Raw genomic sequence first — 72,089 nt, 5'->3', positions numbered from 1 at the left:
AACCGCCGTTCAACTGGTATTCAGGGAACTGCACACACTCAAAACGTCAGCCAATCCCTAAGACCCAGCAAAGCGGAACAATCTGCGTTACACCGAACAGTTCACACATACCTGAGAGGTGAGCAGTTTAGAATCCAGCAAGCCGAAGGAACCAGAGATGAAAAGACAGGCTAGGATGCAACAATGATTGATTAATACCACCGCACAGCAACTAACATGTAAACTAAGCAAAATGCTACCTGCTAACGGCACATACCTGCAGCTACTGTTGACAACAGAAAGGGGAGAGGCCGGACGTGACGGGCATGAAGCATCACAAGCTACAGCCAACCAGCTCTTAAATAGGAGACACTCCTCACTGATAGGTGCTCACAGCTGTCAATCACCACCACTTCTCATTTATTCGGTTACAATCGTAATGAATGCATACACACTTGTGAATAACTTGCATAGGCCCTTTACATATAAACTTGACGCACGCATAGACCTATAAATACTCGCATATACATAGAAACTTCCACGCATATACACCTATAAACCCTCGCATATACATATACACTCACTGCACGCAGACACACCTATAAACACTCGCATATGTATGTGATAGTGTGTATAGGTGTGTCTGCGTGCAGTGAGTGTATATGTATGTGCGAGTGTTTATAGGTGTGTCTGCGTGCAGTGAGTGTATATGTATGTGCGAGTGTGTATAGGTGTGTCTGCGTGCAGTGAGTGTATATGTATGTGCGAGTGTGTATAGGTGTGTCTGCGTGCAGTGAGTGTATATGTATGTGCGAGTGTTTATAGGTGTGTCTGCGTGCAGTGAGTGTATATGTATGTGCGAGTGTGTATAGGTGTGTCTGCGTGCAGTGAGTGTATATGTATGTGCGAGTGTGTATAGGTGTGTCTGCGTGCAGTGAGTGTATATGTATGTGCGAGTGTTTATAGGTGTGTCTGCGTGCAGTGAGTGTATATGTATGTGCGAGTGTGTATAGGTGTGTCTGCGTGCAGTGAGTGTATATGTATGTGCGAGTGTGTATAGGTGTGTCTGCGTGCAGTGAGTGTATATGTATGTGCGAGTGTTTATAGGTGTGTCTGCGTGCAGTGAGTGTATATGTATGTGCGAGTGTGTATAGGTGTGTCTGCGTGCAGTGAGTGTATATGTATGTGCGAGTGTTTATAGGTGTGTCTGCGTGCAGTGAGTGTATATGTATGTGCGAGTGTGTATAGGTGTGTCTGCGTGCAGTGAGTGTATATGTATGTGCGAGTGTTTATAGGTGTGTCTGCGTGCAGTGAGTGTATATGTATGTGCGAGTGTGTATAGGTGTGTCTGCGTGCAGTGAGTGTATATGTATGTGCGAGTGTTTATTGGTGTATATGCATGGAAGTTTATATGTATATGCGAGTTATTCACAAGTGTGTATGCATTCATTACTAACATAATCCTGTTAGTAATCAGGTCAGGTCCTGACTCTCTGTGGTCATTAAAAATCCCAGGATGTCCTTCGATAAAGAGTAGGGGTGTAACCCCGGCATCCTGGCCAAATTTGCCCATTGGCCCCTGTCCATCATAGCCTTCTAATCATCCCCATATACAGATTGGCTTCATCACTCTGTCTCCTCTCCACCAATCAGCTGGTGTGTGGTGGGCGTTTTGGCGCAATATGGCTGCCGTCGCATCATCCAGGTGGATGCTGCACATTGGTGGTGGTTAAGGAGATTCCCCCTTCTATATGTAAAGCGCTTTGAATGCCTTGAAAAGCGCTATATAAATGTAAAAAAGTATTATTATAATATGTATTGGAATGGATTTCATATTAGTGTGCACGTGTATTTCATATATGTATTTTGAACATCCGATAGTAGGCTATACATGTATATGCGAGTAATTTATAGGTGTATATGCACGTGTGTTAACCAGAGTCTCTTTTTAATTTGTGAGGCCTATTTTTCCAAATGAAATCCAAAAATATTTACTTAATTTCCTTTATAGCTTTATCATTGATAAACATAGAAAGACCCCTTCCACCTTAAATAAAAGAACCGTTTAAAGAAAGATCTCTCTGAAGCCAAATGTTAAAGACGTTTTTAGTTTTTATGATTTTCTCAGAAGAATTTAAATGATGTCTGGTAACCTAGATATTTGACACTGTTTTTAATTGGGATACCTTCCAGTGATGTCTCGTCTATATCATGAATTGAAATAATCTCAGGTTTTGAAATATTGAGTTTTAGACCCAAGGCACATGAAAATTGTTCCACCAATTCCAGGGCTTTGGGTAATTACTATTCCAAGAATAGGGTGGTGTCGTCGGCAAGCTGTGCAATTTTAAACTCTCTATCAAATATGGAAATTCCTATCAAACTTTAATTTTGGTTAATCATTAGACAAAGCAATTCTGTGGCTAAAAGGAATAAAAAAGGGGAGATCGGACAGCCTTGTCTGACTCCACGATAGATGTCAAACCTCTAGGACGTGTCAAAATTAACCATCATTTAGCTGTTAATACCTTTATAAAACATGGTTACAGTATCTATAAAAGATGTAGCAAATATAGGTTTGCTATTTTTTGGATCTCATGTGAGTGACAGGTGGCCCCGCCCTCGTGTCCATGTTGATTTCATGGTGGCTTTATAACATCTGATCACGGGTGTAATGGATTCCTTGACCGGATAACATGAAGTGTTTTTATTTGTTGTTTGTGTTTCATATCTCTTTCAGAGAGACACTTCCTCCACTACAAGTTTACAGTCCTGACCAGAGCAGACACATTCCCAGAGTTCAGTGCTGAAGTTTTTTATGATGACAGACGGATCAAACACTACAGTGATAAAGAAAGAGTCTGGATTGTGACTGAAGACTAGACTGAAGCTCCTGGAGAACCATCTGATCGTAAAGACTGGTTCATACATCAGATCAGGACTCTGTCAAACTGCACAGACTCACAGTGTTCTGGTGAGATTCATGCTTACTCTTATTAATGATCACACATTATATTTACTGTAAGTTTCTCATGAGTGTTGTTCTGTGATTGTAGAGCTTCATGTTCTTCAGAGAATAATTGGCTGTGAACTGGAGAAACTTCCTGATGGATCAGTGGATCTGACTGTCTTTGATGAATATGGATTTGATGGAGAGGATCTTATATCCTTTAATTCTGACACTATGCAGTGGATTGAGAAAAGCCCCAAAGCCAAAAGAACCAAAGTGAAATGGGATCGTCAGACTGGACGCAACATATTCATTAAACATTACCTCAAAAATTGCACCGACTGGATCTCAACATTTATCAACACTAAAAAGAGTAAGTTCTGTGAAACATCACTCCTGTCAGTGAAACATCAGCAGCACCTTCACAGTATTAAAGAGTTTTAATTCAGTCTAAAATATAAATTTATAGAAAATCTTTCAAGGTGTGTTCATGTATGCAAAGGTTTTTTTCTTTCTATAACCCATTTCACCCTGTTAGTGGGTGGGATATATTAGGCAGCAAGTGAACATTTTGTCCTCAGAGTTGATGTGTTAGAAGCAGGAAAAATGGGCAAGCGTAAGGATTTGAGCGAGTTTGACAAGGGCCAAATTGTGACGGCTAGACGACTGGGTCAGAGCATCTCCAAAACTGCAGCTCTTGTGGGGTGTTCCCGGTCTGCAGTGGTCAGTCTCTATCAAAAATGCTCCAAGGAAGGGGCAGTGGTGAACCGGCCATGGGTGGCCGAGGCTCATTGATGCCCGTGTGGAGCGAAGGCTGGCCCGTGTGGTCCGATCAAACAGACGAGCTACTGGAGCTCAAAATGCTCAAGAAGTTAATGCTGGTTCTGATAGAAAGAGGTCAGAATACACAGATCATCTCAGTTTGTTGTGTATGGGGTGGCACAGCCGCTGACCAGTCAGGGTGCCCATGCTGACCCCTGTCCACCGCCCAAAGCACCAACAGTGGCACGTGAGCATCAGAACTGGACTACGGAGCAATGGAAGAAGGTGGCCTGGTCTGATGATCACATGTTCTTTTACATCACGTGGATGGCCGGGTGTGTGTGCATGGCTTACCTGGGGAACACATGGCACCAGGTGCACTATGGGAAGAAGGCGTGGTGGCGGAGGCAGTGATGCTTTGGCCAATGTTCTGCTGGGAAACCTTGGGTCCTGCCATCCATGTGGATGTTACTTTGACACGTACCACCAACCTAAGCATTGTTGAGACCATGTACACCCTTTCATGGTAACGGTATTCCCTGGTGGCTGTGGCTCTTTCAGCAGATAATGCGCCGCCACAAAGCACAAATGGTTCAGAAAGCAGTGAGTTTGAGGTGTTGACTTGGCCTCCAAATTCCCCAGATCTCAGTCTAATCGAGCATCTGTGGGATGTGCTGAACAAACAAGTCCGATCCATGGAGGCCCCACCTCACAACTTACAGGACTTAAAGGATCTGCTGCTAACATCTTAGTGCCAGATACCACAGCACACCTTCAGGGGTCTAGAGGAGTCCATGCCTCGACGGTTCAGGGCTGTTTTGTCAGCAAAAGGGGGACCAACACAATATGATGATGTAATGCTAGATCATCCAGTTTTGCAGCGTCTGTCGCCATACACCACCGATTAAACAGCATGGTTAAATCTCTAATGAATTCAACATGTGTTTGGTTAGATTTTCTCCATAACTGCTGGCAGTAGCTCTCCAGTACACGCTCATACATTTTGTTTCATTATGATTATTTATTATGATTAATTATGAATATTTGAATCAGTTAATGAGATTAAAGGGTTAGTTCACCCAAAAATGAAATTTCTTCCATTAATGACTAACCCTACTGTTGTTCCACACCCGTAAGACCTCCGTTCATCCTCGGAACACTGTTTAAGATATTTTAGATTTAGTCAGAGGGCTTTCAGTCCTTTGAATGTAAGTGTATGAACACTTGGCTGTCCACGTCCAGAAAGGTAATGAAAACATCATCAAAGTAGTCCATATGTGACATCATTTGGTTAGTTAGACTCTTTTGAAGCATCGACAATACATTTTGGTCTTTATTAAGCATTGTCTTCTCTTCCGGTTGTGTTTGAATCCGCGTTCATGACGCCACAGTGACGCTGCTGACGTAAGACTCTGTGACGTGTTATATGGTGCGATAGTAGATACCAGATAACACGTCAATTTCATTTTTGGGTGAACTAACCCTTTAACTTGATGTAGCTCCATTAACATTACAATCAATAAATTCATCCTGTGAACGCTCAGTATTGATTATTTATTAGTTCTAAGATCATTGACTACAAGCTCCTTTGTCTGTACAAAGGGGTTTACAGTTTTACTAATTACACAGCGATTTGTATATCGTACGTTACTTGCATTTAGCCTGAGCTGTTGAAGAGCGTCCGAGGTGAAATCACAGGAGAAAGTCTTGATAGTTCGGTCCGATGATGTTGAAGTTGCAATCGATTTCTTCTGCGTTGACTGAAGAAGATGCACTTGTAGTTATTTCGACTCCATCGAGGTTGAGGAAGTTGCACATGGCTTGAGGTGTTGGGCCTGCCAGCCCACCGGCCATGTAGTGAGATCGGGTTTCCTGTCCCACACGCAGATGGCCTGATGTGTGTGTGGGCCTACCCAGCCTGACCTTTTCCTTTACCACGTGGACACATTTTTTAGAGCAATAAACCGTCTTATCAGTTGGTATCCATGGTAACTGGTTTCAAAGATTATTTGTTAAATATAACAAATTGTGTCTGACTTGTCAGTCGAACAGTCGTTACATTTTTAGAACAGCCGCTTTAATAGTTTCATAAGTTTGGCTGTCCTCAACCGATGAAGAAGAATAGGCTTGCTGAGCCTTACCAGTCAAAATGCACTGAAGCAGCAGGGCGCGTTCAATATCACTCCATGTATAGGCTCTAGCAACTCTCTCGAATAGCAGAAAAAAGGTTTCCACATCAGACTCGTTGAACGGCGGGACCAAACTTAAACTATTGGCAACATTTAGCTTGGGTGATGAGGCTTCCTAACCACCACCCACCAGCTTACCTTCTTTAATTAGGTCTAGATGCTGCTGTTCGACCTGAACACGCTTCCTCAAGCTCTTGTTCCAGGCATACTTTTTCACAATCCAAACGCCGTTTTTCGCCGCATTCAGTATCACTCTGTATCAGCAGTAATTCTTTCTGTTGCTCGAACGAGAGTGCACTTAGAGCAGGCAGCGTAGGAACAGGTGTTTCTAAAAAAAAATTTCAGATCAAGCAGCGATGCCTTATGGATTTGTTTAATCCCATCTTTAGACTTTTTTGGATAGCGGAAAGCTCAATTTTATAATGCTCGGCTAGCTCTAAAAGTTGTTCTTTAGTCATTTCATCTATCAACTCATCAGATGGAGCCTGAACAAATGCCTCAACCTTGTTTGCCATATTTACAATGTAAACAACACTCAACGAAACTAACAGATTTTCCAAAAAAACACCCTCAAGGCTTGTACACACCGGGACGAATATCGCACGCGCTTATCGCCAGCGTTTTACGTGACGTTTTTTGGCGCCTAAGCGATTTCCACTGGCGATGCGCCGAGTGAACGTGCACATTCAGTAGATGCTCTCCCGGTACACAAGGTGGTGCTGCGGCACTTTACGCTTCTGACACTCACTTGTCACACAGATGAAGAAGAGAGACAGTATTTACGTGCTTGCCAAAACCACAGATATATTATGTCTATGGCCAAAACCATTCACACAATTTTTGCTAACTGGCAAGCAGCATTAGCAGCTCATCTTCTTCTTTGTCTACTTACTACTACTTCGTTGTATCAATGTGTTTTTTTTTGTTTTGTCTCCAATTTTGTGCTTGAGCGCCACCAAGTCGTGTTTTACTGTAACTTCAGCAGCTCCAGCCACGTGAACAAAAGCGCTGATCTCATTGGTCGGCCAGTTTTTAACGCGCCGCGTCAAAATAAAAAAACGAACCCGAGGCGTTTTTTTTTTTTTAAATGACGCTTTTACGCCTGGCGTTTTGCGCGTCGGTGTGCACACTCACATTGGTGCCCATTGTTTAGTCACGAGGCGTAAAACGTCGGCGATAAACACACGCGAAAATCGTCCCGGTGTGAACAGGCCTTCAGTGTAACTAAATATCTCCCGTGGAGATTTGACAAATAAATAATAGGGCCTGTTAAAGAAATTAAACCATCCCCCTAAATGATGTAGACCCTAGTCTTCAGCTGGCCCAAACGTGATCCGCACGTTTTGGAAACAATAACATGTAGTCCCCCAAACCTCTGCTAAAAAACTGCTACTGCTACAAACAATTACAGTTAAAGTGTCTCCACTCAGTTCAACAGTTAAAAACATCTATAATGTGTGTTTTTATTTTAATTATTTATTTATTTTTGCAGTGGGAAATTGTGCTGAGCGTGTAACAGAACCCCGATGGCCTTTCATAGCAGTAGTAGCAGCAAACATTGCTGTTCTAGTTTTCACTGTGATTGGTTACTACATCTACCTAAAGCAATGGTTAAACGGTGAGTTTGAAATATATTTTATGCAGCACTTTCTTGTTTTTAAATATTCTTGTTTTAAAGACGTTTCAAAATATGAATGTTTTGACAGTATTTTTTGAGTATGAGCTACTAGAGATTTTGATAATGAGAAATTAATTATTTTTGTAATTTGAAATGTATTTGTATTTCATTTGAAGGACACAAGGTAGGATCCATAACAAATGAGAAATGCATGATATCTGTTTGTACTCAACCTCAAAAAGTACAAAAAAAAAAAAATGTTTTATTTAATCTACTGTATTTTTTTCTAGGCACGATGAGCAGTTATCATGATAAAACTGGAAATATCATCCATCACATCAGACCTCTATAGTCCAGTGTTTTCCAAGCTTTATAATGCATGCGAGTGAATGTATGGACACAAATTACAAGGTAGGATCCATAACAAATGAGAATTGCATGATATGTTTGTACTCAACCTAAAAAAGTAAAAAAAAAATTTTTTTTTTTTTTTTTCTAGGTACAATGAGCAGTTATCATGATAAAACTAGAAAGAAGGTGCAATCAATCATCGTCCATCACATCAGACCTCAATAGTCCAGTGTTTCCCAAGCTTTATAATGCATGCAAGTGAATGTTACCAGAGATTGTGAAGCCATAAAAAGAGCATCCATCCACCCAGGACCGTCACAAGGGAGGCGGTGGGAGTGTAGAAGAGCAATTTATACATTTAACTTCCACAAAACTGTTTAAAACTCCTACACTGCCTCCCCGCATGATTTCTTCCACTTAAGCGAGGTGGATGCTCATAGGTTAAGCTGTTAATGTGAAGTTTCTGTCACAATATTGTGTCAAATTTTAACATTAAAATGTATGTATTTGTCAAGTGGACTTTGACTTAAAGGGGTCATGAAATGCCTTTTTAAAAAAATGTATATTGTCATCTGAGGTCAACTTATGACGTTCGTGTGGTTTTTACATTCAGAAACATCACAATGAACGAGTAATAGGCTATTTTCTGGCCTGGTTTTGAGCCTCTCTCCTGGAACGCTCTGTTTTTATGGCCGTGCCGCACTGAAGACTTGGAAGTAAACGCCCATGGCTAGGATTGGATAACAGTTCTGCATTATAATGAGTTTTGGCTCCCCCATCAGTACATGTGGGAATTGTTTTGAAAACTTCCGATGTGGAGAAACGGCAACCGGAATGATTCGCCCACAGGACTCGCAAAACGTCTTTATCAAACAAACACAATTATTTATCTCTCATCCACCCGCGATTAATATGAATGTTATTTTTTAATACTTGGCCCGTCCGATCGGTGGATATATCCACGAACCGTGCATCACTAACACGCGCACACACACACACCATACATGCATCAGCAAAACTTCAAGGCAGACAAATCAGCATGTTCAAAACTTCCGCAACATAATCAGTAGATATCAAACGATCTGTAACAATGCAATACTAACACATATAAAAACATGTTTTATTCACATAAGTGCACAGAAAGGCACAGCATTGTGTTTTAATCTCAATATGTCTACAAATCCAGTGTCGACCAGTCTCTTGTTTACAAACGAATCCGCGGTGAAATGAAGCGAACTAACCTGCAACGTCTTATGAATGTGAGCTGGATATTAATTAAAAATAAAGTTCAACCGAAGGAAGCTTATGCAGCGACTGTGTTCTTCCACAACCAGCACAATATCTTGCTATCTTCGGCATGTTTATTGCTCGGTAGCGCGATCTGTTTAGCTCCACGAGTCGGTGGGCGAGCCGAGGCTATAGAATCAGGCGTTGAGCTTCTTCTGTTGAGGCGTCGTTTCTGTGTACGATCAGTGTTGGGCACGTTACTTTAAAAAAAGTAATTAGTTATAGTTACTTCTTACAAATAGTAACTGAGTTAGTAACTGAGTTACATCATTATAAAAGTAACTAATTACCTGGGAAAGTAACTACGGTGTTACTTTTTTTTTTCTTTTTTCAAATATGTCAAATAACTTGGATGCCCCCAATATTAGATATGTTAAATGAATGAATTGGACACTAAATAGAATAAATTACTATTATAAAACATTGTACATTAATGTACACTACTGTAATGTTGCCATCAAATTCAATGCATTATTGTAAATATTATCAGTAGACCTAATATAGTGTAAATATTGTGTAAATATTATCAGTACTATACTACTCCTTTGGTAGTGGAGCTCACGTTATCACCTGGGTTTTTAGCCACTCCTTTTGTGGCAGCATGTGATGATGTGAGGCGCTTCATTAGATTAGAATTACTTGTCACCGATGTGGAGAGACTCTTTCTTCCTGGGCATAAGTTGCACGTTACATAAACGTTCTTACCTTTCACCTCAACGAGGGAAAAGTAGCGCTTATACTTCCAGTTTGCGAAAGCTACCTTTGAAGTTGTTGGACCATCGCTGACTGTGCATATGCGTGTGCGTCATAGATAGTGTGTGTGTGTGTGTGTGTGTGAACCATAGACCGTGAAAAAATAGGTGTGAACTCAACCTATCAACCTCAACCTTGTCTCCCACCTACCAATCATCATCATCAGTGATGTGTACCAAAACACGCATGGCTGGTGCACGTGCACACGCACACACACGTTGCAGGTCCGACTGACAGAGAGCCTGTTTGGACGAAAACCGCTTGAGTCAGCTCAATTATAGTAACGCCGATTTTTTTTTTCTCAGTAACGCTAACGGCGTTGTAACGGGAGAAACAGGAATTCGTTTGATTACTCGTTACTGAAAAAAGTAATTCTGTTAGTAACGCCGTTTATCTATAACGCCGTTATTCCCATCACTGTGCACGATAAAGTCAAATACTCTGAGATTGAGCATTTTCTGGGCCTGGTGTCAATAAAAGCTTTTCTTTGATTAACAAGGAAGTTTTCAGCTCTGAAACTTACAGGATATTCTAATATCACGATTCATTTTTATGTATCAAAGGCTCAAGGGAAAGATGATTTCTCAATTCATTACCCCTTTAAAAAGCTCTTTCAATTGTTTTTTTTGTTTTGTTTTTTTCAATGTCTACGGCCTGATTGTGGCCACTATGGTGCGTGTCACATACATATGCAAATATCCATTGAAGATATCAATTTTGAGGTGTGTTGAATATCCAAACTGAAACAAGCGTATCTATTGGCACAATTTAAAACACAGTATTGCATTAAATAATCAGTTGCCAAAATAGCTATTAAACTATTGGTTGACCTGAGTGAAGACTGGAAACGCAGAGTCGTCTGGACTGAGGAACAACTCCTCCCCGAGAAACAAAGGAAAATTAACTGGAAATTAACATTGGAACTCTCTCTTGTGAAAGTAGCATCTCCATCCGAGACGAGAGTTGATCCCCCAAGTATTGCCTTAATTTACATCTCATTCCCTTCACTGCCTCTTCCCACATGTCTTCTCTCCACAAGCTGAAAACATTTCAAATTCACCCAAAATCTACATGGGTTAATGTGAACAAGTACTATACAGTATTATACATGTTTGGTGTCATTTGAAACGTCTCAGTGCGACTGCTACAAAGGTCTCATCCCCACAGAAGTAAACCAAAAGGTAATAGAGTTTTTAAGAGTTTAGAGAGATTTGGCTTTCGGTGGAGGGCGGATCCTCTAATAATTGGTCTTTCATACATATTGCCCTTGTCCGCAAAAGGTGAAAACTCCTCAGATCTGGGATCCTGATTAATGCAAATTCCCATTGTGAACTCATTTCCACAGATAGAGGTTTCTGTCACGGTCTGGTATTTAAGGAGATGTTGCAGGAGCTCAGGGCACGATTTTGTACTCAGTTTCAGATGTCCGGTATTGATGCGTCTTTTACATTTCAGAGCATTTCAGGCTTTGTATTGATTATCTTTGTATGGATTATATAATTGGCATGATATATTTACCTGACAATAAATTGTTATATTTGGATGTATTCTGATTTACTCTGGAATTATTAACTCTAGTAGATTACATATAGGCCAAACCATGGGAAATTGTGCCAGCTGGTAAAGAATAGTAACGTGTCATTTTGAAGCCTTGCCAACAGAACGAAAGCCTCAACAAAGATTGCATCATTTTATAGTTAAATGGCCCTTGATTGAAAATTTCAGTTTTAATGGGGGACATTTTGTTCTTAAGGCCCGTGTGTACATATTGTCAAATATGTAGGAAAGGAAATGAGAGTGAAATATTAAAATTCCCAAAAATACACAATTCTGCCAAAATCTATGCAGTTGGCACAAACACAGGGAAAATGAAAGACTTTGAAGAGGAAACTGCAGAACGTCATTATTTGTTTGTTTGTTTTATTCGTCATTTTTAAATTGAATTTCAAAAACACAAAACATTATATTCAAAAGACATTTAACAAACAATGTTTAATAAGAATGCAATAACTACATAAAATAAATGAAAATGAAATGGCAACACAATTGAATAAATTGGCTGCTCCGATGTCAACCATAGACTGTCAAAGATGGCCGACGCCCCTTCACGATCTCGTAAAGGTGAAAAGTGAAGCCACCAACATCTGAATATGGCGCTGACATCTTGCGGTGATTTGGAAGCTGAGTCTGCGCAGTGAACGCGGGTATGCCTGAACTTTTTTAGGAGATTTTAAGCTATAACCTTATAGCAACTGAGATAATAAAGTGATTTTTTAATTGTCAGTTTGTCTCCAATTCATCATTGTTTCATGTGTGAATCACTTAATTAAAAAAAATATGACCTGAGTATTTTACCTGTCCTTCCTGCTTGGAACACCTTCATTATGCAGGGGCGTCGCACCCGTGGGGGAAAACACCCACACTTTTCCCGGTGAGAGGGTTTAACACCCACACTTTTTCTGCAGTTTTCCTGCAGTTTTGCACAAACGCTTTAGGGATGCCACAATTCTCATTATAATATTGAACCGTTCGGTACGGCATTCACGGTTCAATATGCGCTTGTGAATTGCGTTGTTTTTTTTCTTTTGTTTTTGCAGTGTGCCTGTGAGTCTACGCGCTGATATGAGAAAATATCCAATCAATATACACAGTGCTAGACATGCTTGCAATGCTGGTGTCAGAGTTATACTCACAGAACACTATAGTTATTCACAATCACGAAAGTTTATTGCGTTTTAAAGCCTTGCCGGTTATTCGCGTGCTTATGCACCGTTTTAACGCGCAGAGCGCGCGCACTAAAAGCCTGTCAAACACTTGATTACTGGACTAAGTAGTCTTACTGTGCTAATACTGTCAAATACACACAAGGTTAACATAAACACAGTAAGTTCCCTTTCGAAAGGGAACTCTCGCTGCGTCTAGCTGACGCTATGGGGGAACGCCCTCGGCGTGACTGGTGTCTGAAGCTACTATCGAATCACGGCAAAGTCTTTGACCGACGTCAGCCCATGACGTCATCAACGTGCGACCCGGAAGTATAAAAGGGCGCCGTGCCAACACATACACATCTTTTTCGTCTTCAGGGACTGTTTGTTTGAAGCGGTATCTGCAGATCTGGTAAAGTATTACTAAACTAGGAAAAGGATGAAACGCACAGAGAAGAGGCAGAGCTTTAGGAAGTGTGTTGACCCGTGTCAGAGATTTCTGACACCGGGAGACACACATTCTCTGTGCGTTTATTGCCTGGGCGAAGAGCATGCACAGGCAGTTCTCGAGGGAGCTGCCTGTGCAAACTGTGAGCAATTTCCAGTTAGAACGCTCCGTTCTCGTCTGGCCCTCTTCTCGAGGGAAGAGGGTGCAACATCTGGGGCTGCTGATGTGAGTTCCGCTCTCGCTGAGGCGGAGCGGCGGCGCACTTCATGGGGTTCCCAGATGGAGCTCGCTGATCGTCTGGAGAGAGGTGTGGTACTCTCGGACGATCAAACGGCTGACGAGAGCGACCTGCAGGTCGATGTGGAGAACGATGGTTCTCCGCTGAGACCTGCAGCGGGTGCTCTTCGGGACGGGCAGGAGATGGCTGAGGAGGATGATGAGAGCGACCAGGACCTGCCTGGACCCTCTCAGCCACCCTGTCCCGCGTATGCCGAGTTGCTGGATGCTATGGAGCGCGCCACGGACAGGCTGAGGCTGCCCTGGCGGCGCGCTGGGGGAGAGGTCGCTCGTGGACGGCTCGACGATCGATTTCTCCCCGGTCATACACCAGCACCTCAGATGAGCCTTCCATTCCTACCGGACCTCCATACTGAGGTCCAGGCGGCATGGAAGAACCCGTTCTCTGCCCGCATTCACCGACATCAGCGGGCAAGCTTTGCTGATGTCGAGGGAGTGGGTAAGCACGGGTATGTGTCGATGCCTCCCATAGACGAGACGTTTGCGAACTATCTCGTCTCTGGGCAGGTGTCGACACTGAGAGCTCCATCTCTGCCATCCAAACCGCTGAAAACTACCTCGCGGTTGAATGGCAGGGCATACGCGGCAGCAGGTCAGGCTGGTGCGACCCTGCACACGATGGCGGTGTTGCAGGCGTACCAGGCGGACCTGCTGGAGGATCTCGACCAGGGGGCCGGGCTGTCCCCTGAGGCGGTTGCTGAGCTGCGCCGCACCACAGATCTGTCTCTCCGGGCCACCAAGCAGACTGCTGCTGCTATCGGCCGCTCTATGGCGGCTATGGTGGTTACGGAGAGGCATCTGTGGTTGGGCCTGGCTGATATCGGGGAGAAAGAAAAGGGTTTTCTCCTCGATTCACCGGTTTCGCCTACTGAGCTTTTCGGCACCTCCGTGGAGGCGGTGGTTGGAAAGTTCAGGGAGGCGAAGGCGCGCTCAGCGGCATTTAAAACATGCATACCGCTGAGATCCGCGCCCCCACCCAGGCAGGCGGGACCTGGTCCTTCACGGTCTGAGGACCGTAGGCAGGACCAGAGGGCTAGCGTCTCCTCTCGTGCCCCCCCTCCTTGGAGGAGCAGGGCACAGAGGAGACGGGACTCCCGCGGGGGGAAAAAGGATTTAAGGGAGGTGATCCAGGACAAACGTTCCCAACGAAGGCGTTGGTAATGGGTCACTTCCCTTGAGGGCGGTTACATCATAGCCCTCTCCTTTTTCCTTTCTATGTCTTTTTATGACTTTTTACCCAGGCGCTTCTTACATCAGGCCTGAGGCGGGCCTATGATGAGTAGTACTATGTTCTGATGGCCCGCCCGGAGAGTGAGAACGCCCCTTTCAGGCATTCATGGGCGGTAGAACATGGTGGTGAGAACTGCACAATGAGTCTTCGCTCAGCATGCCGCAGGTGAGAGTGGTCTTTTTTGTATGTAATACTAAAAATATGTATTTCTTACAGACCCCAGGTTCCTGTATAGAGTTGGGTATTCATCAGAGAGAACTGTCTTTCCCCTGTTTAGTTAGGCTTGAACACAGCACCATTATCTGGGCTATGTGTGTGAGCGTGTGTTGGCTTTCCCTGGTTGGTCAAGATGGCGCCAGATAGGCCACCGCTTATGGTTATCAGAAGATGGGCCTCCTCTCATTTGAGAGTATTGTTAGGCCGCCGCTCTTTTCTTTGAAATGTTTGCGGATTACTAGGCGGTAGCACACTTTTCTGTTAGAATGTAGTGGTTGTCTACCGCCTAGGGTTATTATGTGTCTTCGGTCCCCTAAGCCACTGCAGGTTGGATTAGTTTGTCTCTGTTACGACTGAGCGCTACGGCGTCAGTTGGTATGTGGTAAAGGAGGCGCGTTGCTGAGGCACCGTCACCTTTTTTGTTGTACTTAGATCAGAGCCTCCTCTCATTGAGAGTCGTTGGGTTTAATAGCAGTCAGTTTGTTTGTCTGGCAGTTATTTCTCGTTTTTGCGAAACTCGTACAGCTTGTAGGCTTCTACAAGCCTCCCTGGAACGGGTCCCCATTGTAATGGGTAGCTATCATGTGTTAGGCCTCAGCAGGCCTCCATGAAAACGAGCCGTTGGGTCTAATATTACTACAACCCACATTTTTCAAACATGGCGGTCCCAGTTAGCAGGAAGGATTGCACCGTTCTCAAGAATAACGGTGATAGTGGTAGGCCTTATCAGGCCTCTAGTAAGGCAGGTGACAATGCTTAAGCATCAAGGTACTACTAGCCTAGCTGGCTATCAGGTTAAATAGGGGTGAATACGCTCTCCTGAAGGTCGGCTGTCAATTGTAGGCCTCAGTAGGCCTCTTGAACAAGGCGCATTTTCAGTTGGAAGGCCTCAAACAGGCCTCACTGGAGGTATGTACCGATGTGCGCATCAGGACAGCTAGCCTGGAGGCTATCAGGTTGTAGGCCTCATCAGGCCTCCCCGAAGGCCCGCTGGTAGGTGTAAGGCCTTACTAGGCCTCCTTGAGAGTGAGCTCTCAGGTTGTGATCACTACCAGAAGCAGGTTGTAGGCCTCATCAGGCCTCCCTGAAAGGCCTGCTGTTAACTCTAAGACCTTACTAGGCTTTCCTGAGGGTGAGTTCCCGGATTGTGGTCACTCTCAGAGGCAGGTTGTAGGCCTCATCAGGCCTCCCTGAGAGCCTGCTGTTAATTCTAGGCCTTAATAGGCCTCCCTGACTCGAACAAGGTAGTAGGCCCCATCAGGCCTCCCTAAGGTGTTCCTGGGGTCCAGTCATCTGAAAACAGTTAGCACGCATTGCATACAGGTAGCAGGCCTCTCCAGGCCTCCCTGAAGGCTGCTTATCAGGTAGTAGGCCTTAATAGGCCTCCCTTGAGGGCGAGTTCCTTAATCAGGATGCTCGAAAAGCCTGCGTAGCTTGACTGTCGAGTCCCAGATGGTGGTCACTCGAACGAGGTAGTAGGCCCCATCAGGCCTCCCTGAGGTGTTCCTGGGACCCAGTCATTTGGCACGTATTGCAATCAGGTAGTAGGCCTCTCCAGGCCTCCCTAAAGGCTGGTTATCAGGTAGTAGGCCTTAATAGGCCTCCCTTGAGGACGGGTTCCTTAAACAGGATGCCCGACTAGCCTGCGTAGCTTGACTGTCAAGTAGTAGGCCTCCATTAGGCCTCCTTGAGAAAACAAGGGTAACCTCAGCAGGCGGTATTGCTGTCAGGTAGTAGGCCTCACTAAGGCCTCCCTGAGGACGGAGTCCCGAGCCTGGATGCTTGGGTTTCCAGCATGGCTTGCGGTTAGGTAGTAGGCCTCTATAGGCCTCCCTGGAATACCCGCTATCAAGTAGTAGGCCCACAGGGCCTCCTTGAAGTTGAAGTTCCTGAGCTAGGCACTTTAATTACCAGTTCTCTGTGAGAACTTGTGGTAGTTGGGCCTACAGCTGGAGGTTACTCGCCAGGCAGGCTCAGCTGCTCCCCTCAATGAGGGTCGTCTATGAGTGCTCAGCCGCCTGAGCCTGGTCAGACGGTCGTAGGCCTCTCATGAGGCCTCCCTGTTAGATCAGTCATTAAGGCCCTTTCGGCCTCCCTACTGCTTTGAAACACAAGCACCTGGTAGATCCTTGATTTGAGCAGGCAGACTCCCCTCGATAGCAAGGGTTGAAAAGCACTACGCTGAGTGTTGCTCTCTTGGATAACCCGTCTCTGAGTTCCGGGCTAAGTAAGACTGCCTGTGTTTCAGTCCCTTAGCTTGGACGCCCCTTGGGCACCATCCAGAGGCTCTGTTTGAACAGACAGGGTTGGCTAAACCGAAGTGTCCATAACACTTAGGGCACCAGGTCAGGCCTCCCTGGTGGCACTCGGGAGAACATTTCCCGAGTAGTGACTGGCTGGGGTTCCTTCGGGTCCCCTAGCCACATTCCCTTGAAGGGACCCCTTCTTTGGAAGTAGTGGTCCCGGGCCTTCGAGCTGTCTAGATGGAACTCCACGCAGTGCGTTAGGGTTCCGTTTAGTTGTATAGCTTGGGCTATGACCGTAGGGAGTGCTGTCACTGTCAGCCCAGGACCTGAGGGGGAATCGCTCAGGTTTTTCTATGAATTACTTGAGTTGACAGTTGTCACTGCCAATGGCAGACACTCCCCTCAGCATGGCGGCGTTGGTATATCGTTCCCCATAGCGTCAGCTAGACGCAGCGAGAGTTCCCTTTCGAAAGGGAACGTCTAAGGTTACGTATGTAACCTCTGTTCCCTGAGAACAGGGAACGAGCGCTGCGTCGCGTTGCCATGCTTCAGGGCCTATCTGCCATACAGTCCCTTCAGACGAGAAGATGTGTATGTGTTGGCACGGCGCCCTTTTATACTTCCGGGTCGCACGTTGATGACGTCATGGGCTGACGTCGGTCAAAGACTTTGCCGTGATTCGATAGTAGCTTCAGACACCAGTCACGCCGAGGGCGTTCCCCCATAGCGTCAGCTAGACGCAGCGCTCGTTCCCTGTTCTCAGGGAACAGAGGTTACATACGTAACCTTAGACGTTATGTGTAAAGTGAAAGTAAATTTGCGTGTGTCTGTATATAAGATGTCTTAAATTGACAGCAGTGCAGCCTTAAAGGGACAGTTCACCTCTAAAATTCTGTCATTATTTACTCATCTAATGTTGTTCCAAACTTTGCATTGATTTCTTCTGTTGAACACAGACAGCTGATGGTAGCTATTGACTTTCCTACTATGGGGACTTTATTGTTAATAAAACTACAAAAGAAATAGAAAAGCACTCTGTTCTTGACTGAAAAACATTAATACAGTAGCTTTAATAAGAATCAATGTATATTTTATAGTGAAGTCTATGTAGTGTTTTATTTTTACATTTATTCATTACATTTCATACTTAAATGCTGCTGTAGCCTACAGCTTTGAGCTGCCAGTGTAAATCTTTATACACATTTATTTTATATGATACTATACACTAGGAATGTGTACAAGGTTTTTTTAAGTAAAGTTTTAAGTTTAAGTAAGGTTTTTCAAGTCTTTTAAGTAAAATAAAAAGTTCCCGTCGCCTAAGAATAGAATAGCAAAAAACTGATGTGACTAGCCATCAGAGCCCAACTGAACACCGTGGTTAAAAAAAACAGAGGTATGTATAATATTTATTAATATATTATTATATATATATATTATATATCTTGTATGTTATACCTTTTGTACCCTTTTGTCATTGTATTAATCGTTTTTATTGTTAAAAAACAAACCACATCCATCCCCCACACTTTTGAAAAGCTTGCTACGCCTCTGTCATTATGTTCATATTCATTGTAATACATATGCAATATCTATTTTTTGTCGAATATTAGTCAACACAAAGCTTTGTTTGAAGTAAACTTCCTCTTTCTGTTTCTTCAGGTCATCTTTATCTTAAAACAAGCTTCTTTTTTAGTGATAGTCATTTTCTTCTGTTATAAATATCCCGAAGACTAACTAATATGAATTGGCCTTCATTCTGGTGATTCAAAATTAAAATGGGAAACTCTTTGTAACCCACCAGACAAGAGCGGGATAATAACTGGCCACAGACTGTAGTGAAAGCTGTATTGCTTGTACAAGCAGTTTTATTACAATTTCACAAATACTGCATGTTGCATGAAATACTAAATGCCTAAAATGCTAATACTGGTCTCGTTCATAGAAAAAGAATGAACACACTGTAAAGATATCCACTGGAGGCAAGTTGAACCCAATGCAATCAAAATATCAACACATAAAACAAAGACTTGGCAATACTAGAACCAAAGACTTGACGTGGCTAAACATAAACCTCACCTACACAGCAGGTTACAACATCAATAACAGACAAAGACACACAGCAAACATGAGGGCTTAAATACACACAAACTAATGACAAGAGACACCTGCGAACAGTGATTAAACAATGAACCAATGACCGAACCTGACAAGATCACATGAGGGCATGGGAATCACATGACAAGACCAGGAAACCTGACAGAACATGACAAAAGGCTTGTTTGACTTCACCCAGCGATGCGTACACCGATCGGCGACAGACTACCAAGCAAGCAATTTTGCGTCTAAATGACATCTAATAGCCGTCAAAACACAGCCCAGACGTATAGGCTAAAACCAGGCTAAATTTAGGCTGTCAGTGAAAATATAATAGACGTCTTATCATAGCCCAAGAAAAGACGTCTAATCATAGCCCAAGATTAGACGGCTATTGAACGACTACATATATACGTCTAATAGACAGCAAATATGGGTCTAGGCTAAAACACGGCTGAATTTGGGCTGTCAGTGAAAATCTAATAGACGTCTAATCATAGCCCAAGAATAGACCTATTCATCAATTAGACGGCTAACGAATGACTACTAGTACATATACATCTAATAGACAACAACATGGCTAAAGGATTCTTTTCACTCAAATATAACAGGTTTTAATAAATAACAATCCATCCAAATTAAATAAAAAGTTTTATTTAGAAAAGAAACATAAACAAAATAGACAACTTAAGATAATACAAAAAGATCAAAACATAAAAATTACCAAATAAAATGTTAAAAATACAATTAAATATAAAATTAGGATAAGAAATATAGAATATTAACAACGTAATATAATAAAAAATATATAAAGAATAACAAAATACAAAGTTAACCCTTTTGTTGGTTTATAAAACATCATTGTTGGCTTTATTGCATTCCTTAACCCAAACTCTGTTGCTGCTGGGAAGTCAGTCATCACGGCATCTGCCAAATAAGAAACAAAATATTGCACAAGAAAAGCGTTGTTGACATCATAATGTTTTACTTTATTTACAGTAATTGTGACGAAGTCATTCTCTTTTGCTTGGATGCAAACTAGAGCTGGGAGTTAAGATGTGACATGTTTAAAGAGAGAGCCATCATTTACTCACCCCAAGTTGTTTAAAACCTGCATGGGTTTCTTTCTTCTGTTGAACACACACAAAAATATATATATTTTGAAGAATGTTGGTAACCAGACATTTGATAGCCATTGACTTTCAGAGTAGGAAAATAAATTAAATGGAAGTCATAAACAGTTTGATTACCTACATTCTTCAAAATATATTTTGTGTTCAACAGACGAAAGAAACAACTTGAGGGTGAGTAAATGACAGAATTTTCATTTTTGGGTTTAAAACATGTTTTAGCCACCAAGTTACATTAACACATCGAGATAGACAATTGTGAAAGCTGATTTATTCCTGTGTGTGCAATGTGCTGTGAATGTAAGTGTTCTGTTCTCTATATTTATTGTTGTGCTTTGTTGACTGATTTCTGGATAATTTTCAATCAACTGTAAAGTCCACCCACTGGCTCAAATTTCGAAATCCAGCAGCTGGTTGAAGGACTTCTGCGTGTATGTCTTTTCTGGCGCTTCTGCAAAAATCACTTTAATTCATTAAAATGTGAAGATCCATTTCCTAAAATCTGACTCCATATATAAGTTAATCTGACTCCAATTTTATGTGACTCCATAAAGTGTGTTACGTTTAGAGTTTATCAGCTGATTTTAAGATTAGTTGCGATTTAATTTAGATCGTTGATTTTTCTTAGTATCACTTATTTTCAAATATTCGTTCCTCCATGGGACCCGGGGTCTCAAATAGGCTAAGCGTCTGGTTTCGCTTGCTCTAACGGACACAGATTAGTCAGTTCTGATATTACAGAGGATTGCAGGGTGAACTATCTTACCTCTAAGTGAGTCACACATGTTTACTCATAACAAAACGTGTAATTTTAGTGATAGTCACGGAAACTGCAACTTATAATAACAGTGGCAGTCAGAAATCAGTTTTTCTCTCATGCATGGCTCAATGCTCCCGCTATGGGGTCCCCAGTATGATCTGCCCTGGCAGAGAGATCTGCGGTAACTCCTACTTACTCCGCACGGACACTACTAAAATAATGATTTCAGAAGAATACAAGATAAATCAAAATTAATGTTTATTTAGCCAGGCAAAACATCCAACATACACAACTGATCAGCATAGAATACAAATCACAATTACCAATGAATAGTATCAAAATAGTATCAAAATAGTTTCAAAGAGCCATACCTGGCAGTAGAGACACACAGCAACAGTGTGGGAAGTTCTGATTACAGATGCTTCCTTGAGCGGTTTGTCAATTCCCCTTAAATACTCACCCAGAACAAAAGAACAATAAACATTCAGCACCCAAATATTTATGCAGCTTTTGGTTGAACTTTTCTCGTGCCCAAATGGTCACACCTATCTTTGGGGGGATGACAAAAAAAAATTATCAATGAGCATCTCACACACCAGGAGAACAAGCATTGTTTTCTTTATTTGGACCTGCTCTACTGATGTGGGACTGAAACCTCTTTACCATTCGCACCAACAGTATTTATATTGACCCTCAAGAAAGGGCCTGCAGAATCTGAGATTTGCATGATTGTGTGAGCTCTGAGAAAGAGAGGGTGAAAAAGGTCAGGCCTCAGCAGGGAGAGGAGATAAGGTTGAAACAGGTGGTGTCCTGTTTTCTCTTGCAGATCTCCTATTCAGATGAGTGGAGTTTTATTGTCTTATTGCACCTTAGATCTCGTGAGTTCATTCTCAGGTGAAATCCATTCTTACACAACCTAGTGTCTTTAAATCCAAGAAAGTGGATCACATCACTCTAGAGGTTTTTACACTGGCTTCCTGTCTGTCAAAGAATTGATTTTAAAATACTATTGCTGGTTTTTAAAGCATTGAATGGTTTAAGGTCAAAGTACATTTCTGATCTTCTGCTGCATTTTGAAACTCTCAGGTCGTCTGGAACAGGTCTGCTTTCTGTCCCCAGAGTCAAAACTAAACATGGAGAAGCAGAATTAAGTTTTTTTTTTTTGCACAATTTTTCTGGAACAAACTTACAGAAAACTGAAGTTCTGCAGCAACTCTTAATTATTTAAAATAAAGGTTAAAGACTTTACTGTTTGCCGCTGCCTTTTATTAACTGGAAAGGAATAATGATGATACATTTGAAGGAATTGAAAATAATCAAAGATATTTGAAATCCAACAAAGAAATTTGCTTTACTGTTGTCAACCCCCATTTTCTTATCAGAAGGGCCATCTGGAAGACAATAGAGAGGCCTGCAGGCCACATGTGTCAAGTGGGGGAAGTTTGGTCTGATTGGTCAGTTTGAAAGAATACATTTGGTTTCAGTCACATGGTCAAGGAATAGATAAAAGAAGATTGGAACTGTTGCTTTTTCTCTCTTTTCTCTCTGGCTCTTTAGGTCATTGGGGCTTCTCTTCTTTGCTCTCTTCTTCTTCTCTCTCTCCCCCGTTACAAGATCTGACGTCATATAGCTTGCGAAACAACAATGACAGCCCCATATGGATGCAGTGTTTATGAAACAAATATAAACGTTAAATAAAAGGCATAGCAGCTTCTCTTGCCGTATGCACCGTTTTTTCCCCTCTGTTTCCCTCAAATACGCAAGTAAGCACCTTTGGCGTTAAAAATTATTGTAAATTTAGCATAAGCTAATGAAATCTCTAAATTATCCAAGCTAACAGAGTGTGTTAAAGATATAAAATATTGGATGACCTGTAATTTTCTCCTACTAAATTCAGATAAGACTGAGGTATTACTTATTGGACCAAAAACTGGTACATAGAATCTCTTAAATTATAACTTACATTTAGAGGGCTGCACTGTTACTTCATCCGCTACAGTTAAAGACCTGGGTGTTATATTAGACAGCAACTTGTCTTTTGAAAATCATATTTCAAATACTACAAAAACAGCCTTCTTCCACCTCAGAAACATCGCTAAGCTATGAAACATTTTATCTGTCTCTGATGCAGAAAAGTTAGTTCATGCATTCATGACCTCCAGACTAGATTACTGTAATGCGCTACTAGCTGGCTGTCCTGCCTCCTCAATAAACAAGCTACAATTAGTCCAAAATGCAGCTGCTAGAGTTCTTACTAGGTCAAGAAAATATGATCACATAACACCAATTCTAACATCTCCACACTGGTTACCTGTTAAGTTTCGTATCAATTATAAAGTATTGCTACTGACCTATAAGGCCCTAAATGGCTAATTATTTTTCTGTTCTGTTTTATCTCCGGACGCCCATCCCAAGGTAACTAGAGAGTCTGTCAGCTCCAGTCTGGATCCAGCTTCTCGTAAAGACTTAAGATGTTCAACACCTGTGAAGAGACGACTCAACTCCAGCGAGGACTGCAGATGACCATCAGCTGTGAAGTGACAACTCAACTCCTGCGAGGACTTCAGATGACCATCACCTGTGAAGAGACGACTCAACTCCTGCGAGGACTTCAGATGACCAACACCTGTGAAGAGACGACTCAACTCCTGCGAGGACTTCAGGTGACCAACACCTGTGAAGAGACAACTCAACTCCTGTGAGGACTTCAGATGACCATCACCTGTGAAGAGACGACTCAACTCCTACGAGGACTACAGATGACCATCACCTGTGAAGAGACGACTCAACTCCTGTGAGGACTTCAGATGACCATCACCTGTGAAGAGACGACTCAACTCCTGTGAGGACTTCAGATGACCATCACCTGTGAAGTGACAACTCAAATCCTGCGAGGACTACAGATGACCATCACCTGTGAAGAGACAACTCAACTCCTGTGAGGACTTCAGATGACCATCACCTGTGAAGAGAAGACTCAACTCCTGCGAGGACTTCAGATGACCAACACCTGTGAAGAGACGACTCAACTCCTGTGAGGACTTAGTTCAGTTGACCATCACCTGTGAAGAGACAACTCAACTCCTGCGAGGACTACAGATGACCATCACCTGTGAAGAGACGACTCAACTCCTGCGAGGACTACAGATGACCATCACCTGTGAAGAGACGACTCAACACCTGCGAGGACTACAGATGACCATCACCTGTGAAGAGTCGACTCAACTCCTGTGAGGACTTCAGATGACCATCACCTGTGAAGAGACGACTCAACTCCTGTGAGGACTTCAGATGACCATCACCTGTGAAGAGATGACTCAACTCCTGTGAGGACTTCAGATGACCATCACCTGTGAAGTGACAACTCAACTCCTGCGAGGACTTCAGATGACCATCACCTGTGAAGAGACGACTCAACTCCTGCGAGGACTACAGATGACCACCACCTGTGAAGAGACGACTCAACTCCTGCGAGGACTTCAGATGACCAACACCTGTGAAGAGACGACTCAACTCCTGTGAGGACTTAGTTCAGATGACCATCACCTGTGAAGAGACGACTCAACTCCTGTGAGGACTTCAGATGACCATCACCTGTGAAGAGACGACTCAACTCCTGTGAGGACTTCAGATGACCATCACCTGTGAAGTGACAACTCAACTCCTGCGAGGACTTCAGATGACCATCACCTGTGAAGAGACGACTCAACTCCTGCGAGGACAACAGATGACCATCACCTGTGAAGAGACGACTCAACTCCTGCGAGGACTACAGATGACCATCACCTGTGAAGAGACGACTCAACTCCTGTGAGGACTTCAGATGACCATCACCTGTAAAGAGACGACTCAACTCCTGCGAGGACTACAGATGACCATCACCTGTGAAGAGACGACTCAACTCCTGGAGGACTTCAGATGACCATCACCTGTGAAGAGACGACTCAACTCCTGTGAGGACTTCAGATGACCATCACCTGTGAAGAGACGACTCAACTCCTGTGAGGACTTCAGATGACCATCACCTGTGAAGAGACGACTCAACTCCTGTGAGGACTACAGATGACCATCACCTGTGAAGAGACGACTCAACTCCTGCGAGGACTACAGATGACCATCACCTGTGAAGAGACGACTCAACTCCTGCGAGGACTTCAGATGACCAACACCTGTGAAGCGACGACTCAACTCCTGCGAGGACTTCAGATGACCATCACCTGTGAAGAGACGACTCAACTCCTGCGAGGACTTCAGATGACCATCACCTGTGAAGAGACGACTCAACTCCTGCGAGGACTTCAGATGACCATCACCTGTGAAGAGACGACTCAACTCCTGCGAGGACTTCAGATGACCATCACCTGTGAAGAGACGACTCAACTCCTGCGAGGACTACAGATGACCAACACCTGTGAAGAGACGACTCAACTCCTGCGAGGACTTCAGATGACCATCACCTGTGAAGAGACGACTCAACTCCTGCGAGGACTTCAGATGACCATCACCTGTGAAGAGACGACTCAACTCCTGCGAGGACTACAGATGACCATCACCTGTGAAGAGACGACTCAACTCCTGCGAGGACTACAGATGACCATCACCTGTGAAGAGACGACTCAACTCCTGCGAGGACTTCAGATGACCATCACCTGTGAAGAGACGACTCAACTCCTGTGAGGACTTCAGATGACCATCACCTGTGAAGAGACGACTCAACTCCTGCGAGGACTACAGATGACCATCACCTGTGAAGAGATGACTCAACTCCTGCGAGGACTACAGATGACCATCACCTGTGAAGAGATGACTCAACTCCTGTGAGGACTTCAGATGACCATCACCTGTGAAGAGACGACTCCAACTCCTGCGAGGACTACAGATGACCATCACCTGTGAAGAGATGACTCAACTCCTGCGAGGACTACAGATGACCATCACCTGTGAAGAGACGACTCAACTCCTGCGAGGACTTCAGTTGACCATCACCTGTGAAGAGACGACTCAACTCCTGCGAGGACTACAGATGACCATCACCTGTGAAGAGACGACTCAACTCCTGGAGGACTTCAGATGACCAACACCTGTGAAGAGACGACTCAACTCCTGTGAGGACTAGAGATGACCAACACCTGTGAAGAGACGACTCAACTCCTGCGAGGACAATTTTAATTTAACACTATAAAGCTTCTTTGAAACCGAGCTTGACTTGACATGAGCTCAGAAGGAAGACTTTCATCGAGCAAGTGTTTCATCGTGTTCTCATTTCCTGTCAAGATGCTTTCATTTTCTCTACAGAGTCTCATGGCGTGAAGGCGAAGCATGAAACCCATACTCTCTGTAGATTTCCACTGAATGAAGCCCTAGCTTGACACTTTGTCCATTCTCTTCGTCCGTATCCACATCAATAAATCCACAGAACCACTCGTGATGAAAAATGAATCCGTTTACTCGTTTAGCAACAAAAAACATAATCACAAGAATATTACAGAAAATTAAAATAAAGGAAGAGAGAGAGAAAAGGTCAAAAAACTGTGAGGCTCCACTCTCTGCTTGCCTGACTCAGATCACTTTTTTTCCCTCACCATTCTCGCAAGTTTTACCCGCAGTTAAAGGTGCCTGCGGTTAAAGGTAAATTTCGATAACAGTCCTCTATTCCAAAATATCACCAATGTAATATAAATGCACTCTAAATTATATACCCACATTTTAGATAATTAAACAATTAACTTATTGTATTACTGTAAATATTAACTGAATGTGGATAATGCAAATATTACCTACAATTTCCTCCACATAAATGAATCATGTAAATTACTCTTTAACACATAAATTAAAATTATTTATCAACTGCATTTAGGCTCCTACATTACCGGCCCCTAATTGTTATCAATGTCCTTGAAACAATTACTCAAAACTTAAATTAAAGGAGCCTACATGCTAACTAACCAACTATCTAAAGAAATCTTCTTGGTCTTCTCCCTGTCCGAAATAGGGTCTTTCCTTTGGAACAGTTTATACATTGTCCTCAGATCCTTGAAGAAGACATAGCTTTGTTATCGGGCGACATAGCTCGTTGCTCTTAGTCTTGACCTTTACTTGACGAACAAAGCCTTTTTTGTCAGGAAAAATCTCCACAATTCTTCCAAGTGGCCATGAATTTCTGGGCGATGTATCATCCACAATCAGCACTACATCACCAACACTGAAGTTTCTTCCAGGAGTGAACCATCGTTGACGTTCCTGGAGCTGCATAAGATATTCTTTACACCAGCGTTTCCAGAAGACATCCGCGAGGTACTGGACTTGTCTCCATCGGCGGTTAGCGTACTGGTCATCCTTGCTGAACACTCCTTGGGGTAATTCAGGCTTGACCTTGAGTAACAACAAGTGGTTCGGCGTTAAGGCCTCTAAATCGTTGAGATCTGAAGATGCCTGGGTGATAGGTCTGCTGTTTATGATGGCCTCAGCTTCACAAAGCAAGGTGTGGAGACCCTCTTCATCCAAAAGTTGTTCCTTCACTGAGATATTCAGAATTTTTCTCACCGAGCGGATCAGTCGCTCCCAGCTTCCTCCGTGGTGAGAACATGCTGGTTGATTAAAGTGCCACTGAACTCCCTTCTCTTGCAAGTTCTTTGCTATCTTGCTGGTGTTCCATTCTTTTATTGATTTTTTCAACTCACTGTCAGCCGACCTGAAGTTGGTTCCGTTATCAGAGTACATCTCTGTGACTTGTCCTCTTCTTGCAATAAATCTTCTAAATGCATTGAGGCATGCATCAGTGTCAAGTGAAGATGCGACTTCTAGATGTACAGCTCGTATGGCAAGACATGTAAAGATGACACCATATCTCTTTATTTGCCCTCTTCCTCTTTTCACCAGAAATGGGCCAAAGTAGTCAACACCGACTCTTGTGAATGGAGGACTGTCAGGCAGGACCCTGCACCTTGGTAGATCAGCCATGAGTTGTTTGCCGGCAGTTCCGTGTAGTTTCTTACAGCTGATGCATCTGGACAAGAACTTTCTAATAGCGCCATTTGCTCCGGGAACCCAGAATCTTTGACGCAGTTGTGCCAACATATGATTTCTTCCGGCATGAGCTGTAACATCGTGAATGTGTTTCAGCACAAGCATCGTGATGTGTGAATCTTTTGACAAGATTGCTTGCTGCTTGGAATCCTCTGGCATTGCTGCGCGGCTCATCCTTCCACCAACTCTCATGACTCCGTTTGTAAGTACAGGGTTCAGCTTGTAAAGTAGACTACTTTTCTTTACCCTTTGATGTTCCTTTAGCATAGTCAAGTCTTCTTTGAAGCTTTGTTTTTGACAGTACTTCACAATTTCTGTTTCTGCGTCAGTCAAATCTTCACAGGTTAAGTGTGTTCCTTTGAAAGCTTTCTTGTACTGACTAATTCTGTTTTCTCCATGTGAGTTTGGTTCCTTTCTCTTTGCTTTTAACTCCTTAAGCAAATCTTTAAATTTCAAGAACCAGGCCACAGCACGTTTTAGTTTTGTCCAGGATGAGTAATAGGTCATCAACTGTTCTGTAGCATCTTTGGGCTCTTGCATCTGAATAACATGCACTTGAACTACCTTTTTAACCTCCGAGTCGTCAATGTCCAACATTCCAGGATCTGGATTTTTGGGCCACAAGTCTTGTGCACAAAGCAGGAAACTTGGTCCTGAAAGCCAGCTTTCACTATTCAAGAACGCCTCAACAGTCTGTCCTCTCGAGACATGATCAGCAGGATTCAGATTGGAATTTACATATCTCCACTGTGAAGTCTGAGAGTGCTCCAGGATTGTTGTGATCCTATTGGCAACGAAAGTCTTGAATCTTGTGCCTTCGCTGTTCAGATATTTCAGCACAGCTGTGCTATCGGTCCAAAAAATTGATTCGTTAAGTTCCAGTTCAAGCTCTTTCTTCAGAAGCTTGTCCATCTTGACGGCAACTGTTGCTGCAGTCAATTCCATTCTTGGTATGGTTGGAGATTTTAAGGGCGCAACTCTTGCCTTTGCCATAATCAGGGTGGATTGAGCTTCACCGCTCGCAGTGCGTAGCAGTAGGTAACTTGTTGTTCCGTATGCGTCTTCACTAGCATCAGCAAAATGATGTAACTGTGCAAAGACTGGATCACCAAACTGCTTTGACTTAACACATCTGTCAACTCCAAAGGTCTCAAACTGTTGCAAACCAGCCATCCACCTTTTCCAACTCTTAATGACGTTATCAGGCAGGTCTTCATCCCAGCTATACTTCTGCCGGCATAAGTCTTGCAAGATTCTTTTGGCAGGCAGTACCACTGGAGCAAGAAAACCCAACGGATCAAAAATGGAACAGAGGAGGGAAAGCAGGCCTCTCCTTGTGTGTGGTCGAACTTTGAGGTTGATTTTGAACTTGAACTGATCCGTTTCGGCACACCACTGGATTCCCAATGCTCTCTCCATTGGCAAGTTATCTTCATCCAAGTCCAAATCCTGAAAACCCTGGGCCCTTTCCTCTTCAGGAATGGAGTTGAGCAGCCTTCGACTGTTACTCGACCACTTCGTTAGTCGAAATCCACCTCTTGCCAACATGCTCCTCAAGTTACCGCAAAGAGTAACTGCTGTATCTTCATCTGTGACTGACTTAAGACAATCGTCTACATAAAAAATTTTCTTTACTGTTTTGGCAGCTTCTTGACCAAATTTATCCTCAAAATCTGTTGCACATTTCTGAAGTGCAAAGGTTGCAACACTTGGCGAAGACGTTGCACCGAAGATGTGGACCAACATCTTGTGCTCGACAAGTGCCTGCTCGCAGTTCCCTTCGGGCCACCAAAGAAACCTGAAGAAATCTGTGTCTTCATTACTGACTCTGACTTGGTGAAACATAGCCTCCACGTCAGCCATGACCGCCACGGTCTCTTGTCGGAACCTTAAAAGGACCCCCACCAGCGAGCTTGTTAAGTCCGGTCCCTGTAGGAGCTGTTGGTTCAGCGATGTTCCTTGAAAGCTCGCTCCACAATCAAAAACAACACGCAGTTTTTGTTTAACTGGATGTCTAACTCCGTGATGAGGCAGATACCATGTTCGTCCCTCAGTAGGCTGACCTTCAACGCTATCCAGCTTCACTGCGTAACCTTTCTTGAGTAGGTCATCCATAAATGCAACGTATTCTGCATGAAACTTGTCATCTCTGGAGAATCTTTTCCGTAGGTTCAACGCCCGTTGCTCTGCGACTGATCTGTTGTTTGGCATGCACAATGACTTGTTCTTCACCGGCAGGCAAACACTGTAATGACCATCCACAAGTTTTGAGGACTGAGACACCATGTCGATAAACTTGTGATCATCTTTGGACATTTCAATGTCTTCATTTTGTCCAACATCAGGAAAGTCCTGCTTGAACTGCAGTTGCCAAAGCTCTTCTAGCTTGGCTACTGAGATACGATTGGTGGTGACTCCTGTCAATGTGTTTGTCTCCCTCATATCGCTTCCACTTCTGAGTGGCCCATTTACTGTCCAGCCTAATATTGTTCTTACAGCGTATGGGCCGTCATCCACGCTGCTAACCACCTGCAGTGGCTCCATCGCCTTGGGAACATTTGCTCCTATGAGTAATCCAACCTCTGCTTGGATAGTGGGGAGTTTCACCTCCTTTAGATGAGGCCAACTGTCAACATCCTCTTGGCGGGGAATATTGTCTTTGGTTACAGGGATGTTTTTCTGTGAAAACACCTCTGAAAGTTTAATAAAGTGATTGCCATCCAAGCTACTGATTTCCATTCCATTCACAATGCAAGTGTTAACAATAGATTCATTCCCCATTGTTTGCAACAAGATGCTTGTATTGCGTCCATTCATACTCAGTTGGTTTATTAGTGACTCCGTAGCGAAAGTAGCTGAGCTACCTGGATCCAAAAATGCATACGTTGTCACTGCCTTGGTTCCTTTTTGTGCTTTGACACACACTGGGATGATCGAAAGAGCACAGTTTTCCTTACCGGTCCCGGTGACAACAAAAGTTTCTTTCATGTGTACAAGGGCACTTGAAACAGATTGCTGCTCACACCGCTCGCTGGTGACTTCTTCTCGTAAGCCCTTAGTGTTCATGTGCAGCAGTGTGGGATGCAGTCGAGAACATTCCTGACATTGAGCTTTCTCTTTACAGCTGCTACTCATATGACCATGTTTCAAACATGCAAAACACATACCCTTGCTTCGCAGGAAGTCAATCTTTTCTTTGTGTGGCTTGCTCTTGAGTTTTCTGCAGACTGTGAGACTATGTTGCTCTCCCTTGCAATAAACACAAGGCTTGCTGTTTGCGTCCACTGAGACATTTTGTGTTTTTAACGTTGGTTGTTTGTCGCTTTCAGTTTGGGAGGAGACAATGGCTGCTGTGAATACTCTCTTTGGTTTGAGTGTCTCTGCATATTTTAGGTTTGAGTGGGTGTAGTAAATATCTAACTTGCTTGTTGACGAATTCGACAAACTCCTTGAACTTCACCCTTTTTCTTGTTTTTTCTTGTAGATCGCATGCAGACTTTCTCCAAGCTTCTTTGAGTTTGTATGGCAGCTTGTTAGCCAGTGCTTTTATGTTTGCTGTGTTGTCCAAGTCTTCCATGTAGCTTATATCAGTCATTGTGTTGCAGCAGCCTGTGAGGAACAATGCAAAAGACTGCAGTGCAGCGCCATCTTCTGGCCTGATTGTCTGCCAATCCAAAGCCTCCTTTATGTAGGCTTCTGCAATCTTGTAGTCATCACCATAAAACTCCTTCAGCATTTCTTTTGCTTTAGCATAACCTACTGAGGGTTCCATGTGAATGCAGCTTTTTACCAACTCATGTGGTTGTCCACTTGTGTACTGCAACAAAAACTGTAGGCGATCACGACTGTCACCAGTGCGATCTTCAACTCCATGTTCAATAGATCTGATAAAGGATTTATACTCAAGCGGATCACCCTTGAATGTTGGAATGGTGAGCTCAGGGAGTAACGTGGCTTTGTGATTTTTCACAAGGTATTCAGTGACGTCAACTTGCTGAGATATAGCCTTGCATAAACTATCAAGCACTGGTCCATCATTGACGTCCATGTTCGATGCAGGCAGGGCTCTCTGCGGCCTTGCTAGCTGATCCTTGTTTTCAAGGTTTGACGTAGGCGGGGTGTGCTGTGTTGGTGGTTGGTTGTTGGTGTTCACCTTTGTTTCATCGATCTGTTCATTAGCTTCTATACTGCTATCGGCTGTTTGTGTGCATTCATATTTTTGCAAAACTTCCATTTTTGCATCTGACTCGGCAAGAGCAGTCTGCATTGCATGCATCTCCTTTCTAACCTTTATCGCAGCCTCTACTCTCTTTTGCTCAGCCTCAAACTCTGCCTCTCGTCGCTTTTCTTCCGCTTGCAGCTGAGCTTCCCTGCATCTTTTTTCTGCATGCCAATCTGCTTCTTCCTTTTCTATGGCTAGCTTCTCTTTTAAAGCTGCAGCCTTTGCCTTTAATGAAGCACGCTCCATTTCTGCCTTTATTCTGACTGAAGACGATGATGACACACTTCCACATTGTGATCTGGATCTGCTTGAGCGTTTCGTGGGGGTTTTTGATGATGCAGACCTACTATCTGTGGGCATTACGTGTTTATCACACTCTTCAGCCTGCTCAGAGCGTTTCATGACATCTTTCATCCATTCCTCACATTTCCAGAAAAAATCATTTATTGACTTATTTTTAAGATCAAACCAATTATTTTGATCATCCAGGAATTCTTCTTCAGACATAAATCTTCTCAAACCAGAATTTAAGTCGGAAAATTCTTGCTGCAAACCACTGAAGTCCACACGCAATTTATTTTTAACAATGTCAGCATTAGCATCATCTTCCATTAATTGCTCAATATGCTTTACCATGCTCGTTAACAGGGATAACTTGTACCTGCGTGCATTGAGTTGTCTAGACTTGTGTTCCTCCACAGCCTTCTCAGTCATTTTTACTGTCGTTTTTCACTGTCTTCATCCATAACAAACGAATGTTTACACACTTAAATTAGTGCAAATGTCAAAACCGAAGGGTGAGCTTTTCGCACATACACTGCGTTCCAATTCGTCGTTCAGCCGAAAGGCGTCCTTTATTTATTTATTTCTGTATTACGGCAGTGCGCACACCACCCGCACTCCGCGTGATTCAATTGACGATCCCCCTTTAGTGCAAGGAAAGCTATCACTTACAGATTCACCGTAAAAGTTTCCTCCTTCCGTCCTTTGTATCGAGTCAGGCCAGTCCAAAGTCCAATAATCCGTGCAGAGCGAGTTTTTTGACTAAAAATTTAGATTTCCACTGAATGAAGCCCTAGCTTGACACTTTGTCCATTCTCTTCGTCCGTATCCACATCAATAAATCCACAGAACCACTCGTGATGAAAAATGAATCCGTTTACTCGTTTAGCAACAAAAAACATAATCACAAGAATATTACAGAAAATTAAAATAAAGGAAGAGAGAGAGAAAAGGTCAAAAAACTGTGAGGCTCCACTCTCTGCTTGCCTGACTCAGATCACTTTTTTTCCCTCACCATTCTCGCAAGTTTTACCCGCAGTTAAAGGTGCCTGCGGTTAAAGGTAAATTTCGATAACAGTCCTCTATTCCAAAATATCACCAATGTAATATAAATGCACTCTAAATTATATACCCACATTTTAGATAATTAAACAATTAACTTCTTGTATTACTGTAAATATTAACTGAATGTGGATAATGCAAATATTACCTACAATTTCCTCCACATAAATGAATCATGTAAATTACTCTTTAACACATAAATTAAAATTATTTATCAACTGCATTTAGGCTCCTACACTCTCTCTGAATGTGCTTTCTGTGTTTAACCTGTCCAAGTTGGTGAACACACACATTAGGAGAAGCGAGTAGTACTCAACTCCTGTGAGGACTTCAGATGACCATCACCTGTGAAGAGACGACTCAACTCCTGCGAGGACTACAGATGACCATCACCTGTGAAGAGACGACTCAACTCCTGTGAGGACTTCAGATGACCATCACCTGTGAAGAGACGACTCAACTCCTGCGAGGACTACAGATGCCGCAGCTCTGCATCAACACGCACTCATGCTCATCTCTATATACCCTAATCATTAACAACATGTATTCTTATTTCTGTGCTATAGTTATCTTGCTGATTACTTATAAAGCCCTGAATGCCTTCTCTCTTCAGTACTTCAGCTCAACACTGGACTGAATTGAGTTTAACAATGACACTGATGTCTTCTTAGAGCTGTATTAGAGCACAATTTGAATTTAACACTATAAAGCTTCTTTGAAACCGAGCTTTACTTGACATGAGCTCAGAAGGAAGACTTTCATCCAGCAAGTGTTTCATCGTGTTCTCATTTCCTGTCAAGATGCTTTCATTTTCTCTACAGGGTCTCATGGCGTGAAGGCGAAGCATGAAACCCATACTCTCTCTGAATGTGCTTTCTGTGTTTAACCCGTCCAAGTTGGTGAACACACACATTAGGAGAAGCGAGTAGTGAAAACACACATAAGAATGAAGTTTTTGGATTTTTTGTGTTTTTTTTCCCTGTTTCTAAGCACTGCACAGCAAGGTAAGAACAAAGCTTTTTTTATTTCCGTATGCACTTCCTTCTGATCGACAGATAACAGTTACATTAAAAAAATGTACTATAAACTGTTTGAGCTTGTTTCCATGTTATATTTACAGTTTTATTCGCTTTGGTACATTTTCAGTTTAATCACCGAAACACGGCAGTATGATCTTCTTTTAATTGAGTACTTTTAACCAGGGCTTAAAAACGGAAAAAAATATCAATCGGTTCACTCCGAGCAGAATTGATATTATAGCGTTTCCGTTTTTGCGTTCCTCAATAAACATTACTGTTCCGAAAACGGTTTGATATGAAAAAATACCGGTTAATAACGTTATTTTAATTTAGCCAATACTTTAAACAAATATGTATAAATAGACTTATTTTCACTCAATAATAATATAACGCATGGTAATTAAACTTGAATATTTATTTCATAACATTTTTAAAACCAGAAATACATGCATTAATTACAAAGCATAAACAGCGGACCTGTTTTAATGGAGCGTTAGACAATCGAAAGTGGCCTCTTATGCCGAATTATTTTCAGAAGAGTGATAACATTCTTTGTACATAACTTTTTTTCAACACGACTTGTTTTAAAAATTGCATGAATAAAGAATAAATAAACTGGATAACCATTGCTCTTTTAATGCTGGTAATTTCCCAGCAAGCAATTTTACGTCTAAAAGACGTCTAATAGCCGTCAAAACACAGCCCAGACGTCTAGGCTAAAACAAGGCTAAATTTGGGCTGTCAGTGAAAATCTAATAGATGTCTAATCATAGCCCAAAAATAGACGTCTAATCATAGCCCAAGTTTAGACGGCTATTGAACGACTACATACGTCTAATAGACAGCAAATATGGGTCTAGGCTAAAACACGGCTGAATTTGGGCTGTCAGTGAAAATCTAATAGACCTCTAATCATAGCCCAAGAATAGACCTATTCATCAATTAGACGGCTAACGAATGACTACTAGTACATATACATCTAATAGACAACAACATGGCTAAAGGATTCTTTTCACTCAAATATAACAGGTTTTCATAAATAACAATCCATCCAAATTAAATATAAAGTTTTATTTAGAAAAAGAACATAAACAACATAGACAACTTAAAGATAATACAAAAAGATCAAAACATAAAAATGACCAAATAAAATGTTAAAAATACAATTAAATATAAAATTAGGATAAGAAATATGGAATATTAACAACGTAAAATAATTAAAAAAAATATAAAGAATGACAAAATATAAAGTTAACCCTTTTGTTGGTTTATAAAACATCATTGTTGGCTTTATTGCATTCCTTAACCCAAACTCTGTTGCCGCTGGGAAGTCGGTCATCACGGCATCTGCAAAATATTGCACAAGAAAAGCGTTGTTGACATCATAATGTTTTACTTTATTTACAGTAATTGTGACGAAGTCATTCTCTTTAGATACAGGTGTGTGGCATGTTTAAAGAGAGAGCCATCCTTTTCTCACCCCAAGTTGTTTAAAACCTGCATGGGTTTCTTTCCTCTGTTGAACACGCACAAATATATATATATATATTTTGAAGAATGTTGGTAACCAGACATTTGATAGCCATTGACTTTCATAGTAGGAAAATAAATACGTTTGATTACCCACATTCATCAAAATATATTTTGTGTTCAACAGACGAAAGAAACAACTTGAAGGTGAGTAAATGACAGAATTTTCATTTTTGGGTTTAAAACATGTTTTAGCCACCAAGTTGCATTAACACAACGAGATAGACAATTGGGAAAGCTGATTTTATTGCTGTGTGTGTGCAATGTGCTGTGCATGTAAGTGTTCTGTATATTTATTGTTGTGCTTTGTTGACTGATTGCTGGATAATTTTCAATCAACCTATTGTCTTTAAATCCAAGAAAGTGGATCACATCACTCTAGTTCTGAGGTTTTTACACTGGCTTCCAGTCTGTCAAAGAATTTATTTTAAAATACTATTGCTGGTTTTTAAAGCATTGAATGGTTTAAGGTCAAAGTACATTTCTGATCTTCGGCTGCATTATGAACCATCCTCTCAGGTCATCTGGAACAGGTCTGCTTTCTGTACCCAGAGTCAAAACTAAACATGGAGAAGCAGAATTCAGTTTTTTTTTTTTTTTTTGCACAATTTATCTGGAATAAACTCACAGAAAACTGCAGTTCTGCAGCAACTCTTAATTATTTAAAATAAAGGTTTAAGACTTTACTGTTTGCCGCTGCCTTTTATTAACTGGAAAAGGAATAATGATGATACATTTCTTACACTCCACTGTAACGTTTACTCTCCTGTTTTATCATGTTTTTATTTTCCATTGAACTATTTTAAAGTGTTTTTAAATGTCTTCTTATATTGTTTTTTTACATTACCCAAATGTTGATTTTATGTTTTATGTAAAGCACTTTTGGCTTGTGCTATACAAATTTGCCTTGCCAAGTTAAAAACACATATTTTCATATAATGATCCAAAGAGTAAAATTATATTTGTGGCTTTCATAACAAATTATAATAGGTTGCACATGTTTCATGTTTATCCCCTTGGAGTTACCTACAAGGTACATGTAGCATGTTAAGCTAACCACGACATGGCTTACTACAATTACTAGCTAAAATCTCACGGTTCCTACACATGATAACAAATAATGTACTCAATGAACACGTCAAAACGAAAAAAAAAAAACAGATACTTACAAGGCCAAAGAATGTCCTTTAACGTTTGCTGTTGCCCGTTGTTGTTCTCCTCCTTCTTTGGTGTAAAAAAACCCCCATCAAACTGACACGACAGAAATGTTTTTCGCGATCGCTGCCGTTTGCCAGTAGTACAGGATACGGTTGCCATTTAGCGGTTGAGAGTTGTAATTAGGGGTTCAAGCCTGAAAGGCTGAAACCCTATTGTAATTGTTAATTTTCCCATGATGCATCATTCTCCATCTAAAACTGATCGGGCAGACCAAACCATAAGTTGTAGAGACATGAAACTTTCAGGGCTGGTAGTACTCACAACGACTACCAGCGTCACCGAGGCACGCCCCGACCGGCCTGACGGGGGCGCTACAGCAAGCAAAAGTACAAAATGGCTCATAACTCCTAAACCGTTAGGCGTGGGCTCAAGTGTCTTATATCCTTGGAATCCTTGGCTCAAGGCGGACAACATGCAGGCCTCGGATTGGCTTGTCACCCTGGGAATAATTTTGGGTATTTTGGTTTTTTCCAAAAACCTACTTTTGCGAACTAGTCCTAGGTTTTTGGCCCGACCGGAACCAAACCAGTGCAGCAAGATTCTCTGGAGTCTGAATGTCAAAAGTTATCAAAAAAAAAGTGCACATTTGGGTTCAGGGTCCTTAAGGGCCGCCAAAACGCTTGAGGTGGGAGGAGCCACTTTTACTTCACTGGCCATAACTCGTCAACGGAACGAGATATTTTCACCAAACTCAGCACGCCTATGTATGAGCTCATTTTGTGGCTACGTGAAAAAGGACGCAGCAACTGGCCACTTGGTGGCGCTATAAAGGTTAAAAAGGGGTCAAAATAATGTATTTCAATGGAAAATCCCATTATATGGCTGAAAGCGGCCCTCTTCCGGCCTGATTTGCATACACCTTCACCAAATCGGGCATGCACATGCGTCACGTGATCCCAAAGAAGCTTGCCAACTGCTATGGCCATTAATGGCGGTTTAACTCTTATAAAGGTGAAAAAATGCTCTATAAATGACCATTAAATGACTGAAAAAGGGTCTGCTCTGCGCAAAACTTCACCAAATTAGCTGAGCACGTGCGCCATATTATTCTAAAGAAGCGTGCAAACTTTTGTGGAGATCGGGCCACCAGTAGAGGTACTACAGTTTAAAAGGTTTAAAAAAAAACACAGCATTTCCATGCTAAATGAGCTGAAAATGCAAAAATCGACCTCTGACCTCTCCGATGCGCATGTCGAAACGCTTGATAAAGTTTTTGTAACCAGCAGCTCAAAAATCAAGCTCTGAGACCCTATACTTTATTTTTTATAGGCTTTTGAAGGCCCTTTTTATGCCCTCTTTTATTAGGGGTTCAAGCCTGAAAGGCTGAAACCCTATTGTAATTGTTAATTTTCCCATGATGCATCATTCTCCATCTAAAACTGATCGGGCAGACCAAACCATAAGTTGTAGAGACATGAAACTTTCAGGGCTGGTAGTACTCACAACGACTACCAGCGTCACCGAGGCACGCCCCGACCGGCCTGACGGGGGCGCTACAGCAAGCAAAAGTACAAAATGGCTCATAACTCCTAAACCGTTAGGCGTGGGCTCAAGTGTCTTATATCCTTGGAATCCTTGGCTCAAGGCGGACAACATGCAGGCCTCGGATTGGCTCGCCCTTCAGGCGCCAATTTCAAGAAATTTTGAGTTTTTTGAAAAACCTACTTTTGCCAACTACTCCCACATTTTTTCCCTGATCAGAACCAAACCACTGTAGGAATGTTCTTTGGAGAGAGATTATTAATAATTATGAAAAAAAAATAATTTTTCAATTCATAGTCGCTAAGGGGATCCAAAATGTTCAACATGTCAGGATCCACTTTAACTAAAATGACTATAACTTCTGAACGGAACAAGATATTTTCACTAAACTCGGGTCACATGTCTATGAGCTCAAACTTCAATTACTTTAAAAAAATTGCAATGATTGGCCACTTGGTGGCGCTGTAAGAAGAAAAAATTGTCATGAAAATGGCTATAACCACACCCAACCATTAGTTTGATAATTATTTGCATGCAGTATCTTTGTCCAGGGTGCCATGATAGTCTGAGAACATTGGTGTATCTCAAAAAACTCGGCACAATGCCTTGAAGGAGCCTAAGAAGTTTCAAGCCAATGTTTTTCACAAAAGTCACCTCCTTTAGGCTCCTGAATCCTTGCCGAGTCCATCGATACCAAACATGGCAGGTTTTTCTTTATGGTTTGTGTAACAGTGTATTTAGCCTTTCAAAACTTTTGCTATTATCTTCGAAACTGCTAGTCCAATTGAGACAAAATCATCACAGGAATTTGGATAACATATGTCAATAGCTAAACAACAATGTCCAAATGTCAAAACTATGATAGGAAGTGAAATCCAATCAATGATGCCCAAGGGTCATTTTTATACTCTTATAAATATACTGTAAGTGTCTATAATAATGGGGTGTCCAATTCTGCTCCTGGAGGGCCACTGTCCTGCAGAGTTTAGCTCCAACTCCAATTCAACAGGTCTTATTAGGCATACTAGAAAATTTCAGATAGGGGTGTTGAGGCAACTTGGAGCTAGACTCTGCAGGACAGTGGCCCTCGAGGACCGACTTTGGACACCCCTGGTCTATAACCTCAAAATTAAGTGAGATATTTATAACAAATTTGACACACATATGTATGGACACACTCTAAGGACTTTTTTTAAAAAGTACTGGAGATTGGGCAAGACAAACTTTAAAAAGTAGTGGAGATTGGGCAAGACGAATTGGGCAAGACAAATTTTTATGCTATAACTGCAAAAAAACTTTTTAAAATGGTTATTAAAAAAGTATTCATTGGTAAATTGGCCGTAAACTATCTTTTTTCATCTATGATCTAAGTTTATTTATTTCTTTGGATCCCCATTAGCCAATACCTAGGCAGTGGTTACTCTTCCTGAGGTCCCAACAAGTAAAAAAAATACACTGTCCGTGACTGTCCATGCACACTTTAAAACAAGAGGAAGTTTATTGGTAAAATAGAAAATAGTAATGGTCAACTTCCTTGAGGTACACCACATTGCAACTCTTTCACAACTGAAAACTTCCAATATAATACCCTATTAAACAGATTACTTTCAAATCAATGTACAGTATGAAAAGTAATTGTGAAATAAAATATAACAATACTGCTCCTAATTTATTTTCCTCAATCTGTGCTAAGCAATCATCTGTCATCTGTGTTAATGCTGTTCGTGTTGAGGTCCCTCTCAATGTGCATGCTGAAAATTACTAAAGACTTACATTTGCTCACAAACTATTGTTTCCAACACTTTGCTAAGAACCATTAGCAAACTTATTTTAAAGCAACATAAAACATTATTTTCTTTTTCCTATTAATTTTCATTACTTAAATTCGTAATTTGCAATTGACCTCCCAGTTCTGTTGGCTGTACCCTTTGAATCTCTTATATGATCGTTTATAAGTTACTTTTGGTTTTCGAAGTGGTTACATGCTTGCTAAATAAAACAATATCTTTTTATGCATGTGCTTAAAAGCCTTAAACTGCTTGAACCCCGATAAATGCTGCTTGCAGCTTTAATTAGGGGTTCAAGCATGAAATGCTGAAACCCTATTGTAATTGTAAGGATTCGTAAAACGCATCGTGCAGGCCAAACCGTAAGGCCTAGAGACATGAAACCTGGCCAGATGGTAGGCCTCAGTTTGGGGACAACCTATCAGTGTATGACCCCGAATGGCCCATAGGTGGCGCTACAGCAACCAAAAGTTCAAAATTGCTCATAACTCTTAGACTTTTTGCCCCAGGATCAAGTGTCTTATATCGTTGGAATCCTTGGCTCAGGGCAGACAAAATGGCTATCTCCGATTTGGATGTAGGCAGGGAAAATGTTCTGCTATGTCGAATTTTGTCCAAAACCTACTTTTGCGAACTAGTCCCTGGTTTTTTGCCCGATCGGAACCGAACCAGTCTAGGAGAATTCTCTGGACTCTCTCGATCAATAATTATCAAAAAAAAGTTGAACTTTGGCATTTGGCTGGCTGTAACAGGGTCATTTAGAAAAGGGGCGTGGCAAAATACACTAAAAAGCCTATACATCCCAAATGAAAACTCAGAACTTCACCAAAATTGATGAGCATATGTGTCAGAACATGGCGAGGAAGCATGCAGAGTTTCATGGAGATCGGACCATAGGTGGCGCTATAACTGGCAAAAAGCCTTCATTCTTATTAGGGGTTCAAGCATGAAATGCTGAAACCCTATTGTAATTGTAAGGATTCGTAAAACGCATCGTGCAGGCCAAACCGTAAGGCCTAGAGACATGAAACCTGGCCAGATGGTAGGCCTCAGTTTGGGGACAACCTATCAGAGTATGACCCCGAATGGCCCATAGGTGGCGCTACAGCAACCAAAAGTTCAAAATTGCTCATAACTCTTAGACTGTTTGCCCCAGGATCAAGTGTCTTATATCGTTGGAATCCTTGGCTCAGGGCAGACAAAATGGCTATCTCCGATTTGGATGTAGGCAGGGAAAATTTTCTGCTATGTCGAATTTTGTCCAAAACCTACTTTTGCGAACTAGTCCCTGGTTTTTCGCCCGATCGGAACCGAACCAGTCTAGGAGAATTCTCTGGACTCTCTCGATCAATAATTATCAAAAAAAAGTTGAACTTTGGCATTTGGCTGGCTGTAACAGGGTCATTTAGAAAAGGGGCGTGGCAAAATACACTAAAAAGCCTATACATCCCAAATGAAAACTCAGAACTTCACCAAAATTGATGAGCATATGTGTCAGAACATGGCGAGGAAGCATGCAGAGTTTCATGGAGATCGGACCATAGGTGGCGCTATAACTGGCAAAAAGCCTTCATTCTTATTAGGGGTTCAAGCATGAAATGCTGAAACCCTATTGTAATTGTAAGGATTCGTAAAACGCATCGTGCAGGCCAAACCGTAAGGCCTAGAGACATGAAACCTGGCCAGATGGTAGGCCTCAGTTTGGGGACAACCTATCAGTGTATGACCCCGAATGGCCCATAGGTGGCGCTACAGCAACCAAAAGTTCAAAATTGCTCATAACTCTTAGACTTTTTGCCCCAGGATCAAGTGTCTTATATCGTTGGAATTCTTGGCTCAGGGCAGACAAAATGGCTATCTCCGATTTGGATGTAGGCAGGGAAAATGTTCTGCTATGTCGAATTTTGTCCAAAACCTACTTTTGCGAACTAGTCCCTGGTTTTTTGCCCGATCGGAACCGAACCAGTCTAGGAGAATTCTCTGGACTCTCTCGATCAATAATTATCAAAAAAAAGTTGAACTTTGGCATTTGGCTGGCTGTAACAGGGTCATTTAGAAAAGGGGCGTGGCAAAATACACTAAAAAGCCTATACATCCCAAATGAAAACTCAGAACTTCACCAAAATTGATGAGCATATGTGTCAGAACATGGCGAGGAAGCATGCAGAGTTTCATGGAGATCGGACCATAGGTGGCGCTATAACTGGCAAAAAGCCTTCATTCTTATTAGGGGTTCAAGCATGAAATGCTGAAACCCTATTGTAATTGTAAGGATTCGTAAAACGCATCGTGCAGGCCAAACCGTAAGGCCTAGAGACATGAAACCTGGCCAGATGGTGGGCCTCAGTTTGGGGACAACCTATCAGTGTATGACCCCGAATGGCCCATAGGTGGCGCTACAGCAACCAAAAGTTCAAAATTGCTCATAACTCTTAGACTGTTTGCCCCAGGATCAAGTGTCTTATATCGTTGGAATCCTTGGCTCAAGGCGGACAAAATGGCTATCTCCGATTTGCTCGCCCTTCGGGCGCCAATTTCGAGTAAATTGCATTTTTTTTAAAAACCAATTTTTGCTGAATTCTCCTAGGTTTTTGGCCCGATTGGAACCAAACCACTGCAAGAATATTCTCTGGAGTCTGACAATCAATAATCATCCAAAAAATTCAAAATTTAAATTAACGGTCGATAAGGGGAACCAAAATCTTTTATGGCACTAGGGCCATTTTTACTAAAATGGTTATAAATTGTGAACGGAAAGAGATATTTTTTGCTAAACTTGGGACACATGTTCATAAGCTCAATCTGAGTTGACATGAAAAAGAATCGTGACAATTGGCCACTTGGTGGCGCTATAACAGTGAAAAAAATCATGAAAATAGCTATAAGCGCACCCAACCGTTAGTCTACTGAAAATTGGCATGCGGTGTCTTTGTCCAGGGTGCCATGATAGTCATGATATGAGAATATTGGTGTATCTCAAAAAACTCAGTATACGTCATTGGCTTTGCCTTGAAGGAGCCTTAGAAGTTTCAAGCCCGTGTTTTTTTCACAGGAGTGGCCTCCTAAGAATCCTTGCCGAGTCCAACAATACCAAACATGCCAGGTTTCGCTTTATGGTTTTTGTAAGTGTCATTTAGAGCTTTAAAAAATTGTGGTTATCTTCAAAGCCGTTAGTCTGATCGAGACAACAACAAAAAAACAAAGGAAATTTGAAAACATAGGTAAATAGCTAAACAATAATGCCAAAATGTTAAAATTATGATAGAAACTGACAAACAAAATTATTAAATCCAATCAATTTCACCCATGGATCATTTTGATGCTCTCACATGTTTGAAACGAACAATGATGGATTGTGATGAAATTTGTTTTGAATTGAGACTGGCGAATCCCCGTCCATACTGTCAATGACCGTTCGCAAAGACCCGCCCACTTTAGTTACTATTGCTATGTCTGACAAGTGATGCCACTCTCACACCACACCAAGTTCTCACGCAGTGAAAAATACATTGTGGATCAGAGAAAAGACTGCGCGCTGACAGACGAGTACTTTTGATATGAAACAAAGTCTCACCTTTCAAATGTAGTAATTTTTTAGAGACATTTAAACAATAAATACCATTTTGTGACTCTTTAATGTGTCTGATAGATCGCTGTAGACTCGAGGCTCAGTTAAAGCTGCTTGTGAACCGATCATCTCTTCCTTCTAGTTAATTTATATCATTAAAATAAACATGAATGAACATAAAAGGAATGTTGTTTTAAAGTGCTAAGACGTCAGTACACTTTGTTTTTCAAATTTAAATCCTCCTATGTTAATCTACTAACTTTCCTGACTGCTTTGTTGGACAAAATGGCGGATTATGATTAGTCAGATCGCCTGTCAATAAAACTCCCTGCAAAGGGTCAATTGAGAATAGGCTTGTTTGAGATGAGCAAAATATTCGCAGAACCGATCACCGGTGATCAGCACGAGATGCATGCCGGTTACAAATGTGTCAGAGTGCGGTCTGCCTTGCTCTGATGTCATGCTGATGTATGTCAAAAATATCTCGCGAGCGCAAGGCGCACGTGTCGGATTCTGCAGTCGCACGCAGTTGCTCTCCACCGACTGCGCTGATCAAAAGCATGATGGGAAACGACTTGCTGACGACACAGCTTAATGCTCATTGGTTTAAACAACTGTGATGTATTGTTCTCTTATAAAATGTTTGATTTTAAAACTCTAATATCATGTTTTATGTGTATATGTTGTTTGTGAATATTCCCAAACTATCTGACAGTGCGATCTCTTTGGGTTATGCAATTTATTTTTTATAAAAAAATAAAATAACTAAAAACACATGTCTGTATTAAAGAAAGAAATATTGATAAACATGTATTTGGAATGGAATTAAATAACAAGTACTTTGGGTGTCTTGTTCATTTTATTTATTTTCATATAAAAGCAACATAACTTGAATTACATCCAGTTTATTAGCAAAACTGTGCACGAGCGTGAATCGCGTGAATCCCGCGATATCCATCTTTGATCTCGCAGGTGTCAGATCCACTGTGAGTAGAGAGAACTGTCTGGCTTGCCTGTGCTTTTTTCACTCCTCCTCTCACTGCAGCCACCTACTCTAGCATACATTTCAGACGAGGCAAGGCGCATCTCAAACAAGCCTATTGCCTGTGCGCACAATCCTGATCTAATCGACAACTTTGCAGTTGCACATAGGAAAGCCCGGAAAATCCCACTATAATGTAAGAGAGCATCTTTTTTATGTATTTGGACCTAGGCCTAACAATGTTTTATAGTGCGCTGTCCCCATTGTTTTTTTGTTGTTTTTTTGTTTTGTTTTTGGTGAGCGTAGGCTACTCATGATTTTGTTAGTAATCTCATCTCTTATATGCTGTGTATGATCATATCCTGCCCTATTCATGGTAGCCTACTCGCGAACATTGCGTCATCAATTGCGTCATCAAGGGGCCTGCCTTGATAATCCTACTTAAGGGCCCGGTGTTGGCTCGTTCGTTACGCCACTGAATATAATTGTCTAAACTCCTTATTAAAATTACATATTTACAACAAATCTGACTCATATATACATATGGGCACACTTTGAGTACTACTAATAAAAGTGGTGGAGATCAGGCAAGACTATAAGAAGACTCTAACTATAACTGTAAAAACGCTTTAAAACCATATATGTCCTATGGTAAACTGCCTGTATAGGCTGTAAATTGACTTTTTCATCTATGATGGCAGTTGTTAAATGCTTGCTAAATAAAACTTAATGTCTTTTGATGCTTGTGTGCTTAAAGGCCTTAACTGCTTGAACCCCGATAAATGCTGCTTGCAGCTTTAATTGCATTTTGTATTTAACTTAAAATGGTAGAGAGACCAGTAATATATACGATATTATTTGTCTGTCTTACAATTTAAGTGAATGTTATGCGGGACAGCAAAGCTAATACTAATTCAAATGTTTACAAATGGGTGGGCTCAAAGCAGACTACATGTAGCCCGTCCAATTCAGAGCTAAATCGTGGCTACAGATAGACCATGTCATGAAATGACACATCTTGCAGATATTATTGACATTGCGAACATGATGGGATATCAACAATATCATGCGCTACATTGCCAAAAACTACAATTAATCAGTTTTGTCTTTTGACTAAAAGTGGGCTACAAATAGCCGGTCTGTATAGGGGCTAAATCGTGGCTACGCACAGCCTACGCATAGAACATGTTAAAGAAATGAAACCAAACACCTTGTAATCATGGTTGAGTTTGCTTACATGATGGAATATCATACATCTCACAAGTTATTTGGGCAAAAATTACATGTAACCCAATTCAAGGTTATTTTGGCTAAAAGTGGGCTACTCATAGCCGGACTATATCAGGTCTATAGTTAGCCTAGACGGTGAAATGACGGCTATTGCTTGCTGGGTTCGGAGCAAACACTGCGCAGCACGTCCTTGCATCACATAATCAAATTCAGTCAGCTAATAAAGCTTGATCATTTAATGCAATATAACATACCATTTAATACGAAGCATCAGCCGTCTATATAGAAAACACTGACCTGTCCTGTATTGGCAATCTGAAAGACTATAGGAAAAATGTTTGATAGATGCTAATAACCTACTTGGATAGGCTTAAACAAAATCCATAAACTAGCCTAAATCAGACTATTTGAGCTTAAAGTCCGTACTGCTTATTTAAACGTACGAAAAGAATGTCCTCCAATACCTGCGCTTTCATTGTAGACCTCAGTGGGGAAAGAAATATACTTGAGGCATGAAAATGCGCGCTCTACACTGACTTGCGTTACGGTAGATTCATAGACGACTGGTGCGCGGGCATTTCAATCACGCTTGATCCGTCACATCACATGCTGTACTACTCAATTCATGATTGGTCACTGCCAAATTAAAATATTAAAGAGAACGATAAAATAACGTTATTAACCGGTTAATGGTCATTTCAAATTAACGTTTCTGTTCATAACGATTCAAATTGATTTTGATTTCGTTTCCGTTTATGTTCCTCTTAAAATTTTGTTTGTTTCCGGTTTTCGTTCCTTGAACCGGTTCAGAGCCCTGCTTTTAACAATGCAAGATACATGTTTAAAATCACACTTATTGCTGAAATAATTACAGTAATACAGGCTACAGTTGCCACGTTAGAAAATACACTTGCATTACCTAAACTTGTGTAATTGAATCCACAATATCCTTTTTCTCAAGACTGCGGAAGCATAGAGGGCTTGTGTTTTGCACTTCATTCCACCAGTTGTAGTTTGTTTTCTTCATATTTTTTCAAATCCAAATAATTAATTAACGAAAAAACGAAATACCTCAAACAAACTTATGAAGTAGTCCAAAATCATCTCTGACCCACTCCATATCTCTCGACATATTGCTGTTCAATACATTTCCACACCCTTTATGACATAATCAAATTTCGATATTTTCTTTCTTATGTTTTAATTTAAGACTAACTTAAATTAAAACATAAACAAATATTATTATAATATTGTAACAAAAATCTGAAACCAAATAAATGTTCTTAAACAGCTACAACATACCGGCCCCTAATTGTTGTATAACAATCAATTACAACAACATAGCACAAGTAAACATCCATAATCAATATACATTATTTACAGCCCATAGCCACAGACATATACAGCTGGTTGTAGTTTCCTTTTTTCCTCAAGAGTTCATGAATATAATTCAAAGTCCATACATTTTCCATTTCTGTAAAGGGTTAGGTGTCTTCAGCAGAGCAATGTAGGTTATGATGAGCAGGTGAAGTGCTTTGTCGAAATCAAAAGTCAAAGTTCTTCATTCAAAAAGAAGCAGAATTAAAATGGCCAGTCCAGCTGACTTGTGTGTGTACTGACACTAGGGTTGGGTACCATTCACCAGGGCCGGCCCAAGCCCTTATGGGGCCCTAAGCAGAATTTTATTTGGGGGCCCCTCAGTGCCACCAATTCGATTAATTATTGTCAATTCTTGATAATTCGCACACCCAGTATCAATGTTAGTAGTTGTAGCTGTGTTGCTTACATCATGTCTGGCTGTCATGTTTTTACCCTTATAGGTTTTTAGTTGTGACAGTAGCAAACCCACAAGAGGGTCAGGCGTTAATATTCAAAGCCTTATAGTACTCCTTATAGTACTACAGTTCAGGGCTGCGTTTCCCAAAAGCATCGTAAGCCTAAGTTGATCGTAAAAACGATCGTACGAGTGATCTTAATATTAAGGTCTGTTTCCCAAAAGCATCGTAACTTAAGTAGCACTTGAAAATGATCGTAGATCTACGAGTGCTCTGGAGTAATCGTAAAGCTCTAAGTGTATCGTAAGAGGACAGAGTTATGAGGTCACCTACAGGACAACCGGCACATTACACCTTTAACTTTATTCAACTGCATTGTGATAATACTATAAGGTTTTGATTGTACTTTATTGTACACTTTTTTATTAATTTTTTTATTTTAATATTCTCATTATTATCAATGTTGATTAAAAAAAAACTGTTCTGCTGCTTAATATTTTTGTGGAAACGGACTTTATGATCACTGGATTTTATAAAAAAAAAATTATGAGGGCAGGTAAAAAACTAAAAAATTATAAATACACATCTGAATTAAATGAGGATATTTATTTCGTCTTTTTGAAAGGTATCTTTTCTTGTTTTTTTTTGTCCAGCCATTTTGTCAGTGCCTCAGCCTGAAGTTGCTTTATATAGCCTAGACGTGTTTTGCTTGCTAATCCACATCAGATGACAATTATTAGGTGAAACGTTCAGAGGAAACGATTCCATATAAGGTTATATTTCAGCACTTCGCAAATGGACAGCGACTCTTAAGTAGCACTTAGAGCGCGTTCTCGCGCGTTCATGTTAAGTACATTTTTGGGAAACGCACGTGGAATTGCTGCGAGTGATCGTAACTTCGCTCGTAGAACACGCTCTTTAGAGCTAAGATACATCGTTATTGGGAAACCCGGCCCAGACTGGGATATGTACTTTTTAATTTTTAAGTAGTCTTATGCTAAATATGTTCACTTTTCCCCAGGATTGGTGAATAAAAGGTTCAAGAGAACAGCATTTCTCTGAAATAGAAAGCTTTCAAAAAAAAATCCTAAAAACATTGCACATAACTGTTTTCAACACTGATAATCATAAATGTTTCTTGAGCATCAAATAATCATATGAGAATGATTTCTGAAGGATCATGTGACACTGAAGACTGGAGTAATGATGATTCAGCTTTGATCACAGGAATAAATTACACTTTATTCACATAAAAAACAGCTGTTTTACATTATAATAATATTTCACAATATTACTGTTTTTACAGTATTTTTGATCAAATAAATGCAGCTTTGGTGAGCAGAAGAGACTTATTTTAAAAACAAGAAATATTGATTTCTTTCAAACAACAGAGCTTTTATTTTTGCGAAAATAAAATTAGATTTTTTTTTGCATTCCATTCGACTGTGTATAAAAACCTTTTTATTTTCTAAATCTAAACTTCCAAAATGTAGGCCACACAACTTATAATTCCAAGGGGACGACATAGCACTTGAAGAAAAACATTTACTGAGAAACTGGAAGCTACTGTCCAAAACATGCAGCACGTCAGACAAGATATTCACACTAAACCATAGCGCATTCTCAAATCCATCCATTCATAAAAAGGTTACCGGGCAACTGAGGAGTAACGTTACGTTTTAGCGCTGAAGTTTCTGCACTTTGGACTTTGAACCCACAAGCGAATAGTGTCCGGCCGATGGCGCCGCGAGCTCGTGCAGTGCTGTCAGAATCAATCCGTGCATATATTAGAAAACTTGATATTTTGCAGTTTATTTAGTAATTGTTTAAGGCCATTTCGCAATTTCAATCATCAAAATAACATACAGCAAAAAAGTCATTTCATGTGCTCTTGGGGGCCCCCTGGTGGCCAAGGGGGCCCTAAGTAGCCGCTTTGTTCGCTTATGCCTTGGGCCGGCTCTGCCATTCACAATATCTGAAATTCGGTGCCGGTACCCAACGGTACCTTTTTTCGGTACTTTAGGGATGTTTAGCATCAATAACTGTGCAGAAACTGTGAGTCATTTATAAAAGTGTTATTGACATTATGCCAGAGCTGCCTCTGTCGCTGTCTGCCATTACTTTAATTGTTACCCGTAAACAGTAGGCTACTAGCTACTTAATTAACTGAATTAATAAAAACAACCATTTTAATATATATTGGGGGAAAAAAATCTATGAAAATATTTCCCACAAATTCTGTGTTGTGTATTTTCTGGTAATAAATTGAAGATATAAAACATTAATTTAATTTATCTTTTAATTTAATTAAACTTTTTTGTCAAACAAAGTTCTGCACAATATACTAGTAAAATTAAAAATTAAAATGTTTTGATTATTACTTGTAAAAAATGTAGTATTATTACATTAGTGTTATTATTATTATTACATTGAGACAGATCTAAATTCTACGCATTGCTGCCACATATATTATTTTTTTCCCCTCAATGATGTCGTTATAACGAGATATGTCATTTTAACAACATCTTTTCTCATAATAATGATATATTGTTAAAACAACATATTTTTAGCCCATGTGCCTTTGTCACAGTTCCATGTTGGAAAAGCAGAAGCAAGCTCAGAGTAAAATATCTTTCACTGTGTATCAATCGCAGTGCCCATAGTATGGGATTGTTGTGATTTATTGATGTACAGTTCATCACAGCCTTCATCTAAACCAAAATTTCTCAAACATTTTGGGGCCATGGACTGCTCATGATAAGCCCATAACAGCTATTTTTATGCTATGTTCACACCAAACGCGAATTGAGCGTCTGGCGCAAGTGATTTCAATGGCTGCGTTCATACTGCAGGGCTTAATGCTCAATTCCGATTTTTTGAAAAAATGCGATTTTTTTGCAAGGCCGTTCACATTTCCAATTAAATGCGACCTTTTGTGATCTCCTGTGTGAACATGAAATGACCCAGAAGTGACCCGCATGTGCAGAAGAGTACTCAACGGTCAACGACGTCACTTGTTGTTTACGGAAGTAGGAAATATGGGTGTCAGCATTGGAGTTCGTTTAGCTTTATTAAAGTTATTTTCGCAACGGAGCCAGCACCATTACAACCTTCTCATGTTAAGAAGAAAATTAAAAAAGAGGAGGAGAGCAAGGTTTTTGGCCATGGCGTTTTGTGGAGCAGTGGTAGCAACGTCGGTACAGAGAAACGTGTGTGTGCGGAGTCGCAGCCAGTAGTGGTGGGAGACTGATGTGAGTGGCTTTACTGATACCGAATTCGTCAGTAACTTCAGAATGACCAGATCCACCTTCAATTATGTTTGCGAGCGCCTTCAACTAACTTTGTCACGGGAAGAGACACGTCTGCGGCATAAGGGCATAAGGGCAAAAAAATCGGAATTGGGTCGTTTCAGCCTGCAGTGTGAACGCAGCCAATGTTAAGTCAATGGAAAGGCGCGTTGACGCGCGTCTGGAGGTCCCGCGGCGCGGAAGGCGCGTTTCGCACGGCGAGAAGGACGCGAATTGAGCGTCTTGCGCGATACACGCGATACACGCGTTACACGCGAATGGTGCTTTTGTGCATTCACGCGTTTGAAGCGAATTCGCGTCTGACGCCCAATTTGAAAAATTTGAACTTTGGCGTCAATTCGCGCCACGTTAACCAATCAGGAGCCTGCTTGCTGCTGTCACGTGGTAAAGTGACGTGTATGAGAAACCCTGCATAAATTAAAAATAGTACTATTGTGTCACAAAATGTAGTTTTAAAACTTTTTCAGGTGGGAATGTAGTTGTTTAAAGCTCAAATCTGTGGTTTATTTATAAAGAGAGCTCCTATTTAAAAAAAATAATCTTGTGTTTTTGGAGTTGTGAGATCCAGGCGATCACTGGGCAATCACTGCTCATAACCCCGGCGAGAGCAGCCTTTCCTCGGCCAGTCCTTCTGGCGTCTGCCGCTGGCTCTGATGTCCTGTAGTGGTTCGTTTTGTGTAGATCTAACGGCCGAGCTTTGCTCTCATGAATCTATAATTTGTTGTCTGACAAATCGTTTTGACTGAGGGCAAAGAGAAGTTTCATAACTTTATATTTTAAGGATATTTAAACATACATGCAGTGAAGATAATGTAGGAGTTGCCTGGACCACATTTGTGTGGCTATTAATGCTTAATATATATGTTTAATGAAAATGAAAAGAGGCAGAGTGGTGTTTTATGACATATTTCTCCTGGAGTGCCTTGAACGCGCGTCAATTTTGCTTCAAACGCTCGATTTCTACGCGCGTCCAATTCTCTGCGGACGCGCAAATGCATTCAAAATGTTCGCGCGTGAAACTAGACGCGGTAGACGCGATTTTGACGCTCAATTCGCGTTTGGTGTGAAGCAGCATTAGAGTGTGGGTGGGAGTAATGAACACACATTTTTTTTATTGCCTATCCCCATTTATGCACTTTTTAATAAAGCTCAATTGTATAATTTAACCTACCTTATTTTCTGGAAAATAAGTCACACCTGAGTATGCACTGGTAGACTTCAGCTGTTGGCAGAAAAAAAAAAAAAAACAGGTAAATCGCACTGGTGTATCAGTCACATTTTAGTATTACATTCAAAAATAATGTAAAATACTGGTAAAAACTAAATGTTTACAAACATCAACATTTTAGGCTATTTCCACAACAAATCCTTTAAATTTAATGACCTCTATTTGGGTAATTTACTGCCCCCTGCTGGAGATTATACAACATGGAGCTTTAAGGCCTGTACACCAGGGACGAATATCGCGCACGTTTATCGCCAGTGTTTTTCGTGACGTTTTTCGGCGCATCTTGAGTGTTCACAATCACACCCAAGCGATTTTCACTGGCGATGCGCTGAGTGAACGTGCACATTCAGTAGATGCTCTCCCGCTACACAAGGTGGTGGCACTTTACGCTTCTGACACTCGCTTGTCACACAGAAGAAGAAGAGAAACAGTTTTTACGTGTTTGCCAAAACCACAGATATATTATGTCTATGGCCAAAACCATTCACACACTTTTTGCTAACCGGCAAGCAGCATTAGCAGCTCATCTTCTTCTTTGTCTACTTACTACTACTTCATCGTATCAATGTGTGCTCGGCAAGACCGTTTTGTGCTTGAGCGCCACCCAGTCGTGTTTTACTGTCACTTCAGCAGCTCCAGGCACGTGAATAAAAGCGCGGATCTCATTGGTCGGACAGTTTTTAACGCGCGTCAAAATAAAAAAACGAACCCTAGGCGTTTTTTTAAAATGACGCTTTTACGCCTGGCATTTTGCGCATCGGTGTGCACACTCACATTGGCGCCCTTTGTTTAGTCACAAGGTATTAAACGTCGGCGATAAACGCGCGCGAAAATTGTCCCGGTGTGAACAGGCCTTAAACCTTAGTATATGTTGTTTCCTTTCAGTCAGTACACTACGAGTTATGTCAGTTACTGACGAAATGGGGTTTCGCTTAGAAGCCAATCCCCTTCGAGTTCTACAAAACAAACCAATGGCATGAGAATGCCATAGAGACAGAGTGACACGCGTCATAATCTGAAGGCCACGCCCACTGGGGGGAAATAATCCAACGCCATCCATTGACTTTGTATTGCGCCTCCTTGTCATTTCTGACTTATAACAAAAAACAGAACAATGTCTAAAAGCTGATATGTGACAAGGTGTACAGCAAACAAGCTAAACAGAACCAAAAACCCAGAAGTTTTTATAAGCTGTTGACCCAAAAAACAAGCTTATAAGGACACAAAAATGGATACAGGCAATTGAGACGACACGTTATATTACACTGAGAACTACAGCCACTAGAGGGGAACGTGATCAGAGAAAATATAATAGATAAAACTGGCATTTGGATATTTGACTTAACAGTAACATGTTTACTGCACACATAGGTGTACTGAGGCATACTGAGTGTCAGGATCCCAAAATGTACCCATTCTTCCTTCTGAAGCTTCATGTTTTTGTTTTTTTTTTGCCTTTATTCCACTTTTTAGCTTATAAAAACGTATTTCTGTGTTTTTTAGCTTGTTTGCTGTAGGCCTACACTTTGTCACAATGCAGCTAGTGGATGTTATCTACTTACTTGTTCAATGACATTTTCCGGTGAAAATTTTTACGTTGGTCATACTTTCAAACAGTAGCTATAATCTGTGATTCTGAATGACAGTATCCACACCGGCGTAGAGACTGACAGGCAGCCGCACATTCTCCTCAAAACATTGGATACCTCCGCGCTTTTCTGAGGCACAAATCACGTAAAGTTGATAATTCCGCGAATAAATGCAATTGCAGATTTCGAACAGAGATGGCGACAGAGAGGAAAAACTACGGACTGCAGCTTTAAATTACTTTAAATATTTCAACAGGGTTACCAATGGGTAGGTTTAGGGTTAGGGGTTTGTTAGGACAATATATACATTAAACTGAATCACTTAAACATCTAAATCATTACTAGAGTCCTAGAACTGCGGTCCTAGAAATGCAGAATGGGACGGGTCTGCACGTGTCGCTCCGCCCCATACTTTCTCTGATTAGCTCGGCCATCTTTCATAGACTTGGATAGGAAACGTCTTCACCGGTTCACTCATTGCACAGACAATACAACATTAGCTTATACATTCCGCAATGACAAGAGAAATTATTTATGAAATGTTAATTCATGGTGGACGGTTTACACAAACCCTGTACTTAAGTTAAAGCAGAGAAACACTACAATATTACTAAAAGGTCTGATATTATACTTTGCAATGTAGTGAAGAAAAGTTTCATAGAAATTAAATTAACAAAGCAGACACATTATCCTGTTGCATAGTAATTTATCAAACAACTGCACCAAACATGGTTTACAAAAAACAATAACACCTTCTGTAAAATAAATCTGGCATGTTAAATTAAAACGATAGATAGTGATGCATTTTAACATCCTTTCTCATACTAAGGTTGAAATTAAGTAATCGCATTTCATGAATCATTTAATTAATAATTTAGACCAGCTTAATTTAACAAAACAATCATTTCATGCACATTGCGAGATACAGGCTAATGTTTTTTCTTTCATGCATTATAATGAAGGCTTTGTGAAACTGCTTTTCCAATTTGAACGACATTCTCCATTCTACATAGACTATGAACACAATTCCTATCATGTAGCCTAAAAACGTTATCGTTAACAGTAGCGTTAATCAGGAAGAGATGAGTAGTAAAGAACGTACATGAAATATAAATGTCAAAAATGAATGAAAACAACTTTTGTAGGCCTGTAGACATACAAATGCATTTGCTTTTTTGAAATTATTTTCTCAAAGCAGTGCGAAACAAGGTAAGCACTTAATTAACTTATTCGTTTTGTGTGCTTCGTTCCTTACTTTCTGGTAGCAAAAAGAAATGCGACCTACAGAAACAGTTAGTTATAAATGTAGGTTACTGTAAACCATTTGAGTTTATTTTCAGGTTATATTTAGGTGTTTCTAGAAACCATGAGGTCGCCTGTTGTTTTACTAACCATCTGACAGAAGAAAATGTTTTTCTGTTTTCATTGTTGTTTGTGTTTTATGTGTTCCTCAGAGAGACATTACCTACAATACACGTTTACAGCCTTGACCAAAACAGACAAATTCCCAGAGTTCAGTGCTGTGGGTGTATGTGACGACATGCAGATCAAGCACTTCAGTGATGAAGAAAGAGCCTGGGTAAGAGAGAATCTGACTGACTGGATCAAAACTCCTGCAGAACCACCTGAAACAAGAGAATGGTACCTAAATAATCTGCACTCACTGTCAAAGTGCACACTATCTGCAAACTGTTCTGGTGAGTTTAATGCATTTATTAACCCATTACAAGACACCCCCATTTTGCCAAGAGGGGCATAAATTACATAACCAAAATAAAAAGGTTGCTGCTCATAAGTTATTCTGGATAGACACATAACCAACATATATTTAGAAAGATGACACTTGAGAGTTTATAGTTCAAGACTCAGTTCAGAATCACTCAGACTGTTATTAATATGGAGATATATAAGTTCAAACATAAAACAATTAAAAATATTAAGAATATAATTTTTAAGCCACATGTGTGTGGCCATGCTTCATTTAAAATCTGAGAATGATATCTCTAAAACTATGCCTTTTATTAATCATTTCATGAGATCATCTAATGTGTGTTTTTAGAGAAGGCTAATAAAAATGCTAATGAAATTAAAGGAGCTGTATGTAGGACTGTGGCCAAAACTGGTACTGCAATCACTTTCAAATGACTGTAGAGCGGTGTATCCCCTCTCCCCCTCCCCTGACTCGAGGTTGCCAGATAGGCTGCAGGATCCAGCAGGAACGTAGGCTGCTACACGGAGCTTTCAATGGCAAGTGACGTGTCGTACACAGTAAGGTTTTTTTCTTTCTGTTAATTATGTTTATGCTTCAAGAGCGATGTTTTGTGAAGTAACAATCGCAAAAATTTACTAATGGCGATTAGCCAAATATAATCGTAAATATGAACGCTTGTATGTGACAGTACATTCCCACAAGAAAAAATACTATAGTATATTATATAAAATTACAGCAAAGCTAAATAACATTAGCAATGGTCATACAGGTCCACTTGCAGCATGTTTTGTCCACTATATATGCGAAGAACGAATGAGGAATAATTTTTACTGAGGTAACGTTAGGCTACTGTCTCAAATACGTTTTCACATTGCCATAATAGGCGTGCTAATGTTGTTTTCCTCAGCGTCCCAGCATAATGACAGAGAAACGGGCTCTGATAATGCATTACTAATGTTAGCAATGACGACTCGCCGTTTTTATTTACCAAACAATTCCTTAACGTTACCTTTTCAATTCAATGACCCGCCTCCTCCATCTGCGCTAACCTAACGTTACTTTGCACGAACATGCATAACTTTGTTCGACTGTCATGAATATTTGAAATGTCCATTTACATTAAGTACAAGTTAGCCAAACATAGATGAACCTTACCGGTCCAGGAGAAAATTAGCAACGTTGGCATCAGTCTTCAAATTATTCTCCGTTTTCAGCTGTCTCCATCTTTCAAAGGCATCTCTTATACAAATCCTTGTTTTATTTCGGACACTGTCACGACGTTTTTCTGATTCATAACGAGGTCGTTTAGGTTTCGTAAAGTTAGACATTGTTCATCCAAAAAGTTTGTAGCTGCAGCTGTGTTAACTAGAGCAGAGCTGGCAACCCGAATGCAGAAACACTACTGACTTCGTGATTGGTCGATAGGTGGAGGGTGGCGCTTCAGGCCAAAACACAACATGTCAACATCAACATCAGTTGAGGGCTGCAACTTCACTTTTAAAATGATAATATCTTGGCCGGACAACCGTTGTCAGTGAAATAAGTATTTGAAATTAACATGATTTCTTAATGTCTGGTGACATATCAGGGCCATTTTATGATTAATTGAAATACATTTCTTACATACAGTTCCTTTAATTTTGGCCCCTATAACAATGGCCCCTATAGCACTTTAATGTCTGGATTCATGACTCAATTGCCTTCTTTTAACGAATGTTGAAAAAAATGTAACTCATATACAAATATGAAACATCTCAACATGTCACCTATAAACATAAAAATAAACTTCTGCAGCCATATATCTTTGCCAGAACAGTTTTTTTGGATCTATATTTTTTTATTGTGTTTATTTAGCATCACAAAAACAATATGCAAGCAGTTCATTAGTAACTAAGGGGCCAAGCACAAAGAACAGGATAAAGCCGGGTGCACACTGCGATTTATAATAGTCCTTTATGTTTATTCCTTGTCAGACTGTACGAACATGATCCCCGCTGTAAGCCATGTTACACTGTACGATTGAAGTTGTCATTAATGTCAGACTGTACGTTAGTCAAGGCGTGTTAAAAATGGACACACGCAAGAAAACTCGTCCGGAGTTTTATATCATCAATCAATGACGCGTTCGGTGCCTGTGTGTGCTGCATTATTCACGGGATTTAGATGGTGGCTACGAAGAAATCTCAAGCGCTCATTTTGGTCATATTTTGTCTTGAAAAATTAAGACAATTTGACGGTCGTCGTAGGAGAAGTCACATTGCAGGACTGTGCACCAAATCTTCTGACACTGACGGAATTTTGTCTGAGGTCAAATTTAATCGCAACAGTCATTAATTGGCTGTCACTGAACATGTCCAATTAACAATCAAAGACTTTTGATTTTATCCTAGGATCAGAAGAATCTTTTAGTCAAAATTTGTCTCAGACGGCCAAATTGCGGCTAAAAATGCACAGTGTGCACCCGGCTTAAAGGGTTAGTTCACCCAAAAATGAAAATTCTGTCATTAATGACTTCCCCTCATGTCGTTGGACACCTGTCAGACCTCCGTTCATCTTCAGAACACAAATGAAGATATTTTAGTGTAAATCTGATGGCTCTGAAAGGCCTCCATTGGCACAATGACACGGTTCACTCTCAAGACCCTTAAAAGACACTAAAGACGTTACAAAGTCCATCTCACTACAGTGCTTCTACAATAACTTTATAAAGCGACGGGAATAGTTTTTGTGTGCAAATAACGACTTATATAGTGATGACCGATTTCAAAACACTGTATCATGAAGCTTCGAAGCGTTATGAATCCGTAGCCACGTTTTCATGCGCACTTTTTTGTCATTCCGATTCAAATCATTCCGATTGAAAGATTCGGTGGACTGTTTACATGAGACGTTATCTAAACCGATCTGGTGTTTACATGTGCTGACTTTCAATCGGAATAATTTTGTGACATGCACACACAGTTTGTCTGTCGCATAGATTCGTAACGAATTATAATAACTGCGACGTTCGTGGATCAATAGTTCTGTGCTGGTAATTTTTATATTTATTTATTTTTCTGTGGGCAGACATGCAGTAGATTAACCTAATTTATGTCCTATACAATGACTACTTCAAGAGCTGTGAATGATGAATGCGGACTCAAAATGAATTCTATTAATTAAATTTGAAAAACACAAAATTAACAATAAAATGCACCCAAATTATTAATAAAAACATAGGATGTACAGTGAAACATGAATGAAAGCATTCAAGACGTGCTCAGCATCATTACTAATGTTAGGCTAGACGCATAAATATTTCAGATGATTAAGGAAAGATACCATAATCACAGAGGTATAAATGTTAACAAAAGTAATTAAAGACCGTGGGTAATGTTACTTAAACAATTTGAAGCAGTTGTTGAACTTTTTTTTTATATAGGCCTATATAACTTATGAGAAACAGAGAGAAATGTCGACACGTCCTCTCCAGCCGCTTGAATGTTCCCCGTTGCAATGGCAACTCTCAACGGCCACCAGGACTTATACACTTTTATAAAAGCTATTTATTATTTGTTGTAAAGTGTAAGAATCACCTCAGAAAAATAAATTCTTCTGTCAGGCGCAGTTGAAGCCTCGGACAAACGCTGTCAAGATGAGATGGTGTAGCCAGGCTATGTCTGCGTCATTATTCCAACATTATGTTCATAACTTATGAACCAAAAAGTTATGAAATAAAAAAGTTTAATACCTCAGAAAAATTAACTTTCCTCTCTTGTGAACTTTAGCCTGGTGTGAGTGCCCTTCAGTTGTGGAGACGTGCGCGCGATGTATATCACGTCACAGAAAGACGTGCACTCAAAGTAATCGGATCAGGTCGTTTACATGGTGGAATTTTTCGTTTGATCGGTTCATGAAAAGGTTTATCCCACCCCTCTCAAACCAATTACAATTTCATTCGGTTTGGCCACTTTTATTCCGACTGAGGTGTTTATATGGAGCATTTTCATTTGGATTGGACTTTTAAACCGATTACAGTGCTCCATGTAAACGCACCTAGTGAGTCGAATCATGATACATCTCGTGTCAAACCGCCAAACTGCTGAAATCACGTGACTTTGGCGATCCAAACCGCTGAATCGACTCACTGATTCATAACGCTGCGAAGCTTCATGATGCTGTGTTTTGAAATAGGTCCTCACTATATAAGTCGTTATTTAGGGTTTTTTTGCGCAAAAAACTATTCTCGTCGCTTCATAAAGTTATTGTAAAAGCTCTGTTGTGAGATGGACTTTGTAACGACGTCTTTAGTGCCTTTTAAGGGTCTTGAGAGTGTAAAGTGCATCGTGCCAATGGAGGCCTTTCTGAGCCATCGGATTTCAACTAAAATATCTTAATTTGTGTTCCGAAGATCTGACGGGTGTCCAACGATATGAGGGTAAGAATTTTCATTTTTTGGGTAAACTAACCCTTTAAGTCATGCCAGCATGGCTGGGAGCACCAGACCAACTGCAACAAGCAATTAATGTCTGGAAAATCATCAATACAGTCTCTAGTAATATGATTTAATGGTTTATCACGTTCGACCAATAGGTGGTGCTGTTATAAAATTGATGTGGTGTGGTCAGAGTAAGATAAGAATGACACATGCAAAGTTTGTTGTCAGTTCGTCAAAGCATTGCAGAGATACAGCCTTAACTTTTTGAGTACCCTCAGGGCATGTTTCGTAACGTTACGCTAATACGTTTGTAAAATATTGGGATTTACATTAAAATTCAAAATGGCCGATGCCCAAAATGGCCTATATGGGAAAATTGGGTACTGTTCGACTTGGCATGCTACACTGAATCCAAAGAGACCAGTTTTGGGGAAACCGTTGAGAAGTTAGGTGGCACTGACCCTAACTGTCCATGTAATCTCAGGTCATGGTTGTCATAACACACACCAAGTTTGGTCAGAATATGCTAAAGCTTTGCGGAGATATTGCCTCACGTTCAATTTGGCGCACTCTTCGCGTTAAGAATTAGAGACCCCATGAAGCTAAGGAATTAGAGAAAAAAAGTTTTTGTGTCTAGCCCTTGAAGTTCAAAAGCTATTGACATTAACGTGAGTGCAAATCCACAAGTGAGTACCCGGCAGGCAAAGCGGCATTGCATCACGAAAGTGTGAAAGATCCAGCTTTGGTTTGGGTTAATAAGCAGCAAGTGCAGGGTATATGTGATGGTGACATTATGTAACGTTGCTTTCTGGAATACACCCCTAAAAATACAACATAGGTGTAATTTTATCAAGCCGCCACAGAATCCCTATCTCTACTCACTCCATACGCATATGCACATAATAAATATGCACATAATTATACTGTGGGAGTGCCAATGGTGTCAGAAAATAAAGAAAGTTTGGGGTCGGTAAGTTAAAAATATATAAAGCATCTTTATAAATGTATAAAGCGTCTTCTGTATGCAGTTATTTGATGAAAAATATTGTAAACAGTAATATTGTGCAATAGTATTACCATTTAAAATAACTGTTTTCTATGTGAATATTGTCAGATTCTGTTTTACTTTTGTTTTCATGGACTTTTAGTTTGTTTCTCAGTTACCCGTTTCCTGTGTTTCTTTGTTCCTGCCAGTCCTTAGTTGCCATGGATATCAGTTTAGTGATTATACCTGTTAGTCCTTGAGTTTGTTATCTTTGTGTATTTAACTTCCTAATTTATTTCAGTTCATTGTCCGGAATGACTGTTGCCCTGCATGCTGTTTCATTGTGTTTGCCATTATTGGTTTACTTAGTTATTTTGATCTGCTTTGTCTATTTTCTTCATCCTTGGACTAAACGTTACATATAAACGTTAAAATGTAATTTATTCCTGTAATCAAAGCTGAATTTTCAGCATCATTACTCCAGTCTTCAGTGTCACATGATCAAGTTTCTCATGAGTGTTGTTCTGTGATTGTAGAGCTTCATGTTCTTCAGAGAATAATTGGCTGTGAACTGGAGAAACTTCCTGATGGATCAGTGATTAATCTGAATTCCTTTAATACATTTGGATTTGATGCAAAGGATCTTATATCCTTTAATTCTGACACTATGCAGTGGAATGAGAAAAGCCCCAAAGAACGCAATGAACTCCTGCAGTATTTCTTCAAGAATTGCACGAACTGGATCTCCACATTTAACAACACCTATAAGAGTAAGTTCTGATCAGATTAGTGTAATGAAAAAAAAAATTACCTGTTATTGTCTTGTTTTCCAATACAAACTTTAAAAGCAAAATCACATAAGATACTAAGTCTAAGTTTTTGCTTAAAGCAAGAACAAAGATCTGGCAATGGAATCAGAAAAATAAACGTATTTTCCCTTTGAATTAAGTTTATTCATTGTACTCAACTGGTAGATATTTGTTCTTGTTTGAAGCCAAAACTCACTTAATTTTAAAATGTAAATTATCATCATTTACTCACCATCGTGCTGTTCCAAACCTGTATGACGTTCTTCTGTAAAACACAAAATGTTTTTGTTTTTTTTAAAGAAAAGAAAACGAAGAATACAATTTTTTACAGCGAAGAGCGGAACCAAATACTTTGTAAATGTTTGTTTGTTAATTGCATTATTATTTTCATCTCCAGCTCCTCCAGATGTTCACATGTTTGCGAGTAAAGCTCCTGATGATCAGAATAAGCTGGTTCTGACGTGTCTGGCCACTGGTTTCTACCCCAGAGATGTTCAGATGGACATTAGATTGGACAGAAACATCCTTGAGGATCAAACATCTTCTGGAATCAGACCAAACCATGATCAAACCTTCCAGATGAGAACCAGTGTGAAGATCGACAGAAACCACACAGGGATTTATGACTGTCTGGTCATTCACAGCAGTCTGACAGAACCAGCTTCAGCAGAATGGGGTAAATGTGGCCAAAAATACAGTCACTCACAAAGTTGTAGCAAGAGAACATGATAAAACAAACAATTACTGTAGAGGCCAAAACGAATGATTATTTAACCACTAGATGGCGGTGTTCACTGTGGTGTGGGTCACATGTTCATGGCATGTGATATTTCAACTTTACTTCTCTTTCTTTGGTTGTGGTCGTGAAAGGACAGGTGGGGGGAACATATTATGGTTGGCAAAATTGTAAGAGTTTGTTTGTTTTCATTAAATGAACAACAACGCATCGAAACAGACATCACTGTGTGGACATTGTTTCTTTGTTAATTCAAAATAATGTTTATTTCCACCTTTCCCTGGCTTGTAGGGAAGCCACTACAATTACAATTAAAGTTTCTCAACTCATTTTTAACAGTTCATAATGTTGATTTAAAAAAACAAAAAAACATTTATAATGAGTTTGTTTTTATTTATGTATTTTTTAATTCTGCAGATGGAACATGTTCTAACTGTGAACCAAAACCTCAACCTCAATCACCTGGTAAAGTAGGTTTGGTTGTTGGACTTGTAGCTCTGGCTGTGATTGTGATTGTGATTGGTTGCTACATCTGCAGAAGGAAAAGGTCAAATGGTGAGTTATAAATATGCAACATTGTTGCTTTAAATCTATCGTTTCTAAATATCCTTGTTTTAAAGACATTTTATGAACTATAAGTTCCCTTTCAAAAGCTTCACTCTATGCTGCACTAGCTTTTAGCGCTTTGAGAAGTGTCTTTAGCATGACCAGGGGTCTGTTCTTCATACCTCGCTAACTCGATTAGCTGGATTTGTTTGTTGACGATTTGGCATGATCTTGGATTGTTTGGTTCTTCGACGCTCATCCTGGACTTGCTGTCATAGCAACATGTCCGTAATCTTAAACCTGCTCGAGCGGCTTATTTCATGTAAACAGGGTTAGATTGCATCTTGAGGTGATACTGAATATCTGTCCCAGTCACTGCTACTTTATTACAAGAGTTCATTACTGAACCAGGGGCAATAATAATAATTTTAAATAATAATAATAATATATAAATTTTAAATTGTATATCTATATGAGAATGTATATAATATTATAATGCTGTGTAGCCTATAATACTATAGACACAGCCACTTAATTGAGCGATTTATTTGTGATGGAATAATTACTTTATAATTATAATACACACATGTTGTACAGTTACTCTGAGCCGTGCATTAATTTAAGTGATGACGGATATTATGGTATGGCTTGATGCAGCGCAGCAGATGCAGAGAATTTGATCTTGACCCTTAAGAAACTTTAATAGTCACGTTATAAATCTGCTTCAAATTGAATAAAAAATTTAATTATAACATTGAAATAAAAATGTAAAGGGTGTACAAATACTGTATAAAATCGTGAATATAAAATTATAAATTGGTAATAATGTAAAAAAAAAAAAACATTTATCATTGATCTATTATAACTTTTATGTTGGTTTGGTCGTTTAGCTGTTTCCTTATAAAGGTCCAGATATTTGTGGGGGTTTTTTAATGTAATTTGCCAAGTTTTTTGCCAGGTGGCTTTTTTAATTATATGATATCATTACTTTGCTGTCTTGACGCCAGCCAATCGCTGCGTTGCTGATCATGGTTTCGAGTATCGATGCATCTGCCCTCTTCAGGGAAAACAAGAACGCGCAGTGATCTCAGATAACTTAATCCAGATATTTAAATCCAATCCGCAAATTCGTTTGAAGAACCAAATTAGCCAGACATCAGTTATCACGATTACAAGATCTGGGATCTGTCAAATCATCTCAGATGTATTAAGCGAGGTACGAAGAACGGAACCCTGCTGTGAGATAACACGTCAATGAAATTGACCCGAGGTATTATCAAGGGGGTAATCCAGCCCCCGCAAAGCGTACCACCCATAGGCGCGGCCATTGCTAACCAAGCCATCACCTGTTGTTAGCATCCCATTGACTCCCATTCATTTTGGCCTCACTTTGACAGTGAATATCTTTACATCTGAGGTGTTTAAAGACTCCATTCGTCCATTGTTTATTTCTAAACAAACACAACAATGTATAAAAGGCTTCATTACCTTGTATTTTACACTATCGCCCCGTTGAAGCTGTTTTTGTAAAATATAGGCTAACGATTGCGTCATAACCACGCAACTGTGTCGCGCTGTTGAGCAAATGACCGTATAGACCCGAGGAGAAGCTCTGGCAATCTTTTTCTGTCTATGAGGCAACCGGGGGGACGTGGAGGCATAAACGCAGATAGAGATGTTGCAGATCCTGCTTCATTCATCAAAAGTTGCTCCTGCTCACTCTCTCTGTCTCTGCGAGATTCGGTGATTCAAATTTTACGTTGCACAACTACTAGAAGACTTGCCACTGTCAGACAGGCTGATCACCCATCTACGTCCTCAAGCTCAGTCTGAGGCTGCAGTTTATCAGCCATCAGGAAGTGATGCTTCTATCTGACTTCAATTTCCCCGTTGAAGTCTATGGGGTCGCTCTGTCCATTTATTTTACTGTCTATGGGTATAATAGACGGTTTCATCGGACGCACGCGCGTTGCCACGGTTACGCGCCTGGCCCGAAATTAACTTCCGGTCTGTGTTTGTTTATCGGTCTGGCAAGAGGATAGTATGGCGCACTACTCAGTAGAAACACATTTTTGACTTACTATTCTTTGATAACACGATATAAATATTAACGATCAAGCAGAAAGAATATGACACCAGCGCAAAAACAGTGTGTGCGACTCACCAAAAAGCCTTAAATGCTTCATAAATATCCAGTCAAACGAGAGCAGCGTCTAATGTCACTTAGACTGTATGTCTAATGTAATTTACTTGCTATTTATTTTGCTTGTTATCAGAAATAATCTACTCTAGAGGTGATTATTCTGGCTGCGTTCACACTTGGCATTAACATGCGATCACCGTGATCATCAGTCAGTCATACACGGCGAGTTTACATATGTTCACATCAAGTGGTCGCCATCTGGATAACTGATTGAATTTATGTTTCCGCAAAATATTTAAATGTGCCTTTATCACTGTAATGAGTCCTCAGAGTCATAGAGATCCATTTGCAGCTTTATTAGTGACAAAGTCAGACAGACAGGGTATAGATCGGTAGACAGGAATGGTATGGGCAAGGCAAAGAATACTCAGGTAAGCTAGCGTTGATGATCGGGGCAGGCAGCGAGGTTTCAAACACGGGTAACAGTACAGGGTCGTGGGAGCCAGAGTATGTTCAGATAGCCAGGAAACAGTCCAAGGTTTAGGTAGCCAGAGAGTGGTCGAAGATTTCCAAAAACAGTCCAAGATCTAAACCAGAATAAACAGAATGAGTAGACAATTGCCCAGTATATATGCCAGGGCAAAACAAGACTTCACACTGAATGGGTGTGAGAGAGTGATTCTTATACATGTGGAAATGAAGTGCAGGTGTGAGTGTAATCAATGTAGAGCAGGTGTGTGAGAGTCCAGGAGAGCATTATTATGGGAAATGTAGTTTGCCTGGCCATGGTCAATACTCTGGAGATGGATCCCTCTGTAAATGCGGAGGTGACGCAGGAAACTCCTACGTAACAATCACGGAGTGCAAAACCACTTTCGCTTTGTCCTCTATTAATGGCAATAGAGCACATGATTTTTTGTGATGCATTCATATACAATCAATCTCAAATAGGGTACTTTATCTACAAGTTAACTTTCCCAACATTAATCTTATGTTATGAAACAAAGAAACATGTTATTCTGATGCATTTTCATGTTCATACTTTTCAGTTGGCCACGATTTATAAAAATCCTTTCTTTGTAATGGGCTTAAGTAATATTCAAATTTTCTGAGATACTGAATTTGGGATTTTCCTTAGTTGTCAGTTATAATCATCAAAATTAAAAGAAATAAACATTTGAAATATATCAGTCTGTGTGTAATGAATGAATATAAAATACAAGTTTCACTTTTTGAATGGAATTAGTGAAATAAATCAACTTTTTGATGATATTCTAATTATATGACCAGCACCTGTATGTGTATATATATATATATATATATATATATATATATATATATATATATAGGGTCAGGCTGGTGCTGCGCTGCACATTATGGTTGTTACAAGCATACCAGGCTGACTTCCTGAAGGATTTGACGATCAAAAATAGAGTTTTTTTCTTAATGCTGGTTGCCAGATGTAGAGAAGTTATAAAAATATGAGGAAGCGTTTGTTCAGTTTCTTCCTCACTGCACTCAAGGGGAGGGGCCATCAGACACCCAACCTCTCCCCGGTCCTTCAAGAGTTAGGGAGGTGGAAAAGCAGTGTGTAGCGAGTCACGCTCCCCCTCGTGAAGACTGGGGGCCGGCTCGTCACCCTCAGCAACCTTCCAGGGCGGACCTCAGGACATCAATAAAAATAAGAAGTCCTTTTACAGAGCGGAAGTGGACCTCTTTGCCTCTTCTCAGACAGCGCAATGTCCCCTATGCTTCTCTCTCAGTCACCCAGCCCCGCTTGGTCTGGATGCGATGGTTCATACATGGCTCAAAATGCGTCTGTATGCCTTCCTTCAGTCGCTCTGCTCCCGGGAGTTCTAGCCAGAATTCGCCAACAAGGGTCTTGCCTCTTATCGATAGCGCTGCGTTGGTCGAACAGGGTTTGGTTCTGGGAGATAGTGTCTCTCCTCAACGGCTCGCAGTGGGTGACTCCGGCAAGGACGGACCTTCGGTCTCAGGCAAAGGGCACGATATGCCATTCCAGGCCCGACCTGTGGAACCTTAATGTTTGGTCCTTGATGGGCACCAACTGAGGGACACTGGGCTTTCACTGTGCTAGGGCTTCATCCACTTGGAAAGTTTATGCCAATAAATGGGGCGTCTTTAAGATGGTGTACGACACATAATGCAGACTCAGTCAACTGCCAGGTTGCTTCAGTTCTGGACTTTCTGCAAGAGAAATTGTCAACAGGCATTTCCCCCTCCACTCTCAGGGTTTATGTGGCCGCTTTTTCGGCTTGCCACGCCCTGGTGGATGGGGTGCCGCTTGGGAGGCATCCTCTGCTCACTCGCTTCATTCGTAGTGCCAGGTGGTTGAGGCCTCCCGTAAGAACCAAGATCCCTTCATGGGACTTAGCTATTGTCCTCGAGGGTCTGGTTGAGACCCCCTTTGAACCTCGAGTCAGTGTCTGACAAACTTCTGACCCTAAAGATGGTTTTTCTTATGGCTATAACTTCTCTGAAAATAATTGGGGACATGCAGGCTCTGTCAATATCGCCATTCTGCTTAGACTTTGCCCCAGGAATGGTGAAAGTGATTTTGCATCCTCATCCTGACTGCCTGCCTAAGGTTCCTTTCTCGACTGTACATCTTGTCACTCTTATAACCTTCTGCCCTCCACCATTGACAATGCCGGATCAGGAGAAACTTCATAGACTGTGTCCAGTTCATGCTCTTCAGGCCTACGTCCACCGCACTAGCCAGTGGTGTAAGTCAGAGCAACTGTTTGTTTGCCATGGGGGCCGTAACAGAGGTTCTGCTGCCACCAAACAAACATTGTCACATTGGGTCAGGGATGCTATTGCTCTTGACGCGCGGTCAAGCTTCGCCTATAGGGTTAAGGGCTCACTCCACCAGGGGAGTCGCCTCTTCTACTGCGTTAGCAAGGGGTGCTCTCTTACAAAGTGTTTGTGATGCAGCAGGTTGGTCCTCTCCACACACATTCATAAGATTTTATAGCTTAGATGGTCATGCCACTCCGGGCTTTCATGTCCTTGAGTCGACATCACAAGCTAATGTCAGAGGCTTCTTGCGTTCTTAAGCAGACCTACACAACCGTAAGGGGTCCAGGCACCATCATGCACCGCGGCGTGGGTATTCTCGTTCCCAAAGCGCTAAAAGATGGTGCAACATTGAGTGAAGCTTTTGAAAGCGAACAGTTTGGGTTACTTGACTGTAACCCTGTTCCCTGATAAAGCGGAACAAGATGCTGTGCTTTGCTGCCGTGCTGATGATGTCCCAGGACTGCTCTTCAAATAAAAAGACCTGAAGGCTTGCAGCTGGGGCTCATCTATTTATAGCCTCGTGCAGCAGGTGCATGGGTGACGCCACCGCCTGAGGCTATTATACCTCGGGTCAATTTCATTGACGTGTTATACATACTATTTCACAGCTGGTCGTTCTAAAGACACTTCCCAAAGCGCTAAAAGCTAGCACAGCACTGAGTGAAGCTTTATCAAGGAACAGGGTTACAGTCAAGTAACCCGAACCATTTCACAGTATATGCTGTGTGACAAGAAATTTGGGAACTAGCAGAGATTTTAAGTATTTGGATTTTATTTGATGGGCACAGACTACAAGGCAAGATTAGCTATAATGAACGAATGAGAAGTGTGACATCAGTGCAGCTTGACAAACATATTTACAAGAATTTAACTATCTGTATGTACTCAAGATGAAGTTCTTACTTTATTTTTAATGTAAGAGTGGATTGGTCATTTGTAACTTGAATGTGCAAGGCTTCCGGTGTCAGTCGCTTCCAGTTATTGAAGCTGGATAAAAACAGTCCCTTCTGCTGCTTGAAATGGCAAAAGTTACTTTCATTATAATAATCATAAACTCACTGGTTTGTAGTGCAAATAGTTTTACCGTTTACAGCATTTTGTTATTCTTCCAGTTATTTACATATAGATGCTAATGAATGGACGTCTCGCACATTCACAGAAAATGGTTTACATCCACATTGTGAAATAAAATGGATACTGTATAATCTGCTGTAACTTTTTTTTAGGTCCGATGACAAGTCAGAACTCTTATGGCACAGTGACAGTGCCACTGATGTGAAGCGGTACGGATGACAGATTATTACATTTGGGTCATTCTAACCAGACACAGGATTCTTACATTCTGGCGCCATTCTTGGAAAATATGTAGATTGTGTTCTTTTAGCTGTTTCTAATCTGTATCATCTCTACTTAATCATAGCAGCTTTCTGACGACACTGACCACTGTACGACTGAATTCATAAAGATGATCTTTCCAAAACAAATGATGAAGAGAATCACACTCAACCCCTTCTGGCAGCTGTTGTTAGTTCTTTAAGCTGTTCTTAAAGGGGAAGTGTACATGTAAACCACATTAAGACATTGAGTCATTACTCATTTCATATAAAAACTGATGCCGACTCAGTCTCCTGAAATGACTGTTCAATCTTAACTAAAATTACTGAAACTGACGAAACTTGTTGTCTTTTACTCTGTTGTCAATTTTAACTGACGTAGACGAGTCTGTAACATTTATTGTATGACACATTTCTGTATTTCTGCTGCTACTGACAAGAAGTTTGAGGAGGAAAATTATGCAGATACTCACACATCGATGTTAAAATAAATAAAAAAACCTTTCAGGTCATCACTGATGAATAGACATTGAAAAATAAGCGTGTTCCAGCCAGGTTTGACACGTGTTTGGTCCCCATGTGTTATCACATCTATAACTGATGAAGATGTTTTCTTCAGTTGCAGCACATTGAGCACGTCATCACGTCATCCTTTCAAATGACGTTTTTAAACCATGTCTATATATTTTCTTTTTAGGTTTTGAGTCTGTGTTAAACAGTTTTGACAGCTTTATTGTCTCTGTTTTTTTAAATGGTATTGATTGTATGTTTTAATCTGTAATGTTGCATTGATACCTGTGTGTCCCTATAGTGTTCCTGTAGTTCAGCTGATCATGAGCACAGTGTGAGCAACGCCAATGTTTGATTCACAGAGTAAACACTGATCAAATGTACAGCTTGAATACTTTGTAAGTTTCTTTGATAAGTGTCTGACAAATGCATTAATGTGCCTCCTCTGAAAATATTCTGTGCTGTCAATGTGTAATAAAAGAAATGAATGTCTTAAAGGGACAGTTCATCTGAAATTAACATTGTCATTTACTCACCGAAAAAAAAGGAATAAAGGAATTATTATCATGCAAGTCAGTGGTTGTCGTGTATTTAAAAAAAGTTTAGAGGAGTTAAGTTAAAGTCCCACTGAAGTGCCTTGAAACGCGCCGCATTATTCAATGTGTTGACGTAATTTCCCCATAAACCGCTCCAGCTGTTAGCAGCTCCTCCCCTTTTTTGAAACAGCCAATAGCGTTTCGTTAATACCACAGTTTGACTAGAGCCTTTCTGTTTGGTAAAGCCAGAGTTTCCTCCTAATCTCTAACCGTTTCTCATCATAATCTCCTCCATATCGCTTTGAAATACAGCACTCTGTGCAGAATATAAATGGGTCTGATATGTTTTGTTGTCTGCGCTTTTTGTTGTGCCAGCATTTTGTAAAACTTTCACGGCCCCCAGAATATTTTGTTGTACGAATATCTGTAAACCCTAACGCTTAAAATTACTTGACTCAAATTAGTTCAAACAAACTAACTTTTGAGAGTATGACTGTTTAGGAATTACATCTGAGTTCACGAAACAGACACGTTTGAATGAATCTGAGGCCCTGTCCACACGAACACGGGCATTTTCAAAACCGCAGCTTTTTCTACGCTGGCTGTTCGTCCACACGCAAACGTAGTATCCGATTACTGAAACCGGACTTCTTTGAAAACTCCGGCCAGGGTGAAGATTTTTAGAAACTCTGGTTACAGCGTTGTGTAGACGGTGAAACCGGAGACTTCGGCTTGTTAAGTGGAGGTGTGCGCCGTTCTCTCCTTTGTTTGACGTCAGATTTTGAGCCATTATCTCTTTTATTTACATGAGTGGAGTCTACGCAATGGCGGACGTAGCTTTTAATAACTCTGCTAACAGCGCTTATCACATGTTTACAGATAGATGTGCAGTTTTCTCATTGTATTGCAGAACAGAGGCGCAAGCTAATGCAATAATACAAAATAGTAAGGCAAGTGTGTGAAGCTATTACACAAAAATCCTGGAATGTTTTCCCCAAAAAACTTCATTTTGTCCCGGGTGTGTGCAGGCAGGAGGGTGAAGACAGGTAAAGATCCTTCTCAAATGTAGTTTAATAGAAGTTTTCTCAATGAAGGCAGACGGGTAATAGCACAACACATGTAACATAACTGAGATCAGACAGAGACTGAAGGAACGGGAGGAACTTATATCGTGAACACAATGAGGATAATGATGACACACAGCTGACACAGATG

At 40.8% G+C, this 72,089-nt stretch overlaps 1 protein-coding gene across 3 annotated transcripts; it reads left to right on the top strand.

The window, feature by feature from the left end:
• Positions 1–34,410: 34,410 nt before the first annotated feature.
• LOC307133676 (H-2 class I histocompatibility antigen, D-37 alpha chain-like) lies at positions 34,411–70,908 on the top strand. 3 transcript variants are annotated; one of them, XM_079828861.1, is made up of 7 exons: positions 34,411–34,612; positions 55,779–56,021; positions 61,974–62,207; positions 62,644–62,922; positions 63,400–63,537; positions 69,721–69,777; positions 69,918–70,908. In XM_079828861.1, the coding sequence occupies exons 1-6, from the start codon at positions 34,555–34,557 to the stop codon at positions 69,771–69,773; spliced, it is 1,005 nt and encodes a 334-aa protein (XP_079684987.1). In that variant the 5' UTR covers positions 34,411–34,554; the 3' UTR covers positions 69,774–69,777; positions 69,918–70,908. The 3 variants fall into 3 exon arrangements, with proteins under 3 accessions (XP_079684987.1, XP_079684988.1, XP_079684986.1); XM_079828862.1 differs by having other exon boundaries at positions 69,915–70,908; XM_079828860.1 differs by having other exon boundaries at positions 69,721–70,908.
• Positions 70,909–72,089: the final 1,181 nt, after the last annotated feature.

This window comes from Gobio gobio (assembly GCF_949357685.1).
Source record: "Gobio gobio genome assembly, chromosome: 11".
Taxonomy (NCBI): Eukaryota; Metazoa; Chordata; class Actinopteri; order Cypriniformes; family Gobionidae; genus Gobio; species Gobio gobio.
This window is presented reverse-complemented; position numbering and strand designations above follow the sequence as displayed.

What these genes read in the sequence shown, in the direction of transcription:
- LOC307133676 (XM_079828861.1), top strand. Translation starts at nt 34,555, where the DNA reads ATGAAGTTTTTGGATTTTTTGTGTTTTTTTTCCCTGTTTCTAAGCACT. An exon ending in TCTAAGCACTGCACAGCAAG is followed by an intron (nt 34,613 to 55,778) that starts GTAAGAACAAAG and finishes TGTGTTCCTCAG; the next exon opens with AGAGACATTACCTACAATAC. An exon ending in ATTTAACAACACCTATAAGA is followed by an intron (nt 62,208 to 62,643) that starts GTAAGTTCTGAT and finishes TTTCATCTCCAG; the next exon opens with CTCCTCCAGATGTTCACATG.